At 39.3% G+C, this 59,544-nt stretch overlaps 4 protein-coding genes and 1 long non-coding RNA gene across 7 annotated transcripts; 2 read left to right on the top strand and 3 right to left on the bottom strand.

Annotated features, from left to right (window-relative positions):
• Positions 1–12,444: 12,444 nt before the first annotated feature.
• Positions 12,445–13,113, bottom strand: LOC103454289 (uncharacterized). Its single transcript, XM_008393896.4, has one exon. The coding sequence runs from the start codon at positions 13,000–13,002 to the stop codon at positions 12,676–12,678; it is 327 nt and encodes a 108-aa protein (XP_008392118.1). The 5' UTR covers positions 13,003–13,113; the 3' UTR covers positions 12,445–12,675.
• A 2,156-nt stretch (positions 13,114–15,269) lies between these two features.
• LOC103454290 (putative pentatricopeptide repeat-containing protein At3g13770, mitochondrial) lies at positions 15,270–17,696 on the bottom strand. Of its 2 annotated transcripts, none has more exons than XM_008393897.4 (2): positions 17,139–17,696; positions 15,270–16,949 (listed from the first exon to the last, which is right to left on the bottom strand). In XM_008393897.4, the coding sequence occupies exons 1-2, from the start codon at positions 17,560–17,562 to the stop codon at positions 15,505–15,507; spliced, it is 1,869 nt and encodes a 622-aa protein (XP_008392119.3). In that variant the 5' UTR covers positions 17,563–17,696; the 3' UTR covers positions 15,270–15,504. The 2 variants fall into 2 exon arrangements, with proteins under 2 accessions (XP_008392119.3, XP_070668588.1); XM_070812487.1 differs by having other exon boundaries at positions 17,186–17,319.
• A 775-nt stretch (positions 17,697–18,471) lies between these two features.
• On the bottom strand, positions 18,472–24,075 carry LOC103454288 (transcription factor bHLH48-like). Its single transcript, XM_008393895.4, has 7 exons — positions 23,099–24,075; positions 22,867–22,986; positions 22,714–22,779; positions 20,403–20,471; positions 19,941–20,012; positions 19,044–19,251; positions 18,472–18,876 (listed from the first exon to the last, which is right to left on the bottom strand). The coding sequence occupies exons 1-7, from the start codon at positions 23,597–23,599 to the stop codon at positions 18,839–18,841; spliced, it is 1,074 nt and encodes a 357-aa protein (XP_008392117.3). The 5' UTR covers positions 23,600–24,075; the 3' UTR covers positions 18,472–18,838.
• A 1,858-nt stretch (positions 24,076–25,933) lies between these two features.
• Positions 25,934–28,769, top strand: LOC139191477 (uncharacterized). Its single transcript, XR_011575549.1, has 4 exons — positions 25,934–26,353; positions 26,833–26,899; positions 27,726–27,795; positions 28,117–28,769. It is a non-coding gene; the product is annotated as an uncharacterized lncRNA (long non-coding RNA).
• A 272-nt stretch (positions 28,770–29,041) lies between these two features.
• Positions 29,042–35,242, top strand: LOC139191407 (uncharacterized). Of its 2 annotated transcripts, XR_011575462.1 has the most exons (3): positions 33,182–33,616; positions 34,096–34,162; positions 34,989–35,242. XR_011575462.1 is itself a non-coding variant. In XM_070812247.1 (2 exons), exons 1-2 carry the CDS (start codon positions 29,096–29,098, stop codon positions 34,997–34,999), a joined length of 471 nt encoding a protein of 156 aa, XP_070668348.1. In that variant the 5' UTR covers positions 29,042–29,095; the 3' UTR covers positions 35,000–35,242. The 2 variants fall into 2 exon arrangements, 1 of the variants encoding a protein (XP_070668348.1); XM_070812247.1 differs by lacking the exons at positions 33,182–33,616; positions 34,096–34,162 and adding an exon at positions 29,042–29,555.
• Positions 35,243–59,544: the final 24,302 nt, after the last annotated feature.

The raw sequence follows: 59,544 nt of genomic DNA, 5'->3' as shown, positions 1-59,544 counted from the left end.
AGGATGTAATTCGCAGTTTTGTATATTTAAATTACTGATTTTTCTGGAAAAAAACAAAAGAAGTTTATGGACCTAATTTCCACTCGGGTTGATAATTTATTGACTAAATTGAAAATTCACCCTTTACAATATATTAAGAACACGCCGCGTTATGCCATATGTATTATATGAGTGGATGGAAGTTTATTTTCGAAGTATACCTCCACTTGTGTCCGTATGTCCGGCGTTCTGAGCATCCCAAAAAATCTCTCGTTTGGACTGGCGGTGAATGGATCGTATTGAATGTGATATGCTTTTAAGACTTGTAAGTTCAATCAACTTTTTCCTTCCCGATTCTCTCCCTGTCCACAATAATGTCATTTTATTTTGGCTATAAGGTAAGGTAGTTAGTAACAGTTAAAAACATTTAAATTATTTTCTTGTTGGAGTTTCTTTCCTAGGTTAGGTCTTCTGCGTGACCACGTCATTTTAAATATAATGAAGTAACTTCATCCATGTACGTGGTTTATTTTTGTAATCTTAAAATTCTTGAAAACTTTGAGTTTTAATGATAAGGACAAAATAAAAGATAAAGTGAATAGTATCATGATTGACTTTTTAGTGTAAAAGTATGATTTTTCGTTAAAGTAAACAATACCGGGTGCTTTTCGTTAAAGTTCCCTTAGTTAAAACCTCAAAAGTTTAACTAATGGGACGTTGAAAGTACTGCTTCTCAAGTTGGTGATGATAGTATTAATTATTCCCAATCAAGCAGGTAATTAATGGGTTAACAAAATAAGATAGGATAGGCTTTACCATTCGTATCCCCACCACACTCACTGGCTCCAACATTGCAAATCATTATCCAAAATACATTAATAAAACTCTTTTTGTTAATTAAAGGAGGATAAAAAGACATCTTTATCTTTTATCATAATAAAAAAACTAAGGACAGTAATGTAATTTCATAAATCAAAATTTTGCTGTTTTTTCTTAAACCTCACCTACATATAAGTTTATCATCTCTAACTTTTTAAAAATAAAATAAAAAACAGCCTAAAACTTTTCACTTACAAGTGAATAGGAATGACACTATACTGTAATACTAAGTGACAACCCTCAAGAAAATTTTAAACAAGTAAAATTACACTAAAAGTTAACTAAAATATAAATAATAGTATTAAATTATAAAATAAACCTGACGAGACGATGCAAACTCGAAGAGGTTCTAAGTTGACAATAGGGTTTTTCATAGAATAAGAGATATTTCGGGTCATTGAAGTCATTGATACAAAATTATATAATCTCTTATTTATTAACTTATATTATTGGTTTGACGAGAAAATAATGGATATTGTTTGGGTTTCCTTTTAAGAAGAACCTACTTGTCTCTCATTATGATGAATGCATCTTCATCATACAAACATTATAATCGAAACTGTTTGTTCTCTTAATCATCATCTAAAGATTATGATCAAACAATCAAGGCTATCAAAATCAAGAAAATTAATAATTATAATTATATTTGTAGGGTAAAAATACGTAAAAGGTAAGTAAATTTTCCATAAAAAGAACACATGCATTATACGAAAATAATTGTATTCCATCAAATTGCAACCAGTACGTCTAAAGGGAGTTGCCCCGTCGCATGTTTGGTCCATTTGGTCATCTAAATGGACCACTCCCACCGACAATGACACAATCAGCAGTAATCTACGCTGAGTGATATCCTCACCTTAATTTGTCATGTCCCCTTCCTCCCTCCTGCACCGACGTAAATCCACCTTTTCTTGTCACCTTCTGACGTTAATTCTGCACAAATTAGAGGACCGTTCCTTTCTCAGCTTATTTTTTTTAAGCAGAAACAAATTAGAATGGTAGGATTGCCCTGCATCCACGGACCACATGCATACAAAATAAAAGAATTTAATAAAAAAAACAGGGAAAAGTAGCGTTTCAGTGAAAAATATATTGTCACCTTATGGAGTAGTGGTTGAGTCGGGGTCCAGTCCAATTTGGGTGCATTTTAAGGTCCTACAATACGGCATTTATTTATCATAAACCTTTCAGTCATATCAAACTGAACTTCTCTTATGTAAACACTAATTATATTAAAACCTCACAAATTGTTGAATAAACATCACATACTTAATACACCTCACATTTGATTTTTCACTTAAAAATTATCTTAATGCACCCCACATACTTTTTCATAATACCCCTACACCCTACATTCTCAATATACATCTTATATTTTGTACATACACTCCACATTTTCTTTACACCTCACATTTCTCAAATCTTATAACACTCATTTTAATTTTCAGGAATTGAATCTAACCATTTGAATGTTTAGTTTACCGAAAGATTTCATATCATCTCCCAAAATGGTTCAGAGCTTTGCAAATCCTTGCGAGGTACTAAATTTAGGGGCTTTGGTAGGGATTTCAGTTTTGTTGATGGGCAATTACAAACATACGTCTTTGAAATGGTAAATGGGTTCAGTGATGCAACAAGAAGAACTAGGTTTTGGACACCACAAAGTCGACCTGTGAGAAAATTGAACTCCAAAAACACAAGTGATCCTTATTCAACTTCTAAAAAGCCTAAAAAGGAAAAAAATGACCCGTGATGCTGAGTCTTTCCGATAAAAAAAAAAAAAAAAAAGACTCGTTAGTGCTAACAAATAATGCTTCTATATATATTTCACAAGTCTTTAGACTTAGTCTTGAACAAAATAAATAAAGACCGATTCAGTTTTGATTTATTAATTAACTTCTACTAGTAGAGAGTAGGGGATCAGAAAAAAAGTTGTAAACCTAGGACTGAATTTTGCCTGATACCATACTATGACTAGCATTTATAATGAAATTAGGTTACAATATATGAACGGTTTGACAAATTCCAACACCGCCACGTTTTCTTTGGTGTTTGCCATTTTCAGCAGTGTTGTTCGGAAATTTTGTTGAGCTTCAAACAGGTGATTGGCCTCTTTTGCTTGGATGCCGATTACTCCTTGCTTATGGCTGTGTGCAGGAGGCGTCTGAGAAGGAGATGATTGGCGGTGCTCGGAGAATCAGCTGGCTAGAAGCTCCTCAGATCAACTGTGGAGAAAGTAGTGGATACTTCTCGGATGTTATTTCATTTTTGGACTTTTGGGCTCATTTTCTGTTTCTTTTTTTTTCTTTTTTTCTTTTTTTCTGTTTAGGCCCTTTTTGGTTGTTTATAGGTGTTGTTGGGCCTTTGTCTATTTGTAAGTTTGTGTATCTGTGTGTTTGGTTGTATTAAAATCTCCCCCTTGACCAAAAAAAAAAAAATATCGCCGACGGTCTCAGGCTTTGGCATTGAGGTGGTGACAATCCTTCTTGATATCTTCCTTATTTCGTTTCATATTTTTGGTAGTGATCGCTCTCTCACTTTATCGACGAGAGCATTTGTGGTTGTGGTCACTCTCTTTTTATGAGGATGTGAGCTTTTGTAGCTATTATGACTTACTGCTCAACTTCAGATCTTAAAGCGACAATTGTTGTTCAAATATGAGGTGGCGATTTTGTGGTTAGCACACTTGACAAGGATCATGTGAAGGAACCTAGCCGTTGTTGGTGACTCGTAGCAGTCTTTCCTTCGTGGTAGTTGCAATGGTTTAAGGGATTCACAATCAAGTTTTCTTGTCATTGTACAGTCTTCAAGTGATGGTACGATGTTTACCTTGTGTGTCTTCATGGTGTTAGGTCCAACTCATAGGGCTTAAGCCTTGTGAGCTTATCTTTCTTGTTAGTTAGGTGTGGGTCTCTCGTGATTGAAGAATCGTACCTCTAAAGCGCTTATTTTGTGTAATGTTGTTTTTTGTTTTGTTTTGGTTGTGATTTGTTAGTTCTCCTGGCAAAGAACTATGAGGACATCTTTGTGATGTCTCATAGCAGGGCTTCTTTGCCAAAACAATGTCGTCTTTTGCAAGTTCATCAGAAAGAATGTAAAGTTTTGTCCTCGTGAGCATTTCTGTTTGGTTAGATGTGGTTATGTGGGGTAGGTTTTGTATTGTCTTTCTGTTGCATTTGTAATGATGGAATTGCATTCCTTGTGGATGATGTTCTTCTTCTTACTTGATTAATGAAATACTTATTACCTTAAAAGCAAAATGCAACTATATATATGGCTATGACAGTCCCTATTGTGAAAAGATTCCCATATGAATTACAATTGTTAAATACTTGTTATACAAGAAACGATAATTGTGGACAAGATTCCTGAATTAAGGATATCTATTCTAATTACAAACATTAAAATGGTTACCATTTAATTCAACTGTCATATAGTTTCGAATTTGAGTAATTTTTAATACATATAATGTTTGATATAAGGCTTTAAAAGATAGACGGTGGAATAAATGTAATAAATTTAGGAATTAGGCCCTACAAGAGATCTTTAATAAATAAGCTTATTTAAAGGATCTCAATACACAGACACAGTCGCTTGTTAGAATAGAAAACTAGGTTATTTTCTAGCTTGCAAATTTTCCAGAAAACTAAGAAGAAATAGTACATTATCCAAAAGCATATTCAATTTCAGGGAAAATAATAGTAATTCGAATGAGATGATAAAGTAAGTCACCCCCCAAGAAATCTCGACATACCACTCGTTCGTACAATTCCAAACAACAAATCAAAAAGAGCAATTGCTGAAAAGGTGATTAATGGAAGGTTAGTATTCACCGATCAACCTAATATAATAAGAATATCACTCCACTTTGTGCACATGCATGCAGCTCCTCAACCTCAAAACCATGTGTGTTGGTAGGAGTATTTTCAAAGGGGGAAATTATACTTTTTGTGAAAGACACATTCATTTGCCAAATGGCTATGGAGAAAATGGTCCCATGATCAAGGCCATCTTCTTCGCACTCAAACAGAGAATTTCAATTCCTAACTTAAGAAAGAATCCAAGATAGACTTAACCTTCCACTTATTTCTACAAGTGATGGGAAGGGAAATCAAGCATGAGTTTTTTGATGCATAAGTAAATGATCTTAACTACTTAGCTAGAAGCCTCTTACAAATCAAAATAATGTTCAAAATAGTGTTTGTTTCGCACTTTTTGTACCCAACAATGGATATGAAAGGTTTTGCATTCCAAAAAATGATATGCATTAGTTTTGTTGATACACAAAATTAGTAAGGACTTTGGTATAATAGAAAGTGTTAAGTTTGTGATCTTCGCTAGATTGTTCCGGTCACTAGTGTGAATAAGTATGTAAATGATAGAGATAAGGAAGCAAACACAAATTATACGTGGTTCACCCAGATTGGCTACGTCCACGGAGTATAGGAGTTCTCATTAATTATAAAGGGTTTACACAAGTACATAGGTTCAAGCTCTTATTTAGTGATTACTAATAAATGATTTAGTACAAATAACATTAGGAAATATTGTGGGAGAATGATCTCCTTTTATAGAAAAGTTTATAGCTTTGTTCTGACACTGACACGTGCCGTGTTGTGATTGACTTCTGATGTTAACACGTGTCGCGCTGTGATTGGCTTATGATGTCGACACATGTCGCATTGTGATTGGTCTCCTGATTGGAGAGAAACTCTTCTGGGTCCTTGATGGTATAATGTTGACGGTGCTCCGTAGTTTCAGGATTGGTCAAGTATGGTACAAACAAATTTCAACTTAATCTGTCAATAAATTATAATGATAACCTTATCCTTATATTTATATTTATATTTATATATAATTAGTTACTGAACTCATTGTCAACGCAACATGTTGAGTGACGAGTAGCCTTCGGTTAAAATTTGGTACGTAACACTACACATGTCACGTGCAATATATGTCAATCCATACAACGCTATGTTCCTATGAGTCTGATTTAAGTTACTCATCAGTACTAGAAGAGTGGTTTAAGACCATATATAACTATAAAAGAGTGGTTTAAGACCATATATAACTATTTAACTCATAGGAATCCTTTAACAAGATGGATCCCTTTTTTTTTTTTTTTTTTCTAAATGAGGACACCATCTTGACCATTGAAAAAATAAGAATCCCTCTTTTTAAAAGGTCTGTTAACTTATATATGTGTGTGTGTATATGTACAAGTATTGAGTGTAAATAGTTAGTAACTTAATATGACGCTAACTACGGAATATATATACTCTGTAACTACGCTCGTAAACAAAACAATTGCATCGGTGCAACGTGATCTTCTCTCCTGGCATTACTTTGACATGATCAATATGCACATGCTTATGTCTTTTCAGAATCACAAAAAGAAGAAGCAACCAGACAACACATGCGTATGTCTGATTTCATCCCACATGCTTGGAGATTAAGTGTTACAATTGGAAATGGAATAATTATTTTTCTTAAACTTACTATTAACACTTTAAAAATCGAATTATGCATTCTTTGATAAGAGTATTTTTCTTTAAAATTAAATATATAAAAAATTGGAGTGCATATTTAAAATTTCAAAGTATTAATAATAATTTTCTTAAATACATACCAGAACTATATTATTAACTAGGCAAAATTAAGTAACACGCATTCATCATTCCTGATGGATCTCTTGCTGAACAATTTTTTATGCGTAAAAAGTTAAAAAACTTGTCTTTGCACGCTGGAAAGAATGGAGCATAAAAGGCAAAATTTAGTTGTTAATCTCCACTAATTAATAAAACACTCATTATTAACCAAAATTTTATAAAATTATCAGTTTAATTTTCTAATTACAATATAACATGAGTAAGAAATATGAGGTAGAAATGTAATTTCACACAATCAAATTTTGCTATTTTTTTTCAAAGTCTCACATACATGTAATCATAACATATCTCTAATTAAAAAAAAAACAAAACAAAATTTCTCACTCTCACATCCTCTATCACTCTCTTTCTCTCTCCTATTTCAAAAACAAAAATTAAAAAATTTCTCACACTTTGTGTATGCCCATATGCTAGTTAACTTAATAAGTAAACAAAATACTCTTGTTTAAAATAAAATTTTCTTGGATTTGCACACCGTCTGTCTATATTTTGAATCTTTGACAGATAGACTGTTTAGAGCATCTCTAAAGGAGATGTCAAAATCTTAGGTGGAATGTCACTATACATATTTGACATCAAAAGTCTTTCCAACCGAAATGTTGTTTGTTAACTGAATTTGAAGGCTTAGATTTGATGTCAAATTTGACATCAATGTTAAATTTATTTTTAATTCATTTTAATAGTGGATCCCTTATTCCACTAACATTTTAACCAATAAAAATTTTGTTTCAATATTTTTTAATAGTTATAATCGTTTAAAGCTCTATTTAAATAATAATATAATATTTGACAATTCGGTTGGAAAAGTACAAAATTTGACATAAGGTTTCAGATTGTCACATCAGTCGTCAATTGTAATTTGACTCTTATAATTTAACATTTCCTTTGGATATGGTCTTAGGGATCCGACTAACTTCTTGTTTAAAATTTATTTTATTTATGAAAGTTCAGGTAATCATGCTTTTCCGATAGTTTGATTCTTAGTGTTTTTCACAAAAATTAACAGCTGTGAAAGGTGCTACACTAACTAACTATATATAATCTTTTCATGTATCACCTGACTTAATAAGTTGCAAGAATGCAAGTTCAAATCTTAGAAATGATCATCCTTAAAAAAAAATCATTTGAATCAAAGATCGTTGTCTCCTAAATGTAATAATTAAATGGCCGGTTCATCATGAAAATTTTACTTGGTACTCACACCGTCGATTTGTTGCATACATTCGAATTTAGATGCATAGACGATCTCCGATTAGAATAATTTTTTATAAATACGATCTTCAAATGAAGATTAAGAAATTAAAGATTCAATCATAAAATTTATATGTGCAATAGGTGAGCTATGTTCATTCTCGTAAAATTTATTGGGGGATGTAAGTTATCCTTTACCTAAAATCAATAATAATAGTAAAAAGGTACCAAAATTATTTTTTAAAACAATGACAGTTTTGAGTAAACTACGAGGGCACATCATTGAATAAAATGTCAAAAAGAGACTTATCTCGTGCATCACTTACGATCAGTAGGGGATTCAGGATTTTAACTTCAGATGGTCCTAATCAAGGGAAGTTAAGCGATAGTCCGGCAACAGACTGGGGTGTCTATGTGCGCCTAGACGTAGTCTAGGCAAAGGCCTAGGTGGGCTAGACATATTTAAGTAAACTTACTATAAATCATACAAGAGTAAGTGTCTATTTACACTTACAAAAAAAAAACTACACTTGCATTGAGAATTTGAGGTTTATTATTGAACATACAACATACAAAAATATCATAATTTTTACTTTAGTATTTTAGTGAATTTGATGGTATGAGATGCAAGTGCAAGCAACTACGAATTCATAATACTTTATGAAGTAATTTTCAGGAATCGAATGAATTTATAGGGATTTTTTTTTTTCAAAAATATGGTGTCAATTTTAAAAATATTGGTTGAGTAATACATCATCCCTTATGCTAGGATAGTACCACCTGATTAGACGTCAATTGAAAAAAAAAAATGAGAGTTGGCCATGTGAAAAATGGAGAGAAAAGTTTTTCTTCTACATTGTAACCAAGGTCCAAGATCAGCGTCATGGTGATCTTCTCTCTTCCACCACATGTCTAGACCATTGAGTGGTCCTCAAATGTTCTCACACACGCTTTTTTCGAATGTTTGAGTGGTCCCGTGATCACCCAGGACCACTCGAGTCCAAGAGTGGATCCGCCCCTGCCTACACACGGATTAAATATAAGGGAATACAAACCCGACCAATTTTGTATGCACTTGAAATTGTGGTGTTATTGTTCAACTCAAATTATTACACATAATTTTTTTTTTTGGTTGATACCCTCATTATAATACAAAGAAGGGATGTGATATCCACACACCCCATTTTACTTCTCACACACCTTTTTAATTTTCGGCCGTCAGATCGGATGAATTGAAGAAGATCAATGAACAAAAATTATCAAGGGTGTGTGAGAAGTAAAATGGGGTGTGTGGATAGCACACCCCTACAAAGAATAGGACACCACGTAAAATCTTATACAAATTACAATTAATAATAACTTGCTATACAAGAAACCGTACCTGGGGAAATTCTGGAGTTTAAGAATACTATTCGAGCACTGACCAGCGAAACTAGACTCTGTTGACCAAAAGACCCAATTAAGTCTTTCTTCCTTCCTCATCTTCTCTCTTGAAATCGAGAAGCACCACCACGCTGCTTCATTGACTGCAAGAATTTGTTGGTAAAATTTCCTCTTAATCTTCTAACTGAAAGAAAGAAAGGGCAAGCATGAGTACAACTCGGTAGACCGAATCAGTGAGTTGCCAGACGAAGTTCTTGTCAGTATATTGCCTTTCTTGCCGCTCAAGAAAGCCGCATCTACTAGTATCCTTTCTCAGCGATGGAGGTGCTTGCGAACGTCCACTACGACTCTCAACTTTGATCCCCAAAAAACATCATGCAGCGTGCGCTTCAAAAAACTGCGTAACACGTACACTGATTGGGCGAATAGTGTGCTAGAACAACATAAAAGCCCAGTAATTGAGCAGTGCAGGTTGCGTTTTTGTCTCTGTGATGGTAAAGATTTCATGTTCCATTGATGAAAGGTTTCAATTTGTCTCCTGCTGTTCCAAGTCCACACCCTTCTGCATCCATTGGGTTCAAATCCCTCAAAGTTCTTTGTTTCAAAAGTGTTGGTGTGGCTGAAAAAGCTCTCAACTCAACTACATCATGTCTAACTGTCCAGTTCTTGAACGATTATCAGTGGACAACTCCAATGATTTGGTTAATTTAAGAGTAGTCATGTCGAGCGCACTGAAGTACATAGAGATACGAAAATGTTGCAAGATCGAGAGCATTAATATTTGTGGCGCAAATCTTGTATCGTTTTGTATCGGAGATCGGATAAACCTTCTTAGGAACGTACCGCAACTTGTAGATATATCCATCTGTGCTGATAATGATGGATTCATAGAGGCTGCCTTGAATCAACTTCCATGTTGGTTTTCTCAGCTGGAGACTCTCAAACTGGATGGAATACTGGTTAGTACATTTGTGGTGGTTTAACTTTATATGTTTGGTTCTCCTTGGTTTTTGTGGGATTATGTTTAGTTAGTGCCTTATTATTTGGTTTGCAGATGAACATGAAGTATTTCCTATGCTTGAAAATCTCAAGCATTTGGAGACATTTGGTTTAGATGATCATTGCAATCTTCTTCAGTTAAACTCTTTCGTTACGGCGTCTCCTTACTTGCTTAAACTTGTGTTGAATGTAAGTATATGCCCTTTCGATTTTTTATATATATACAAGCGGTACTGAGGGAGGGGAGAATCGAACTGATCAGAACTTTAGATTTCAAGAGTAAATACTCTTAACCAGCTCGGCTATAATTAAGCTCTTTGCAAATGAACTAAAACACCAATTTGGGGTGTAAGACTTGATGGAATTGCTCTGGTTTGTTCTTGATTTCAGGTGCACTTGAGTTTCTATTCAAGAACACTTAAGAAACGAAAAGAAAGATACTCCGCCCAAATGCTCCCATGATCACCTCCGAGAAGTCGAAATTAGAGGGTTTGAGGGTTGCCCTGTTAATTTCCAACTTCTCGATTACTTGACGAAGACTGCTGTTAAACGGGAGAACATTGTTACAAGTCCGTTGAAGAGTGTGGAACGAAGGGGAAGAAAGTATGACGGGCTTAAAGCAAAACATCCTCTCGTACTCTTGATTGGTGAAAATGGCAACGACAGAGGCAATGAGAGAGCGTTGGGGAGCGTATTGCCGGAAACTGTGGTCAGACGCCGCTGGAGCACCAATTAACTACAAACTCATGGTTTTGCAACATTCAAGGTTCATGGCATATATTTGAACCATACAGAACAACTCAAAATCCCTTTCAAAGATGATAGCTTCGATTCAAATAAATCTAACAACAAAATCAACCTGAAACAAAGACTACGAATTCAATTGAAAAAGAATGAAATACGAATAGCTGCTGATCCTTTTATGTACCCATTGTACCAATTCATCACACCCTGGGCCTTTTCGGGGTTACCCTGTTGCCTATGTCTGAAAAAACTTAAAAATAAATGGACAGAGATAACTGAATCTAAATTTCATCAACGCCAAGGTCCCAACCTTTCAAATTTTAATACCAAAAACAAGTCGCTAAGATTGGGAAATGGTATGGAGTGACAATGCGACAAGAGCTCCAGCTTCTTGATACAAATGAAGTATACGATGAAAATCCATCACATGTCAAATGAAAAATACCTCACTGATAAGTACCAGAAACAACTCCTTGATTATATAAAACTAGAACAATTCACCAGTTTGCTTCTCCAAAGGTAATCAACTTGAAGCGTAATTAAACCCGCTGAAAAGGGTACCAGCCAGTTCAGTTATAGATATAGGTGATTAACACAGTGCTCTAGTTTTAGCTAATGACACCTAAACTATGTTTACCTAAACTATGTTTATGATTTTCCTAACAGCACAAAAGACCTCTATGATCAAACCAAGAAATCACCCAAGTATCAACCAAGTTTTATAATGTGAGACCATAACATACTGCATCCCACTAAAGAGAATGAATCTTCTTTCAAGAGTCAGCCGACAACCTCAATGAGGAAATATGGAATAGAGACGGTGTTCATGATACTGGCTAATCAAAACCTTTGAGTGCGTTATTTACCAACCCAAATACTTCCAAAGTTTCAGAGAAAATTTTCAATGATCTGCATTTATATTCTAAATGTGATTTGTAAAACTCATGGAAACCACAACTCCTGGCTCCTATATCACGATTCAGCATTTTGATTCTTTACACACATACAAAATTTATGTTTCCAGGAAACAATTATAAGAAAAAGAAAAATGCTAAATGGTATCAAAGTTCTATGGTGTTTAAGTTTATAACCTGATGCAAGAGCTTAAAAGTCAATGGTGTTACAATGTAAGTGCTAAGTATCCAGATATGTTTTATGCACATGGATTACAATCCTGGCTCCTATGTATCAATTCAGCACTTTGATTCTCTCCACGCCTCTAAAACTTATATCTCCGAATGAACAATTACAAGAAAAAGAAAACCGCTAACCGTTCCCAAAGTTCTACAATGTCTAATTTATAAACTGATGCAAGCGCTTACGTACCATGTAAATTGTCGCATCATTTTGTTCACCTTCCTTACACATCTAGCATCATTATCATTTTGTTAACCTTCGTTACACATCTAGCATCATTCGAAGCAAAACCCAGTACAACTTTATCCTACTTATGCTCTTCAGACTAACTATCAACAGTGTAATCCCTTAAGGCACATAGATGGCATCCTAGTCCTAGAAATTTTCACGAATGCATCCTAATTCTACAAAGTTAGCTACTGATACCACTGCATAATTCAAATTATAAGCATAAAAACTGTAATTAGAGGCAAGAAATTGATGAACTATTCGATAACATCGACGAGTAAAAACATACAAATAATTGAAAAACAACTAAATTATGAAGTAATCATCAAGCTTCACATCAAAAGCCCAATTAAACATCCCCAAACCCTTATTTGAACTACATATCATATCAACAACCGAAAACCCATTTCAACTCAACCAAAAAAGGGATCGATCTCAGAACGAACCGGCATACCCAGATCGCATTTCAGTCAGATTCGCCCGACCCGGCGACAGAGAGGGCGGCCTGCTCGATCTCGAGCCGTTCGAGGGCTTTCTGGTGAGCCCAAGTCTCGATGGTGAGATCAGGCTTGGCGTTGAGGCCGACGCCGAGGATGACGATGGTGAGGAAGCTGGTGACGTAGCACGGGAGCTCCCAATCCTCCCATTTCCGAGACTGGCCTGGGGGAGGTGGGGTCCGATTGAAGAGGTAGCCTTTGGGTTGTTCCTCGTGGCCCGGGCTGGTCCACCGGCTCGGACCGGTGGCAGAGCCGCCGCGGGTTCGGAGCGCCTGGACGAGGCGATGGCGGAGCATTGTAGAGGCGGGTATGGTGAAGACTTTCGCTCCCAGCTCGAAAGGGAGAGATGGAGGTGGGGAGAGAGGGGCTTCGTGGAGAGTGAACTTTTGATTTTCTGTGGTATTTGCTTCTTTGTTGGGCCTCTGCTATAATTCTATGGGTCAGGACTCAGCAGGACAAGCCCAACTCTACTCACATTTATCTCCTTGGGTTTTATTATTTATATTTTGGGATTGACCAAAAAAAAAAAATATTTATATTTTGGGTAATGCTATTTACCCTGGGTATTCTTTATTTATATCCTGGGTCACGACATAGGAGTTAGCTCTTTCTACTTTTGGTTTGACATTGGAAATTGAGAGGAACATGTGAAAAGTTAAAAAGATTGTGTGGATAGCACCATTTATATTTTATAGGGTTGCAATTTTTACACCTTCCGTTTACTTCTATGCGCTTTCATTAGATGCATAACAAATTATAAAGGGTAAATTATAATTTACCCTGCTCATGTTTATATGCAATTGCAACCTCATACAACATTTCAACTTTGCTCATACATTTACTTATTATTTCAACCCAATGTCATTCAACTCTTAATCAACCCGTTAAATTGGGCGTTATTGATTTCAAATCTAAATCTGTGCCATGTGGTTAAACCTAACATATATTACTTTTAGTTTAATTTAATTATTTCTTTTTTTTTTGCACAAAGATATGTAGTGAATTGGTATTGGTTTGGTTATATTTCTACATGGAATTGTTTGGAAACCAAACAAAGTGAGAGTTTTGATTTTAAAATTGAAAGATGAATTTGAACCACATTATTGCTAACCCATTGTGAGGCTAAGCCCACCCCTGCTACAGGAACCCAAATCGTCAGCCTAAGCAGCTCCAGCCCATTCAAGCTATTAGGCTAAGGGGGAGCACGAGGGAAAGCTCAGGCGGGAATCCAAGGCTCGAGCCCCTGAGGGGGCATGACGTTAGTATGACATTAACCACGTTATTAAAAATTTTGCGTCAGGCGTGTGCAACACAAGCGCGCGTGGGGGCGCATCACCAATAGGATTTGCAAGCGATGGGGCTCGAGCTGGACAGGTTGTTTGTAGCCGTTGCTGGGTGCAATGTGGCACCCTTTCGCCCGTTGGATTTCAACGGCTTTTTTTTCTAGACCGTTCGATTTCCAACAATGAAAAAAATTTCAAAACTCCCCCAACGGCTGGATGATGTGGCACCTTTTGAGCTGTTCAAATCCAAATCAACAATCCAAGTTTTTTGGCTTTAAAAATTAAAAAGAAAAAAATCTGAAATGTTACCGTTATGCCTTATGTCACAATCTAGAGAGTTGGATTTCAAATTTTGTGTAATCCACCGGTACAAATTAATGAAGTTAATAAAAAAATTTAAAAAAATATTAAAAATTAATTAAAAAAATCCGAATTTATAAAAAATAAAATACCTTATCATTATCTTCCACCTTACACCACACTTTCATATTTTTCTCAATTACTTTCAACCACATTCCAATCTTTCTCTTAAAGTTTCTATATACTTTTGTTTCCAAAAATATGGCTAATGATGTAGGTACGAATTGGACGCTTATTGAAGATGTTGCATTGTGTTCTAGATGAGATGAAGTTACTTATGATCCGATTACGGATAATGTGATGCAGTTGCGAGAAATGTGGACATGTGGCAAGACAGAATTGGTTAAAAATCTTATTGGAAATTTATCCTTAATGATTCTAAAAGGGTAATGACATGTGACACAACGGAATTGGATAAAATCTTATCGAAATCTATCATAAAAAATTGTATCGAATTTTATGGAAAGGGATCCTTGGATCCCTTCCTCATAATCTATCAAATCAGGGAATCCGTGTCATTGAAATTTAGTCCAACGGCTACAAACAGGGGCCCACTTTAAAAATTATAATAACTTCAGCCGTTGGATCAATTTTCAATGGCACCAATTTCCTGATTTGGTGGATTAGGAGGAAGGGATCCGGAGAGGATCCCTTTCCAAAATTTATCACCAAAAATTGTACTTTTGAATAATGACACGTGACGTGACAAGATCGGTTAAAAATCCTATCAGAAATTACAAAAAATTATTTTTTTTATTATTTTATAAAATAAAAATAATAATATTTTATTGCATATTGCCATGACTATTCAGATTAGGGGTGAATATGGAAAAGACAATTACGGTTCATTAAATATAGTTATTATTCCCTGAAGGGGATTCAATTGCCTATTGCCATGGGGAGCCCCTTACACATTAAAATTGCTCTTAGTGTAGATAATATCCTTTGTTCAAAAAAAAAAATTGAAAGGTTTTCTCAATAGCAGGAGTGTCCACAGAGACTGACGTTATACTTCTCTACATCATACTCAAGTATAATTTCTCAATATTCTACGTTTCACTATTCCCTTTCGTGTCACGGTTACAACGTAACTATTTTGAATATGTTCCGTTCTTAAGTCAGACATTTGTAGCTTTTAAGGAGGATCTTCACAACTCACCAGTAATCTCCGCAAGAACAGATACCTCCAACAATGTGATGAAACCGGTTTTTATCTCTCAACGACACTTCTCTTCGATATATCTCCGAGACAAGTTTCGCAAAGTTATGGCAATCAACGCAAATCCGAAGGTTTTTTATGACACGCACTGGCACTCCTTCAGCAGTAGCAATCAGCCCGAAAGCCAAAGCTAGTTTTTCGCTGTGGCCTAGGAGTATCTTCTCCTTCTGCTCCTCATCCACGTCATATAAAACGCAACCCAAATCAGGAACATAACCAGCTTCCTTTAACTTAATTGACAATTCTTTCACCTTTGCAGACACCTCTTCCCTTCTTGGATGGGAGCGATCGCTTGCATGAAACGTATGAAGGATTTGGTCAAGCTCAATCCAACTTCTTCCAGGCTCCTTTATCACAGCCTTCTCTAACATCAATTCCCTTACGGTTCTTACATCTTCCCATCTCCCTGCAGAAGCATATAAATTAGAAAGAATGACATAGTTACCAGCATTTTCAGGCTCAATTTGTAAAAGCCGGAAACCCACAAATTCACCAATGTCGATATTTGAGTGAACCCTACAAGCACCTAAAAGCGAACCCCATATAGCAGCAGTTGGTTCAAAATGCATCTTTTTTATAAACTCAAATGCTTCTTCAACTCTACCAGCACGCCCAAGAAGATCGACAACACACCCATAGTGTTCAAGCTCTGGCTCAATTCCATTTTCACCTTTTTCCATCTCATAAAAATATTCCAACCCTCTATCCTCCATTCCTCCGTGGCTGCAACCAGATAAAACCGCCAAAAAGGTGACACTGTCTGGTCTGGCTTTACTTTCTTCTTTCATTAATTTGAAAAGCTTAACCACCTCTTTTCCCATTCCGTGTTTACTATACCCTACAAGCATAGCATTCCATGAGATGACGGTTCTCTCTGGCATGCTATCAAAGATCCTTCTTGAGTAACTCAGGTTTCCACATTTAGAGTACATATCAATCAACGAGTTCAGAAGAACCACATATGAGGGCAGTTCCCGACGAAGGACGTGGTTGTGAACTTGCCTGCCAAGGTCCAATGCAGCAAGCCCTGATAATGCGGTTAACACACTCGCATAAGTGACGTAGTTCGAAATCATTCCTTCTCTCTGCAACTGGCGGAATAGCTCCAAAGCCTCCTCATCAAGACCCAGCTGGGCATAGCCAGAGATTATGGCAGTGCAAGAAACAACATCCCTTTCTGGCAAGCAGTCGAAAACTCCTCTTGCTTCATAGATTCTACCAGCTTTGGCATACATGTCAAGAAGTGAGCTCCCGACAAATATGTGTGACTCAAAATTTCTTCTGATTATCAGAGAGTGAATTTGCCTTCCTAAGTCCAATCCTGAAGCGCCAGTACATGAAGTAAGTAGTGTCGCAAATGTGAACTCATTAGGCTCCGTACCTGCAAAGTTTGCCGATATTATCAATACAAGAAGCCCTTGTTACACAACGAGATTAAAAACATAAACAAGAATCTCAAACTAATCAAAAGATCATTGAATTAAGCAAGAAAATCTGATGATCTTTACTCACAGCATGAGCAATGTCTGAATGATGCACTTACATAACTCGAATAAAAACAATAATATACCTGATCTAAACATCTGCAGAAAAAGATTCAAGGCTTCGGAAGCATACCCCCTCTTAGAATAAGCCGAAACCATGGCAGTCCAAGACACAACATTTCTTTCAGGCATTTCGTCGAGCACACGGCGTGCATCACCCAAACGATCACAGTTGTTGTAGAAGACAATCAACCGAGTTCGGAGGTGCATAGGCGGTAGATAACAGGTTTTGATCATGTGGGCATGGACTCTTTGGCCTTCTCTAAAAGCCCTTCGGTTTATGCACTCGTTTAGGAGCGTATAGTAGCCGTCGAACTTCATTTCAAGGCCTATAGCGGCCATTTCCAACAGAGCTTCTCTCAGTTGACCGTTGGAGCATAGAGATTTTAAATTCTGCGGAATTGGAGGGAAGGACGAAAGGGAGAGTTGGCGGGCAAATTGTTTGACCATTTCCAAAAGGTGCCCTTCTAAATTGTTTAGACTGCTTAAGGAGATGCCAAGGTTCAAGTCCAACAGGCTATGTCCCCGTTTGTTACACGTTATATTTAATATATATAAACTAGTGTATCCAAGTCTTTGACTTGACTAATCACTAGGTCCTCCAGCGAACTCCGCACTTTTTGGGAGCGAGGAACCATGAGAGAGAGTCGAACTCCAAACCACTTGGGAGCAAACCAAGGACCTGACTGCTAGACCAACAACCCTTAGGTCTATTTTTATATTTACTCCGGAAAAAATAAAAAATTTCAATTGTCTCACAACGAGAAGTGTTTAGTTGCACACGCACACGGCATATGATGAACATGGTCATCCCTCCCTGCCTTGTGTGTCCTGCAAACATGAATAGTGATGATTGATCTGTACCCGTGTGTGCAACTAATCCTAACATGTTTCCCACACCTCATAAATTCTGAGTGAACGAAATTTATAGAGTATATGGAGTTGGTTAAATTTTAGACGGTAACATACAAAGCAAATCCAGATATTGGTTTTACTTACAAACCATTCACCCTAGGCATCAAACTAAAGAGCTCCAATTGAAAATTGAAAACAGAAGCCACTTTTGTTTCACATAAGAAAATCAAGCCCAATCGAATAATTAGCAAAACGGCCTGCTTCCCTTCTGTAACATGATTTTGCTAAAAAAACATAGAGAAGTGTATCCGTAAGCTTTAGTAAAGATTATCATTTATGAGATTTCAACTCAAAACAACGTACCGTGACAGATGAGGATGTAGTTAAGTTGTGTTAACTTCGAAGAACAAGTTTTCGACATCAAACGAGTACAAATCCTCGACAAGATACGTCAGCAGCCTACCCGTGTAATTGCTAAAGTGCAGAAAAATTTATGGTGCACAATGAACAAAGAAGTCTTGTAATAACAGTAGTGTAAAGCAAGGGTTCCTTCAATGTTTTTACAATCGGAATCAAATCAAACAGTTCAAAAAATAGGTATTAGATTCAATGACCCTCATAGTTAGTAATCTATATATATATATATATATATATATATATATATATATATATATAGTTATACTTACTAAGGATAAACACACCAAATCTATTTCCTCTCGAGGTGAGGGAAATCGGGATATTCTTAACTGACCCTGAAAATTGGAGAACAACGAAACTCTCCATGATTACTGAGGAATTTCCTCCACTTCCTGCTAACTGCTCATACTATACTTTCTATATACATTTCTACTAGCACAACTCAATTACGTCTTCACATTTCCTTCTTCAAGTGACTTGTCTGCAGATTTTCTGTACAGAAATACCGAAATCAAGTTAACATCGTTGTTTCATTTTGGTTTTTGAGTCGCAAATGAAACAAATTGCAACTCATGTCCATTTTTCATTGATAATTCAGCCCGAAAATAAGATACGCAAAAGAACTTTGCCAATAACCTTAAAATCAGTCTAAGGTCTACCTGAGTTTGCTGAAGAGTCGCAACTGATGAGGGGGGGTTCTGGGGTAATGAAAGTATGATTTTCTTCTTCCCGCCCCCAACCTGGCTGCTGAAGCGCGTCAAAGTGCCATTGCTGTTGATACGGTTGTCTGTGCGCGTTGATTGAGACTTCCGGCCACATCAGAGGTGTAACCATACTGGCGAAGTTACTTTCCATCAGAGGTCCACTCTGAAAATTGTGGAGGATGGAAAAAGTAAATCAGTAACAGAAACATACAGTATCAACTTTTTGACGCTAACTCAAAGATATAACTTGCTCTGTGATGTATTGTAGCCCATCAATTACAATGATTCTATTTATTACGAAAGAGAAAGTTACTCTTTCATGGACCCCCAATTTCAGTAGTACCTCTAAAACCAACAATCATAATCAACCTTTAGATCGCCTGATTTTTATGCTATCAGCGTAATTTAAAGAACAGTCGATATATAATACGTAGCCAGGTAGCAGACAGAACAGGACTCCAAGTCCAAAACCCATCCACTGGCCTGACATTAATCACTAAAAATAGTGTCAATGTTTTGCTTGCAGTCTGTCATGTTGTAAATCACAAATCTAAAATCTTCAACTTGACATACCATGAAAGTGTTTGGTAATCTACACTGCCATTATTATTCAGTATATGATATTACGGTTACAGGTTGCAGGGGTGCAATTTCATGAGCAATTTGACGTGTATAGTAATTTTGCAAACTGCATATGATGGAAACTGGAAACAGACACCTAAGAATGCATGCATAAACACACCCCTGAAAAGAGTACTGAACAAGTGATAAAATAATAAAACACTGGGGCAAGCTTAATAGTTTCCCAATTTTACAATGCAACAGTAATTAAAGGAGCTACATGATACTTACTTCAGCAGCCAATATACTATCAAGGTTGAAATCAATTCCTGGGTTGACTGCTGCAAGTCTCATTGATAAGAACTGAAACAAAAAGTAAAATTTAACCAGAATCAGAACATAGCAGTAAAACATAGTTCAAAATTACCAGTACTATAACTAAAGCATAAGTAGTTAACTTAAAACCAAAATGGTGGTATGTACAAGGACAGGAGGTAGAGCCTAGATCCGTAATTATGCACAACTTCTGGGCAAGTTAAATATGATTAATTGGATTTAAGACAATATATCCAATCCCTGGTTATGCTTCCGATAGCCCACATAAGATTAAGAAGAATCCGTCAATTCATTTAAGTTTTATTCAGAAGAACAAAGGAATAAATGATTCTTTAACCAATTTTTTCAAGTACAAGCCTTTTCATTTCAGTGTCAAAACTATTAATTGAGATGTATGAAATGTGCAGCAGGTCTGACCTCAACTTGATGTTGTAGGGACTGCACATGATTGATGATTTCGTCTAGAACCAATGCTTTTCCTGAAATCTGCAAAGCAAAATTCTTTTAGTCAGTGACTAAATTGGAAGCGTAAAATATTTCTCAAAAATGCATATGAACATTCAAATGATTCAAGGTATTCGTAAGATCATTTAACAGAAAAAAGTTTGATTTAACACATTCCACTCAATGAGATGGAACCCGTAACTGGAGTATCCCTCTAGTGATCAAAATGTTTTGGCTCCTCATATAAAATTTAACCAGAAAAAATAAGGGCTCGTTTGGAAGTGATTTTAGAATGGCCGAAAGCGCTTGTGGTGAAAATGTTTTGGGTTCCAAAAGCACTTGCATTTCTACTAAGGATTGGTTCCAAAAACACTCTCATCAAAAGCGCTTTTAGTCATTTTAAAAGCACTTCCAAATGAGCCCTAAGTTGGGTAGATAATTTTCTTGTCATTGTAAAGAGACCAATTACAGATCAAGCCAAACTAAGATCATATATGAGTAGAACAATTTTTTACAGAAATTCAACGTATTCCCAATAAGAATCTCAAACTGATCACCATGGATCCACATTTCCCATTTTCAAAAACATTGTCATCGTGTCTATTTGAACAACAAGAGTTGGCATGAAGAACAGGCTGAAATACAATAGACAACTTCACTGGAGAATAACAGAATGACTTCTAAAATGTGCAATACCACGAGGAAGCACATTTGAAACTTGAATATTTTGATGGCAAGATGCAGATGCAATGAATCAAATATACACTAAAATAAACAACTCATTTAAGAAAGTGTCCTCATTTGGCCCTTTCCGCAAGGTGAATCACGTGGAGTAAAATTTTATAGCAATCTGTCAGCGTCCAGCAGTGTACAGCTCAATGGATCAACTCCAATGTGAATGAGAGCAGATAGAAATCAATCACATTTGTTTTCTATTATCAAACTTACACCGAAGAAAAGGTAATTTGCTAAATTTTATTCGAAATGTTGTCCTATCCAATTTGAGGTAATTTCCCAAAACTTATACCAGAAAATCCCAAAAACTTGCCATCAGCAGATAGGAATCTTAGGCATGCTAGATCTTTGGTTCAGCTCAATCAAGTGAAATGCAAATTGGACTCTCACGCACTCACATCATGATGTCCCACGCAGTTAGGTGGTGAAGGGCAGTTTGTTAGAGGAGGCTTTCTTTTGTCTTCCTTTTTCCGTCATCCAACGAGGGATGGATACCAAACTTGTTGCAAATGGTAGTACCATGCACCCTTCACATAGAGGGAACCCTCCATTTGCCTTGTGGGACCCACAAATATCTAAATCTACGAATTCAACATGCCCACTAATTGTGGGGTCTCTCCCCCAAAGCACAACTCAGTCCAGCTAGCATTACCCCATGACAATGTCCTAGTCAGTAAGGGCGTATCTGTCATTTAAAACAAAATTCAGCTATGTTCTAAGCGAATTAGTAGTAGTGGGTCATGACAGATTTGAGTTAGGTCAGTTAGACAACTAAAACTTACACATTTTGGTATATACCTCTTTCTTCGTACCTCTTATCACATGAGAGAGGAAGGAAGAAAATGGTGTATAACAAGAGACATGAGAGTTTCTCTGGTCAGACATGGCAATATGTCCACCGCCTTACACCCGAGTTCAAATATCTTTATTTGAGACTAATTAGGAACCACGAGTCATTTAGACAAAGAAATAGAGTACAAATTCCTAACGTGACAAAACCAAGTGAAATTTCATATGACAGAATTAACCTTAAAAATGACTCCTCACCATACCCAGTACACACACCCCACCTTCACCCCACCACTACAACTTTCCATTTTCTCAATTCTCCTCCAAATTATAAAAATTAAATATGAAAAATGAACTGCATTGTAATTACGGAAATGCCACTGGGACATAGACAGATGAGAGATTTTTCAATGTGTCCGGTATACGGGATGATATATCACGTGTCATTATACAAATGGTAAGATATATGTGTTAAAAAGTTAATAATTTAAAAAAATAAAATTTCTCGTAACTTCTATAAAAATATGTGATGTACTATTCATGTTCTTGTCACAATGAAAAATTTCTTTGGCTCGAGAGCACTTTTCTTGATAGAAAAGCAAGGCACTTTTGTGAAAAGGTGACAATGACATAACCGTTATTTAAAAAAGCACATAGTATCTTAAAAAACATAATTTACACTTTTCCAAAGAACAATCATACTTAAAATCCCCAATCAACCAATTAATCAAAAGATTAAGATCCTAAAAGTTAATCGAACCTTATTGCATCCTGGGACCAGCTCCTGCAGCAACTTCATCCTCGCATTAATCTTCTCTCTCCTAGCCTGTAAAATCCCAGAATATTTAATTAATTAGCACAAAATACTTGATTAGTGAAAATTAATTGTGGGTTTAATTAATCAAAGGATTACTCGCTCTGCTAAGCTATGGCTGTCCGTGGCTTGACCGCGACGAGCTCGGACATGAACGTACGGCATCTTCTCGGCGTCCTCTTTGATTTCGGTCTTGCACTTCTTCGTCGGGGCCTTGACCTGAATTTCACAAAGTGAAGGGGGTTCAAATCGGATTTGTTATTGCTCACTTTGAAATTTCAGCAAAATTCCGAAAAGGGAACCTAGAAACCCTAATTGGACGGGGAATTACCTTCTTCTCTCGCTCCTTTCTCTTCGCCGAGTTCCTCTGGTTGTTCCTGGTCCCGTCGAGCGTCAGCTGCGACGAGTTAGGGTTCGAATCGGTCTCGGCCGGCTCGGTCTTCACCTTCTCCAATTCGGCTCCGGAGTTCGACGGCACGGAGCTAATGTCCGGCGAGCCATTGCCGGCGAAGATCGAGAACTTGGCGGTGCGTTCGGTTAGAGCGGAATTGGTAGGGAAAATTAGGCTGGAATTGAAAGGGGGCTGCTGGACGTAGGGCGTGTGTTGGGGGTCGGCGGAGACGCCGGCCAGCGGCGGAGCACAGTCGGGTTCCGGCGAGAGGTGGAGGAGCTCCATGGCTTGGGTCGGCGGAAGTTCTAGAAGCGCGGTGAAGGAGCTGGCGTTCTCGGGCGGCACGGTCATGAGTTGGTGAATTTCTTCCCGGAATTGGAGGGACTCGAGCTCGGGTCCCGGTAAAGTGGATTCGGGTACGGTTGCTCCGGTTGGGTCCATTGAATTGGGCGGCAAATTGAACTGAAACAGAGCTCAATTCCGTGACAAATTTCTCAAAGTTCTCAACTCGGACAAAGTGTAGGTATCAATTAAGCAAAAGCCCGGTAATTTGATTAAGGTCTCGGGAAGAACAGTGGTCTTTGTGACTGAAATTGGGTGTGAGAGAGAAATGGGTAAAGCTAGGCAATGTGGGCAAATTGGGCAAGTGGGTATACATATATATATATATATATATAGAGAGAGAGAGAGAGAGAGAGAGAGAGAGAGAGAGATGGCTATGGCGGTCAAAATGTTATTTCTTTGAGTTGTCTGAGAGAGCGTCTGGGTGTTGGTTGTGGGGAGAGAGAGAGAGAGAGAGAAAGAGAGAGAGAGAGAGATATTAGTAGTTCTGGTTCTGGGGCATTGGAAGTATTACGAAAGCACCGTTGCTTGTTTTGCGTGTCCTGTTTTTAAATTATACGGATTTTCTTACCTCCATTTGATTTGTACAGTTCGTGAGAGCTGAAGCTGAGTTAGGAGAGAGAAAGTGAGGAGAGAGAGAGGTTAAAAGGAGGGAGGAGGATGAAATGGTGAAATGGAGGGGGACCACCATTACTTGCCTAACGCTGCCTCCATTTTCCCTGTTTTTTCCCTTTCAAGTTCTTTTTAAATGATTTTCACATTATTTTTAGCTTCACACATATTTCTTATTGAGTAAATTATGGCAATAGTCCTTTAGCTTTAATCAAATTGGAGGAATGATCTCTCAACTAAAAATTAATTACCATTGGTCCCTCAATTTATCAAAATGTGTAGTTATAGTCATTTTCATCAATTTCGTCAAAATTTTGTCAAAATAAGTTATGTTGGAATAACCATTTATATAATTAGGGTCCCTCAACTCATCAAAGTGTGTAATTATGGTTATTTTCATCAACTACGTCAAAACTTTTGTCATGACGAATTATGTTGGAATGATCATTGCTACAATTGGGTTAAAGTTAAGAGACCATTTCTCCAGTTGAATTAAAGTTGAGGGACCAATGGTAATGAATTTCTAGTTCAGGGACCATATCTGCACATTTTGATAAGTTGAGGGACCAATGGTAATGAATTTTTAGTTAAATGACCATAGCTACAATTTACTCTTTCTTATTAATTATGTTCATCGAATTAAATAAATCAAGCAGAATTAATGGCAATAATTAAACAAAATTGTGTAAATGGCTAAAAAGAGTGTAAAAAACTACAATGATCTTAAAATTTAAACTCATTCAACAATGATATATAAGATGATGACTATTACAGTCAGATGGTGAGCAAAAATTATGGGATTGGCTATAGAAGATTCCCAAATTAGATCTCATGTCCTTACAAAGTTCAGCTTTCATTCACTTGCAAGTTACAATTTCAGAACACAAAAATATGACATTATCTATTATAAATAATGATCTGGTTTGTTAATAGGTTGACCTAAAATTTGTTATTTTCGAGACATTTGGTGTCAAGTAACAAGTGTCACATCCCGGCCCGGGGCGGACCACTTCCCGGGCACGCTCCACCACCGTAGCACGATATTGTCCGCTTTGGGCCCCAACTACGCCCTCACGGTTTTGTTTCTGGGAACTCACGAGCAACTTCCCAGTGGGTCACCCATCCTGGGAGTGCTCTGGCCTCCTTCTCGCTTAACTTCGAAGTTCCTACGGAACTCGAAGCCAGTGAGCTCCCAAAATGCCTCGTGCTAGGTAGGGATGGGAATATACATTTAAGGATCGCTCCCCTGGGCGATGTGGGATGTTACAATCCACCCCCCTTAGGGGCCCGACGTCCTCGTCGGCACACTTCCGGCCAGGGATTGGCTCTGATACCAATTGTCACATCCCGGCCCGGGGCGGACCACTTCCCGGGCACGCTCCACCACCGTAGCACGATATTGTCCGCTTTGGGCCCCAACTACGCCCTCACGGTTTTGTTTCTGGGAACTCACGAGCAACTTCCCAGTGGGTCACCCATCCTGGGAGTGCTCTGGCCTCCTTCTCGCTTAACTTCGAAGTTCCTACGGAACTCGAAGCCAGTGAGCTCCCAAAATGCCTCGTGCTAGGTAGGGATGGGAATATACATTTAAGGATCGCTCCCCTGGGCGATGTGGGATGTTACAATTGTCACAGCCCGTCCCAGAGTTACTAAATACCGAGGACGTGAAATTACTAAAACGCCCTTAAACGGGATTAAGGTGCGTAAATTTGGTATTTGTTTTACACTAAGATCCTAAACTAGGGTTAGAATTATATTAGTATGTGTTAATTTATCTGTGTTTGGACTTTAGGTGGGACCCTACCCCCTAAATCATTCCCTAATCTCTGGATCCATGTCTCATTCTCTCTCTCTTCCTCGTCTCTCCCTCAGTCTCTCTCACACTCCCTCAGAAACACTCTCTCTCTCTCTTACTCTCGAACTCACTCGAGCTCTCGGACAAACACCAAGAACAATCACAATCCTACACCAACGTCCGATCTAAGATCACCAAGACACTCCTTAGGACCTCACGAGCACGGGAATACCAGTTTTAGGTAAGTTCTATTTCGAGAACCCTAGTTTTAAAACACCCCGTGTAATGGCACTGTTCACGAACTTAATTTTGGTTGTGTTTTAGGTTAAACAAAGATCACCACGAGTCTTAGGAAGTTCCAAGGAGGCTCGGAGTGCCTCGTTTGAACAAAATGGACGTCGGGATCGTCGGGTTCGAGTTTGGCCGAAATTGAGGAATTTTGGAAGGTATGATCTAGTTGTTTTTAGGCCTTAAAACCCTTCCAACGTGATAGTACATGTTAAATGCTTCATTTTGGTATAAAATTCGAAGAAATTGGTTGAAAAACGAAGGAGAATAGTGGATTTGAAAATTTTCCAGAAACCGGCGAACAGTCGCCGGCGACCGGTGACTCGCCGGAGAAGACAGGGAATCTTCCGTCAAGTTTGACGGAATATTCTCTAACGCCGTTCACTGTAGTCGTCAGTGTGCATGCCACGTGGCCGCGCGTGGGCCGCGCGTAGGTCCGTGCCACGTCAGGCGCGTGGGGGCGCGTGAGGACTCCAAAAATTATTTTAAAAATTTGGGGATGATCCTGAGGTTGTGTAGGTCACTGTGGTATATTCATATACCCAATTTGAGCATCGTATGAAGAATTAATTACCTAGTTTGGTTTAGGTGCGTTAATTGTGCGTTAAATGATTGTTTTAAGTTATTTCACTTCTAGGTGGAACTTTTAACGAGGACGAGCACATCCAGGGGCGTCAAGGGGGTTACGACCCGGCGACATACCAGTGAGTGGGCATTGCTTTCTATATATATACCTATATACTCGATTTCCCCAGAAATCAAATTTAAATGAAAAGTATATTGAAATGAAATGAAATATGATGTGATTGCCATGCATAGAATATTATGGATATTATGAACTGTCGTATGATGCATATATGTATGATGGTGCTGTGGAAGCACAGGTAAGTATTTAATTAATATTATGATGATGATGATGATATATTGAGCTCATATCCTGCACCATGGTTTAGTGCTTATAGTATTCACCGCATCGCACGCTCGCCTTGGATCCAAGTAGATGCTGGTCGTACAGTCCACGCGGAGTGGGTACGACGGGCCAGTCGTAGAGTGTTAGTGAGATTATGACTGGTGGGTGACCTTAGGTTATTGTATACAGATGATTGATGAGAGAAGCACTAGAGCGAATATTACCATGAGTCGTTCAGACTACATTAGGTGGTTCCGACTTATGTGCAGAAGGTCGGACAGGTCACGCGGAGTGACTCCGGCAGAGAGTGAGATTGATAGATGATGAGCTCTAGGTTCAATCGTTCAGGGCTATTAGAGGGCCTCCGATTGATTATTTCTTTTACCTGATTATATTATGTTAATGCATTCATACTAAACTGTTGAAATTGGCATGGTACATTCTTTATTGAATCTGTTATAAGATTGATGATCGAGACAGTTGAGATATATATGCTATATACTATTTTTCTGGGAAAGTATACAGGTTTTCCAAAAAGGGGTTATAAATGTGGATTTATGAAATGATTTGGAAAAGCTTGATTTTCGCCCACTCACGTTTTCTGTTTTTCGCCCCTCCAGGTTCTAGTTGATAGTTGAGGCGTTGGTGGCCTACGAGGACTGCTTCGGCGTTCTGACAGACTAAATAAATGTAGGATTCACCCGAGGGTGTTGTAAATTAGTTATGTTCCTACTTGACTGCACCTAGATGCTTATGCTCTGTTTATGTGTGTTTAGTACACTCTTATGCACATAGAATGCTAGGTTGTAAATAACTGCAATTAGTGGTTTTCGTTGACTCGTATTTTATTATTAAATCGTTTCCGCTTGCGTTATGGTTACGTCACACTCACGTGACGGCCAGCACGTCCTAGTCTTCGGGTTAGGGTGTGTCAGTTTGGTATCAGAGCATAGGTTGCAGTCCTGTATAACTAATGAGTTCTTCTATTGATTTTGTTATGTTTTCTGTCAGAATTATGCCGCCTCGTAGAGATCCTCGCCGTGCTGCTGAGCCTAATTTCCCCGATATAACTCAGTTAGGGGCAGCAATGGCTCAAGCTTTTCAGGCTAATATCCGTCCTCCTCAGAGAACGCCCGTAGAGACGATGTATAATCTGAAACTGGAAACCTTTGAGGGAAATGAAGGTTATGAAGGGGCAGAAAAGTGGTTGGATCGAATTGAGCAGACCTTTCAAGTGATGCAAAGTCAGGGAAACCTGCCAGCTAATAGATGGGTGGAGACCACCACCTGGTTTTTGGGCCGTGAGCCAGCTGCGTGGTGGATAAATCAGTCGAGGCACATGACTCCTGAAAGGGCAGCCGAATGGGAGGTATTTAAAGAAAATTTTATGAAGAGATTTGTTCCTCCGGAATATATAGATCGCAAGAAACAGGAATTCACCAGTCTGAAGCAGAGAAATATGTCTGCACATGAGTACTACAGGAAGTTTACTGATTTATCCCGTTATGATTCTGATTTAGCGGGTAATCAAGCAGAAATGCTTCGTCGTTTCAAGCTAGGATCTAAGAAGAAGTACAGAACGTTTGCCAATGCACTTCCCTGTGCCGATTATCATGAGTATTTTGAGATTCTGGTCAGGATGGAAGACTCTGATAATCTTCCGGACAGTGAGGATGGAGAGGATAAGGGTAATGGTCAGAAGAAAAATGAGAAAGGTAAAGGTGTTTCCATTCCAGGACCTCGTCAGACGCAGAATTTCAAGAAAAGTGGAATGAGTTCGAGTTCTTCCAGTGGTGGATTTAGTGCCACAGGTCCGAGGAGAGGAGGTGGTAGGTTTGGTAATGGACCTAGATTTTCTGGTCAGAGAGGTTTTAGTGGTGCTGGTAATTCGGGTTCTCCGTTATGTCGCCGTTGTAATTTTCGACATTATGGGGAATGTAGGAGAAGCAGTGGTGCATGCTTTACATGTGGTCAGACAGGACATAGAGCTATGTATTGTCCCCAGAATCAGCAGAGGCCCCAGCAGCCTGTTATGCCAACATCAGCACCGACTCAACAGAACTTTAATTCAGGCAGTTATGGCCAGGGTGGTCGTGGTGGTGCTTATCACTATCAGGGTGATGCTGCTCCTTATGCTCCGGGACAGTATCACTATTCCCAGGATCCTTATTTTCAGAGTGGATATTCTCAGGATCAGGGAGGTTATAATTCATATCCGTCTATGCCAGCTAGCGGATCTCAGTGGTATCAGGGGGGTCAGCCCCAACAGAGCGGAGTTGCTGCTAGTAGTGCAGGGTCGTTTAGGCCGCCTGCCCAGGCAGGTCAAGGACGTACTCATCAGGGACGAGGTAACCAGAGTGGCAGAGGTCGTGGAGGACGACAGCCAGCTCAGGGACGTGTTAACCACATATCGCTGCAAGATGCTCAGAACCATCCAGACTTGATTATGGGTACGTTGAATGTTCTTGGTCATTTTGCTAGAGTCTTGATTGATTGTGGTGCTACACACTCTGTGATTTCTCATACATTTGCTCAAATAACGCAACCTCATCCTTCACCTCTAGGGTTTGATTTAGAGTTTGCTATGCCTAGAGGGGATAAATGTTATGTTGATAGTTTTTACTCTGGGTGTCCAGTGATGGTAGATAATGTCATTATGCCTGCTAATCTTATCCCGTTAGACATCGTGGATTTTGATGTGATTTTAGGGGCGGATTGGTTGCATTATAATCGCGCCCATATAGATTGTTACGGGAAATCAGTTACTTTTCTTCGTCCTGGACTACCCGAGGTTACATTTGTGGGTGAAAGAAGTGGGGTGAGGCATGGTGTTATTTCAACCATAAGGGCGAAGAAATTGTTATCCAAGGGTTGTCAGGGATACTTGGCACATGTGGTTTTGAATGATGTTGATTCCGGTAGTGTGGAGGAAGTCGGAGTAGTCAGACACTATCCTGATGTATTTCCAGATGATTTACCTGGGTTGCCTCCAGATAGAGATGTGGAATTTTCGATTGATTTGCTTCCAGGTACGAATCCTATCTCTTTGACTCCTTATAGAATGGCACCAGCGGAATTAAGAGAGTTGAAAATTCAATTGCAAGAGTTAATTGATAAAGGTTTCATTCAGCCTAGTTCTTCACCTTGGGGAGCTCCAGTGTTGTTTGTAAGAAAGAAAGATGGAACTTTGAGATTGTGCATTGATTACAGGCAATTGAATCGGGTGACGATTAAAAACCGTTATCCCTTGCCTCGTATAGATGATTTGTTTGATCAGCTCAAAGGTGCCTGTGTGTTTTCTAAGATCGATTTGAGGTCTGGGTATTATCAATTAAAGATTAAAGATGAGGATGTTCATAAAACAGCTTTCAGGACTCGTTATGGGCATTATGAGTTTTTGGTGATGCCATTTGGATTAACGAACGCTCCTGCAGCTTTCATGAGATTGATGAATGAAGTATTCCAGGAATATCTTGACAAGTTTGTTATTGTTTTTATTGATGACATCCTGGTATATTCTAAGTCGGAATCATACCATATTCGACATCTTAACTTGGTGTTAAGGAAATTGAGGGAACACCGGTTGTATGCCAAATTTAGTAAATGTCAATTTTGGCTGGATCAAGTGGCATTTTTGGGACATGTGGTATCAACTCAGGGAATTCAAGTGGATCCTCAAAAGATAGCAGCAGTGGAAAATTGGGAACAACCTCGAACGGTCACTGAGGTGCGGAGTTTTCTTGGTTTGGCAGGTTATTATAGACGGTTTGTTCAAGACTTTTCTATGATTGCCTTGCCATTAACGAAGTTAACCAGGAAGGATGTTAAGTTTGAGTGGGATGAAAGTTGTGAGCAAAGTTTCCAGCAGTTGAAGTATTGCCTTACTCATGCACCTGTGTTAGTACTTCCTGATGATAATGGTAACTTCGAGATCTATAGTGATGCTTCTTTGAATGGTTTGGGTTGTGTTTTGATGCAGCATAGTAGAGTGATTGCCTATGCTTCTAGGCAGTTGAAGACTCATGAAAGAAACTATCCGACTCACGATCTTGAGTTGGCAGCTATTGTGTTTGCTTTGAAGATTTGGAGACATTATCTCTATGGCGAGAAATGTAAGATCTTTACCGATCATAAAAGCCTTCAGTACCTTTTCACTCAGCATGATCTTAATCTTCGTCAGAGAAGATGGTTGGAATTGTTAAGTGATTATGATTGCACGATTGAGTACCATCCGGGTCGTGCAAATGTGGTAGCTGATGCTCTGAGTAGAAAACCTCAAGGGCGACTTAATGCTTTGTATGCCAGTCGTGTTCCTCTTCTGGCAGAGTTGAGATCTACTGGAGTAGAGTTAGAATGGGAAGAGCAAAGTGAAGCTTTTCTTGCCAATTTTCAAGTCAAGCCAATTTTAATTGATCGGGTGCTTGCAGCTCAATCGTTGGATGAAGAAATTCAAGAATTGATCAATTTAAGAAATGAAGGGAAGAAGAAAGATCTCAAGATCCGAGGATCAGATGGTATGCTTATGCAAGAGAACAGGATGTATGTGCCTAATAATGAGGAACTGAAGAAGGAAATCTTGGATGAAGCACATTGTTCGGCTTATGCTATGCACCCAGGAGGAACTAAAATGTATCATACCATTCGACCATTCTATTATTGGCCGGGTATGAAGAGGGAGATTGCAGAGTATGTGAGTAGGTGTATTGTCTGCCAGCAGGTTAAGGCTGAAAGAAAGAAGCCGTTTGGGAGATTGCAACCACTTCCCGTTCCCCAGTGGAAATGGGAGAATATAACGATGGATTTTGTGTATAAGCTGCCTCGTACACAAAATGGTTTTGATGGCATTTGGGTGGTTGTAGATCGACTTACCAAATCAGCACATTTTATTCCAGTAAGGGAGAAGTATTCTTTAAATAAGTTGGCTCAGTTATTCATATCGAAGGTTGTAAAGTATCATGGTGTCCCAGTGAATATTATTTCTGATCGAGATCCAAGATTTACTTCTAAGTTTTGGATAGCTTTTCAAGAAGCTTTGGGTACTAGATTGCTTTACAGTACAGCTTATCATCCACAGACAGATGGTCAGTCGGAGAGAACTATTCAGACACTCGAGGATATGTTGAGATCCTCTGTGATGCAATTTGGTGATTCTTGGCATGATCGTTTGGATTTGATGGAGTTTGCCTACAATAATAGTTTTCATTCGAGTGTTGGAATGTCTCCATTTGAAGCACTTTATGGTAAAGCTTGTCGTACGCCATTATGTTGGTCAGAGGTCGGTGAAAGAATACTTGAGGGCCCAGAGATTGTGGATGAGACTACTCAGAATATTCAGGTAATTAAGTCTAACCTGAAAGTGGCCCAGGATAGACAAAAGAGCCTAGCGGATCGACATACCACGGACAGAATGTATAATGTGGGCGACTATGTTTTTCTGAAATTATCGCCTTGGAGAGGTGTGGTTCGCTTTGGAAAGAAAGGAAAGCTAAGTCCCAGGTACATTGGACCTTATGAGATCACTGAGAGGATTGGTGAAGTTGCTTACAGGTTGGAGCTACCTCCAGAGTTGTCTAAGGTACATAATGTGTTCCATGTCTCGATGCTTCGGCATTATGTGTCAGATCCTTCACATGTGATTCCTCCTCAACCATTGGAAATTAATCCGGATTTGACGTACGATGAGGAACCAGTGACTATACTGGATTGGAAAGATAAGACCTTGAGGAATAAGACCGTGAGCTTGGTGAAAGTATTGTGGAGAAACCATTCAGCTGAAGAAGCTACTTGGGAGACAGAAGATCGGATGAGAGATATGTATCCGAGGTTATTCTATGACTTTTGATGTTCTGGTTAGTGATTGGAATTTCGGGGACGAAATTCTATAAGGAGGGGAGATTGTCACAGCCCGTCCCAGAGTTACTAAATACCGAGGACGTGAAATTACTAAAACGCCCTTAAACGGGATTAAGGTGCGTAAATTTGGTATTTGTTTTACACTAAGATCCTAAACTAGGGTTAGAATTATATTAGTATGTGTTAATTTATCTGTGTTTGGACTTTAGGTGGGACCCTACCCCCTAAATCATTCCCTAATCTCTGGATCCATGTCTCATTCTCTCTCTCTTCCTCGTCTCTCCCTCAGTCTCTCTCACACTCCCTCAGAAACACTCTCTCTCTCTCTTACTCTCGAACTCACTCGAGCTCTCGGACAAACACCAAGAACAATCACAATCCTACACCAACGTCCGATCTAAGATCACCAAGACACTCCTTAGGACCTCACGAGCACGGGAATACCAGTTTTAGGTAAGTTCTATTTCGAGAACCCTAGTTTTAAAACACCCCGTGTAATGGCACTGTTCACGAACTTAATTTTGGTTGTGTTTTAGGTTAAACAAAGATCACCACGAGTCTTAGGAAGTTCCAAGGAGGCTCGGAGTGCCTCGTTTGAACAAAATGGACGTCGGGATCGTCGGGTTCGAGTTTGGCCGAAATTGAGGAATTTTGGAAGGTATGATCTAGTTGTTTTTAGGCCTTAAAACCCTTCCAACGTGATAGTACATGTTAAATGCTTCATTTTGGTATAAAATTCGAAGAAATTGGTTGAAAAACGAAGGAGAATAGTGGATTTGAAAATTTTCCAGAAACCGGCGAACAGTCGCCGGCGACCGGTGACTCGCCGGAGAAGACAGGGAATCTTCCGTCAAGTTTGACGGAATATTCTCTAACGCCGTTCACTGTAGTCGTCAGTGTGCATGCCACGTGGCCGCGCGTGGGCCGCGCGTAGGTCCGTGCCACGTCAGGCGCGTGGGGGCGCGTGAGGACTCCAAAAATTATTTTAAAAATTTGGGGATGATCCTGAGGTTGTGTAGGTCACTGTGGTATATTCATATACCCAATTTGAGCATCGTATGAAGAATTAATTACCTAGTTTGGTTTAGGTGCGTTAATTGTGCGTTAAATGATTGTTTTAAGTTATTTCACTTCTAGGTGGAACTTTTAACGAGGACGAGCACATCCAGGGGCGTCAAGGGGGTTACGACCCGGCGACATACCAGTGAGTGGGCATTGCTTTCTATATATATACCTATATACTCGATTTCCCCAGAAATCAAATTTAAATGAAAAGTATATTGAAATGAAATGAAATATGATGTGATTGCCATGCATAGAATATTATGGATATTATGAACTGTCGTATGATGCATATATGTATGATGGTGCTGTGGAAGCACAGGTAAGTATTTAATTAATATTATGATGATGATGATGATATATTGAGCTCATATCCTGCACCATGGTTTAGTGCTTATAGTATTCACCGCATCGCACGCTCGCCTTGGATCCAAGTAGATGCTGGTCGTACAGTCCACGCGGAGTGGGTACGACGGGCCAGTCGTAGAGTGTTAGTGAGATTATGACTGGTGGGTGACCTTAGGTTATTGTATACAGATGATTGATGAGAGAAGCACTAGAGCGAATATTACCATGAGTCGTTCAGACTACATTAGGTGGTTCCGACTTATGTGCAGAAGGTCGGACAGGTCACGCGGAGTGACTCCGGCAGAGAGTGAGATTGATAGATGATGAGCTCTAGGTTCAATCGTTCAGGGCTATTAGAGGGCCTCCGATTGATTATTTCTTTTACCTGATTATATTATGTTAATGCATTCATACTAAACTGTTGAAATTGGCATGGTACATTCTTTATTGAATCTGTTATAAGATTGATGATCGAGACAGTTGAGATATATATGCTATATACTATTTTTCTGGGAAAGTATACAGGTTTTCCAAAAAGGGGTTATAAATGTGGATTTATGAAATGATTTGGAAAAGCTTGATTTTCGCCCACTCACGTTTTCTGTTTTTCGCCCCTCCAGGTTCTAGTTGATAGTTGAGGCGTTGGTGGCCTACGAGGACTGCTTCGGCGTTCTGACAGACTAAATAAATGTAGGATTCACCCGAGGGTGTTGTAAATTAGTTATGTTCCTACTTGACTGCACCTAGATGCTTATGCTCTGTTTATGTGTGTTTAGTACACTCTTATGCACATAGAATGCTAGGTTGTAAATAACTGCAATTAGTGGTTTTCGTTGACTCGTATTTTATTATTAAATCGTTTCCGCTTGCGTTATGGTTACGTCACACTCACGTGACGGCCAGCACGTCCTAGTCTTCGGGTTAGGGTGTGTCAACAAGTCATCCAAAAAATTTACAGACCTATTAATAATATAAATAATCAATCATTTTGTTTTTGTAAAATAATAAATAAATAAATTTATATGTATACACAAAGTGAAAATATGTTAAAAAGTAATAGTAAAAAATGCCGCTCCCTTATTTAATTTTTTAAATAACGCAATTTAATTTATAAGGGAGAAAACTATAAAAATTAAAATCAAAACAACCTCACGTATATGAGGAGGACTTACCTACATATCTATTTTATTTAATCTTTTAAACACATGTAAATAATTCAACTTTTTGAGAATAAATAAATAAAATAAAAAAGAGGCAATTATCACACGACTACAAACTACACGTGTGGTAAAAGACCAGTATATATAAATTGAAGATGCAAATAGAGTGAAACTTTCATAATCCTAAAGTTGTCCTTAATCAATTAGAATTTTAAAAGAAAATACAATTTCCCAATAAAAAAAAAAAATCCCACATATTGGGGTTGTAGGTGGTTAGTGTGGACTGTGGAAGAGATGAGAGGAAGAAAGTGAGAAAGAACACAGAAATGGGATAAAGGTTAAATTTTTATTTTTTAATTACAGATATATTAGAATCACATGTAAGTAAGACTTTAAAAAGCGCAAAGTTTTGGGGGCACATACATTACATCCCATTTTTTTGTACTTATGTTTAGTTTTGATTAGAGGATTATAATGATAATTGTTTATACCATATTTAGGGCCTCCGTATTTAGACCTCGTATAAATACTCAGAGGACTCAAATGTAATTATGCAATAAGGGAAGGGGCAAATATGTAATAAGTGAGGAGTCCATATTCTATAAAAGGACTCCTCATCCTCACAATTAGGAGGAGGCCATTTCTGGAGCCTTCTCACCCCTTTCAACGCTCTCACTCCTAGAGCTCTCTCTCCCCCTCACTTCTCAGAGAAATATAATACAATCAGTGTGGACGTAGCCCAAACCTTGGGGTGAACCACGATACATCTTGTGTTATTTACATTTTATGTAGATTCACGGTCGGATTTACGTTGTTCCAAGACCTCCGGTTTTGTGCATCAACAATAATTTTATGAATTTTTTTTATTGATAATGAATATTTTATTAATATGTAATTTAAATATTATTTGTACAAAACCATAAATAATAAAATAAAAAAGAGCTTTAGTTTTAGAGAACTTTAACGAAAAACCATATTTTGACACAAAAAAAGTCAATCATGATACTATTTACTTTACCCTTGATTTTGTTCTTATCGTTAAAATTCAAAGTTTTCAAATCATTTTTATTAGTTTTCCTTTAGTTTTATACCAAATGGGAAGGCGTACAGTACAGTGCGGTGCAGTGGTAGGACAGTAGGCCATTGGGGCGTAGAATGATACGTATGCCAGGTCTCATAGGGCGCGGACCGTCCATGAAGCAAAAGCCCGACACAGTAAGTAGAAGACGACCCGTCGTTTTCCTGCATTGATAATAATTACTGGGTCAGTAATAATACTTCATTAATTACTTTTACCGCATTTGTGTATTCCTCAGCCGTGGTCAACATTGGACCTGTGTTTTATTGCTCAAGGCAAGGATTATTGCGTGTGATGAAAGTATTGTTATTTACGGTAATATTGATAGTTCAATTTATAAAAATATCGATAGAATTTGGAGGTTGATTTCATTGACGGTCAATTAATTAATGTTGGTGTGCCCCAAAACTTGAATTTTTAAATGAAATTTTCGAAATTGTTTAATCACTTGATAATGCATGTGTAAGACAAATAAACGTAGTAAAGCATGATTAATAAGGTAGGCTATTGTGCAATAGTTCGTCTCTTAAAAATATTAACGTTGTATCAGTGCAGGTTGATTGACTGAGTTCAAAGAAAAATGTATATTTAATTCTTGTGTGAAAACTCTGGATGAGTAGTAGTGCTGATCAGATCAATGGATAATATGAATGGAAAGAGATCTAAACGGTGGGGCCCACCCACAGACAGATAATCTGACATAGATCCATCAAGGCTACCGGATCAAATGATTCGGGCATTTCAAATTTTATTCTTCAGTCCAAAATTATCACAACTTTTAAAGAATCAAAACAGGTGAGTTGTTATATGAAATTTGAAAGGTTCGGATCGCTTGATTCCGTGACTTTGGTGAAAAAAGATCCGGAGATGATCTCTTTCCAATATGAAGGGCAAGAGATCAAATGGGTGGGGCCCACCCACAGACAGATAATCTGACATAGAAGCTCCTCTGGTCGTCGGATGATCCAACATTTTATTTTAACAGAACCTAATTGGGCTTACTTTGAATTTATAACATCTGGGTAGGGTAGGCCCAACCTAGGTTTGATCAGGTCCATACTACCCAAAAATATTTATTTATGGAAAGAACCTAGAAAGGTTCTCTCTTTATGATTTATCACCGTCAAAGCGCAATTAATTTGTGAATGTGCAAATTAAAAAACCAGCCCAAAGTTTTCTCAAATTCACATTTTCGTCATCATTACCGGTTAGACCAAATTGTGGAGAATAGCATCCAAGGAAATGTTTCTTTGTGGTACTTTCGTAGAACAATATCCGTCCATTTTTTTCCTGATTACAATATTCTTTTATTTTTTTCACTATAAATAAATATTTTAATGGTTTTGAATTTGTCTAAATTCTTACAAGGATGATCTATATATGAATGATGTACTAAAATATATGGTTAAGATCGTTGAAATAGAATACAAAGTGGGCCATACAAAATGTGTTTAAGAAATGTATGTCCCGGATCCGAATCCTAAATATATAGTTGAGAAACATATTTATGGATATACATTCTTGTGGCGGTTCTCATTCTATAATCTTTTTAAACGATTCGAAATGTTTATATTTTACTTTATCATTTATTGATCATTCTCGCAAAAAGTCAACAAAACAAAAAACTAGGCATTCATTTATATTTAAGAAAATGATTCTATAAAGAAACACTAAAGTGACTACCATTTAATCCAGGTCATATGGTTTCGTATTTGACTAATTTTTTGTAGAGATAATATTTGAAGGAAAACCTGAAAAATAAATTAGTAAATCGTTGAAATATATTACGAAGTTGTCCTTAGAAAGTTGTCAAAATGTGTACCCGAATCTTCACGTATATACAATAAAATGTGTGTCATAACAGGATGATGATCCTCTCCGGATCCATTTTATGGAGATTCTAAGGATCCTCACATCCTAGCTATTTATCGTACATTGTGCTGTTAATTTTCATTCGATACTATTTATGTTTAATTTTAAATAAAAAATTTCAAAATGATTTTTGATCGTATGATATACGATAAACGATTAGAATATAACAATCCTAAGATTCTCACCATTTAGATTCGGATAAGATCCATATCCGTCAAAATATATGAAGAACCGGATCCACAAACCAATATTTATAGCTTTGTACTGTGCCCTAGGGCCATATTCTGTAGCAATAATGCAGATAAGTGTAGTCCTTTCTGCCTCAGTACATGCAACATGTTGAGCTAATTAAAACTATGACCATCCTAACTCCTAGGGGTGGACATAAACAGTGAGAACCTGCTACCTTTTGAAAGATGCTATTATTGCAGCTAAAAATAATATATCAATACAATGATAACTTTATTCTTTTTGGTCACATAAGGGGCAGAACATCCCAAAACTAACTCAAAAAAAAAAGGTCGTATCCAGTGCACAAGATTTTTGCTTTACGCAGGATCTGGAAGAGGTGAATGTCGACTAGCCTTACCCCCATTTATGGAGAGGCTGCTCCCAAGTCTCGAACCCGAGACCTACCGCTCATGGACGAAGACACTTGCCATTTCGAGTCCTAAAGACTCCAATTATATTATTAAATAAATGAATTATAATCCTTCAGGTTTATTCCCAGAATAATAGTGCCCGAGATTCATATTATAATTCTAATTGGCAGGGTAGTCCTCCGCAACGTCCTTTGTGAATGATGAGTCAGATGACTAGAGTTCAAATTCCCTCCCTATACTGTTAAGGAAAAACAAGAGTTTATGGAAGTCATCTAACAACCATTTGAATTTTAAGGAGTTTGTTAAGACTAAGAGGGAAGTATTATTTGTCACAAGAAACAAAAAATTGTTCATTTTAACAATTTGAGACTAAACAACAACCATGGGATGACCCAATGGTTGAAGATAAATTTCAAGCCCGTATTTCGCACGGCACATTCTGAATTCGATTCCTAACGTTGATGAATTGCATGGATGGTCTTTAGGGAGAGGCTGAAATACCTCTGTGAATTTTCCCGGACTCCGAAATGGTGTAGTGTCGTGGCGAAGCTACTAGATGTTCCCTTTTTAAAAGAAGAAAAAAACAATTTGAGACTAAGCTTATGTTAAAAATTATTTATTTCATATACTATACTTGAAATTTAGTTTTTTTTTTCTCATTAAACTCGGTGAATTTTTTTTTAATACATTTGATATTATCTACATTAAGGGGTGAAGAATGGTCTAAACTTCATAAATGGGCTAGTCATACTAATTGGTTTGAATTCGGCTTTGACGAGAATCAAATCTAAGACCCCTCACTTACAAAATTATAAGTCGAGAGGAATACCCGACCATATTAAGTGACAAAAACTTGTATATCAAAAAACTCATGATTTGAGTTAGCATTGTATCTTAAATCTCTTATTAAAACAACTTAATAGTTTTTCATACTTAATTTTTAGTTTGCATTTTGTGTATCTTTCTTTATTATATATTTATCTACCTGTCTTACACCCTTCTTCGTCCATTCCTTAATATCCCTGATTTTTTCTATATTGCTGTTTTATCTCTAACACAAAATTAAAAATTAAAAACGAAAATATCGAAGTTTTGATCATGCATCATTAAGCCCTAGAGAAAGTGTAGAAAGGAAACAACAAAACATAGAAAGCAGAAAAATGTCAGTATGAATATGTGCTTCTGTCAACCCTAGTTATGTGTCCTCAACAACCATGCACCAGTCAAATACCAGCCTCAACAACCCTACCATATAATGTGGACTTTTTTAAAGGAGTAAGTTCCCTTCCCTGTTCCCTCCAAAATATTTTTTTTCCCGTCCTTTCATATTTGAACGATCATGATTAAATCATATTAATATCTTGTGCTGATTTTTTTTATAGAGAGAGAAAGAAAAAAAAGCAAAGTGAAAAGGGAGAGGATTGAAGAAGAGGAAATTTGAAGGGGATATAGTTCAAACTCCTTTTTTAACGGACTTGAGAAAGGTTTATATATAACAAAATGTGACACAAATTACATTAAATGTTAACCTAAGCAACTCGCTAATCATTGATTACTAATGGTCGGGATATTTCTAATTTTTATAAAACTCTAGGATTTCATAGTTAAAACAAAGTTTGGATATGTTTTGTGTTTGAAGATGATTAATTTTTTTTTTAAAAGTACAAAGCTTCGTATTTGTAGTTTTGCTTTCAACTTAATTGCACATCATTTCATAAACAAATTTGACTAACGATTTTGTTATTGAAAATGACTTTATTTTTTAATTCGGTCTATTTATAACCCTTTAGGCCGTGCTTTTTTTTTTTTTTTTTTTTTAAGTGAACACCGCTTGTTTAGTGGGTGAGTCACGACACGACCCATAAAATAAATCCAATTACAAAGAACAAGTGCTTTGGTTTGTGTTTGGTGAACTTACTAATAGTGGGATCATATTCATTAAGTCGGAGAATGATGTAGGACAAAAAAGACGTAGATTATTCTGAAGAAGATTTAGAAGAGTTAGAGAAAGGGTCCGATTGAAGAATGTGCTCATTAACCACCACGGGGTGGCTTAGCGGTTGGTGACGAATTTTAGGCCCGTATTTCACACGTCGCGTCTTGGTTCAATTCTTAGCACTGATGAATCATACGATAGTACTCAAAAGGAGGGTGAAATGCCTTTGTGTTTTCCCGAGCCTCGGAAGGATAGATTGACCTAGAGAAGCCAACAGTTGGTCCCATTTTTGAGAGAAAAAAAAAAAAATACTTGTTCATTGTTTTAGCTTAGGTTCATGTTTCTTATTAAATAAGGAACATGCATTGATGTCTCTCATGTAGGCATTTATTTAGGATCTATGTATACAATTTCATTGTGTAGCATACACGCATTTATTTATCATCTAGCTATAATTTCTCTCCACAAGGACTCTAGTTTTATCTAGCTATAATTACTCTCCACAATGACTCTAGTTTTTACTACCTATTAGATCAAACAAATCAAAGAACCAATGATTAGAGTACCCAGAAAACCATGTAACTTAACTAAAAAAAAAATTAAAAACAATGGAACCTCCTAGCCATTGCCTAGCAACCGCCTAACCTACCTACCAACCACTTAACACACCTAGGCGGTTGCTTATCCCACCTAGGCCGATTTTTAGAATAGTAGTATTGTGTTATCTTGTGTATTCTCTTTCGATTTTTAATAAAGCATCGTACTCAACACAAAAAAAAGAGGTTAAACTGTATGTGCAGTACCTGTGGTGATGGTGACAAATTGGAACAAAAATAAAAAGGGGGAGAATGAGTTTATGCACAACATTTGCATGGCTTTGTCATGTCTAGTTGCATGAAACAATATTGTCAATTTGTCACATCTTAGTATCTACCACTACATTCATTGAATATTTCACCGTTTAACATACATTATTTCTAATCTAATATTCCAAATCTAACAAGTATGTTCTTCACTTACATGTCATCAAACATAACTTCCTTCCATCTCCGAAATCCTTTTTTGTTTTATTTTTTATTTTATTTTATTCACACACACATAGTGTGTGGGATATATTATTGTTTTGATTATGAAATGTTAGTATCTTACATAGTAGTGTGTTTAACATCTACAAGTGTGAGGATCATATATTTGTGATAAGTTTGATACTTAATTATGACATCCAGATATGAGGACGGTACATATTTATAATAAGTTTGATACTTAGCTATGACTCTTGCTCAAGTTGATTATTTCCATGAAATTTTCATTTCCTTCATAGAGAAACATGGGTTCAAAGTTGACTACATGGTGTCGAAGATAATTTACGACTGAAGTTGGAGGGTGGGTCTTGTACGACCACCGACAATTCAATTGTGAGCTCCATGGTGATACATAATGATGCTTCAAACATACCAAATACTGTGAAACTCAATGGATCAAATTATCCTTTTTGGTCCAAAGTATTGGAGATGCATATCGTTGGGCATGGTAAGAAAGGGACATGGAGTATCAAAGAGTCGAAGGAAGAGAGTGTCGAGTATGATGCTTGGGAAACTGGGAATGCAATTGTGAAAGGGATGTTGATTAATTCCATGGATCCTACCATCATGGTTTTTTCATCCATCTTTATACTGCTACAGAAGTGTACTAAGAAGTTGCACGAACATATTATGATGGCTCGGATATCTCTCAAATTTATGAATTGAAGGTAAAGTCGTTTTGACTCCGTAAGGAAGGGCATCCTATTAGTGTGTACTATGCTGATCTCAAAGCAATATGGAAAGAACTGGATCAAAAAAGACCAATCAAGATGGAGTGTGCTCTTGCCTTGAATACACTTCAAGAGGAGATTTAATTGGATTGCGTTTATACCTTCCTGGTGGGACTTGATGATGTATTTGATAAAGTATATAGTGATATTCTGATAGGAGAAGGTAGTGTCGGCATCCAAGGATGAGAGGAGGTAGTGTCGGCAGCCAAGGAAGAGCCTTAACATCGACGATAACCATAGTGTCTCGGCCATCCTCTGTTGGCCGACCATATGTGTCACCATTCATCGACAACTCCTCGTCCTTTTACTCGGGAGAATAAAGATGATTTGAAGTATACTTTCTGTGGTCAAACCTGTCATACTGAGGATACCTGTTTCTAGAAGCATGAAGTCCCTAAGTGGTTCCTAGAATTGAAGAAAAAATTGCATGCCAAGAAGAGAGTTGTTAATAGAGCAAGTGGAAGTCGTGCATCCATTGCCAATGCCGCACCTAGTACCAATGAAGTCGTGCCCCCTGGAGATCCAAGTCAAAGTTTGTTGACTAAGACCACTCTTAGTGAATCACCATCCAATACAGGTAGTATGGGGCTTGTTCTTTTAGCCTCTGACATGGACCATCATATATGTTGGATTCTAGACTCTAGTGCAACATATCATAATGACCTTTGATAAAAATTTGTTTACTTGTATGACAACTGTGGAGCCTAAAATAATCCAAAAAATTCTAGAGGCGACACGTGGACTTTTGCTCAAGAAAGACAAGATTACCCTCATTAAATGGGCATACTTTTCAGATGCTCCCACACCTAGCTCACACCCCTGAAAGTCTCAGCAGCTTAATACAACTGCCCACAACTCACCTACCCTTGGCAAGGAAAAGTCAAAGCATTAAAGATAAAGATTAATTACCCAAATCCTATCTTTAATACATTCCCAATTGAAGATTGACTTCAATCAAGTAAGTAATCCCAATTTAAATCAATTAGGGATAATTACTCTATTATCTCAAGATATTATCTCCTATATCTTGAGAATATTTATCCATAAACATTGGCCAATAGGATGCCGCCATGTGTAGGGTAAAAACATTATGGCCGGCCCTATCCCTATAAATACCCCATATTCATCCAAATTTTAGAAGCTTTTGCTACCCTAAAAAAAGCCCTAAACACTTTACTCTCTCAGAGAAACTGACTTAGTCATCGGAGATCCATTGACCTAACTCTCACCTCATGGGTGCATGAGGTTTAGGTCATTGATCAAAGGTGTTAATTGTTTTGCAGGTGCATTTTCGCCAATACTGAATATGGTGGAAATTTGCATCGACAAATTGGTGCTTTCATTGAGAACTAATTCAAATATTCGAAGAAGCCTCTTGCATTTGGTTTCTTGAATTTTCTGTTACATTGAATTTCTCACACGTCGTCTCAATTAATTTTTCTTAGAAAAGTTTCTTGATCAATCTTTGGAGAAAGGATACAATGGTAGGTAATTCAGGAACCATGACGAACGAAACCCCATACGTAAAAGGATTTGGACTGGAGAGTAGAGACGAGGACATAGCCTCATAATGGAGATTCTGAAGGCTCAACGCGACGGCAAGAGGAGCCCCACGGCCGTGGAGCCGCATCACCTCCACCGCCGTGACCCAACAGCCATGGCAAGGCCACTAGGCCACAACCCAAGTTCGCACGTCGCTGCCTTTGCAGTGCACAGACCACCAAAACCCTGGGCATGAGGCCTATGTCTATAGAGAAGCAGGCTAAGCCTAAAAGGCCCAGACCACTGCAGCCCAAGCTGGGGCAACTGAAGCTCAGCTAACAGCTCAGATCGTAGCAACCCAGGCCCAGCTCACTGCTAAGGCAACTCGAGCCCACTTGGCTACTAACTGAGCCTAAGCCCGCGAGAAGCAAGGTGCGGCCCAGCGTCAGCTAGCCCACGCACGACCCTAATGCACCACCGTGCAGGTGCCAAGCTCCCAGCCTGGTTTGCCCGCCCTGCGACCTGCTCCGATGACTTGGCCTGCAGCCCAATCTAATCCAAAACCATCTTCGGTGATCCATATTCTGACCACTGGTCCCGCGATTGATTCAGGGTTATTTTCACCCTACTTTTCTGCAGGAATGCCTGCTCTAGGCTCAGGTTTTGTACCTGCAATCCATTACACTTCCACCACACATGGAAACGCCTATTATCCAGACTCTTCCAATCCAAATGGCGAGCACCACTTGCCCTAGCAGATCGCCAATTTGACAAGCGCCCTCGCGTAGCAGACCACCTTTGTGAACCAACTCCTCGAGTGCATCGAGATGCAGCACACCCCAGACGAGATGTCCCAAAGAAGGACAATGGCGGAAAAACGTGACTCATTCCAGTGAGTTGCTTAGCTCGCCACGAACCGTGTGTTCGGGTAATGTGCACTCTTGTTTGGACCTTTGGGGAAACATTTTCTTCTGCCTAGGTACACAGAGAAGCATTTATTCCCAACTCAGCTCACGAGTCAATGTGCATTCGAGGTTGGGTCCATACTCTGATGAGTACTGAAGACATTCCACGAGAAATATCCACACGATGCTAGGCCCACAAGGAGAATCTTCTGCGAGGCACCAAAGTAGGCAGCCGCATGACGAACAGAGAAGAGCACGAAAGCAGTCCAGCTCAAGTTCTAATGGCATCCCCACCTAGTGCGACGACAAGCAGCATAAAATGAACCACGTGCACCGCGATCAAGGCACAAATGAGAAGGACATGCTAAAGAGCAACATGGACCCGCAGGTCAACACCGGGGGGCAGTTGGAAGCTCCGCCGCCTCACCAGGCGCAAATCTAGGAGGAAGTACAAAGGTTCGTAGCAGAGTAATTGCACGAATTCCAGCGCATTGATGTCACCAACGATGCCCTCCATAAAGACGTGGCCAACCTGAGCAGGTCACCATTTACGGATGAGATCGAGTAAATGGAGCCACCGCGGAAGTTTAGCTTGCCACATTTCACCTTGTTCAAATGAGATGAAGATCTGGATAGACACTTGATGCACTACTGAAGCACCATGACCCTCTATGCCAACAACGACATTCTCATGTGCAAGATCTTTTCCACGACGCTCCAAGGTGAGGCATAAGACTAGTTCCACACCCTACCGCCACATTCAATCCGGAACTTCAGCGAACTTTTCTTGGGTTTCACTAAGGAATATTCGTCATACCAGTCGATCAAGAAAAGGTCTAACCACCTATTCAACATGAAGAATGACCCAAATGAGTCGTTCTGCACATACGTCAATAGGTTCAAGGTGGAGAAGGTGAAGATCGTCGGATGCGATGATAACATTGCATGCTCAGCCTTCCGGAAGGGGATCCCAACATATCATCCACTTTTCGAAGAATTGATTATGGGCGAGAAGAATTGATTATGGGCGAGAACTTGAACCTGGCAGACTCGTATGATTTGGCAGAAAAACAATCCCTCTAGGATGAAGCCAAGCGCTCCTAGAAGCCGCCTGAGCAGCAGCGCAAAGACACAGAGTCGACTCAGAAGAAGGCAGGCAACAAACCGCTCAATGACAAAAACAAGCCAAGAAGCAGACACAGAGACTGATCCCCAACGAAGGGAGGCGCGGCGCCCAAGACGTACACCAAGTTCTTAGTCCCAATCAACCAGATCCTTTGCGACCTTAAGGATAAGCCGTGGTTCAAGTTCCACCACCCATAAGGGCTGACACCTTTAAGTTGGACCAGACAAAGTTCTGCGCATTCTACAGAGGTTCGGGGCACACAACCAATGACTGCACCATATAGATGAAGTATGTTAAGAAGCTTATGAAGGAAGACAAGTGTGACGAGTATGTCAAGAAACTAACTGCTCGGCCAAGGCAAGAAGCAGACGTCGATGCCGAACACCCAACCAAGATAATCTGAATCAACGGAATCTTTATTGAATCCGAGCATCTAGGGGCCAGCAATAGTTCCAAGAAGAGGAAGATCCAGTAGGTGAGATCGGTCTTTCAAGTTCAAGCCATAGATGTTGTACCTGGACCAATCGTCGACTTCACCAAGTAGGATGTTGAGGGAATAGACTTTCCTCATGACGACGCCTTGGTGATTTCTGTTCAATTGGCCCACACCATCATTGACAGAATTATGGTAGACAATGGCACCTCAATCAACATCTTACAACTGTCATTCATCTAAAAGATGGGCCTTGAAAGACGATTAGACATAAAGTAAAAGTCTTGACCGGATTCAACGGATTCACCTCAACTGTCATTGGCACAATCACACTCAATATAACCAACCCTCCAATTGTCTCATCGCAGAGTTTTATGATCGTCAGCGACCCATCTCCCTATAACAGGATATTGGGCTGACCTTGGCTAGTGAAGATTGGAGCTGTGACCTCGATCGAGTATCAGAAGATTTGATTTTGCATCCCAGGAGGAGCAGTCAGAGAGATTAAATGCGATCAGGCCATGTCTTGATGATGCATTGTACAAGTTCTCATAGAGTCGAACAAGAAGTATTTCACCCTAACAGTAGTAGCTGAAGTGCAGAAAGACGATTCTACCTCCACCAAATAGCAATCACAACAAACGGGTCAAGAAGATGGCGTCAAGGTCGATAATGCCCTGACAGATGAATTAGGATGAAAACTTGAATAAGAAGTTGAACACATCTCCCTTGACCCTAAATAGCGGTCAGATTATGCAAAACACACATCCAAAGAAGATCTGAGTGATCCTAGATATGAAGTCATTCACCATTCTAAATGAGATCCAAGGTCTGACCTGACGAGCAGTTGCATTTAGTCGATTCCTCTCACGACCTACTGACCAATGCAATCCAAGCTGGAAGCAGCGGAGGATCTATGCATCTACATGGTGGTATTTGAAGCAGCAATGAGCTCCCCTCATACAAGAAGAGTTGGGGGCCCAACCAGCTGTATTCCACAATTCAAAGGCTCTACTCAATGCGAAAACCAGATACTTGAAAATCAAAACTTTGATTTTGGCGCTAGTTGTTGCAACCTGGAAGCTTAAGCCATACCTTCGGACGTACATAATCATTGCCATTACTCAATATTCTGCATAGTCTAGACGCACGACGTTAAAGGCTAAAACTGACGGATGTTCTGACGAGTGCAGTAACTCAGCCCATAAACGTCCCAAAGGCAGTCGAGCACACCGTAGTTACACATGCCCCACATGCATAAGATTTTCGGTGCTTGCACGTCGACATATCATCCAACTACCAAGGATCGAGGGCATGCCTAATTCTCACTACCCTGGACAATTTGATGCTCGAGCAGGTGATCACTGCTTCAAGGCATCAAACAACAAAACAGAGTATGAAGTCCAACTAGCAGATCTCTGATTGGCGAAAGACCTAGCAGTGAAAAAACTCGCGATCTATTTTGATTCCTAGTTGATCACCAACTAAACCTCAGAGGAGTAAGCAGCAAAGCATCCAATGATGGCCCGATACCTTGAGAAGGTATGAAAGTAGCTGGCCATGTTCCAGACATACACGTTCACTTAGGTTCCATAAGTAGAAAATACCCACGCAAACGCATTAGCAGGCCTAGGCTCTGCCTTAGACCATTAACTTAAGCGCTTCATCCCAATCAAGTACTTGGAGAAGCGAAGTATAAATGAGGAACCAGCATTCGAGGCAGTACAAATCAACACAACTTCAAATTGGTAGGATCCCATCATCGACTACATAGTCAACAGAACGCTCCTGCAAACAGACTGTAGTTCAAGAAGCTCCAGATGAAGGTAGCACGCAACTACATATGGAACGACATGTTTGTTCGCAGATCATTCTCAAGACCACATCTCTACTGCTTATCGCATCCCGACAACCTAAAGACTCTTAGCTCAATCCACGAAAACGTATGTGGAAACCACTCTGGAGGCCACTTCCTGGAGCAAAAAGCTCTTAACGTTGGCTACTACTGGCCAACCATGCATCAAAATGCCAAGGAGTATGTATAAATGTGTGACAGCTACTAGCACTTTAAGCTCGTGCCCGCATTACCTACCAACGAACTTTACCCGTAGACGAGCCCTTGGCCATTCATGTAATAGGCGATGGACCTGGTAAAACCAATGACGCTTGCCACTAGGGGTAGAGACATGATGATCGTAGCAACCGACTACTTCACAAAATGGGTCGAAGCTAAACCCATAACTACAACTACCCAAATGGACATAGAACGCTTCATATGGAAGAACATCATCTACCGCTTCGACATCTTGCACTTCATCGTCATCGATAATGGTCCGCAGTTCATAGGTAAGGATTTCGTGAAATTCTTCAAAAAATATGGCATCAAGCAGCACATGTCCATGCCCTGGTATCCATATGGCAATGGGCAGGTCGAGGTGTCCAACAAGACCATTCTCGACTGCCTTAAGAAGTTCTTCTCAGACAAAAATAGCAAGTGGCCAGACGAGTTCCCTGGTGTTCTATGAGTGTATCGCACCACCAAGAAATGAGCAATCAGCAAAACTTCATTCTCCTTGACGTATGGCTTTAAGGTAATCATTCATCCCAACATCATAGTGCCAAGCATCAACATTGTATTGCCGAATTTGGAGCAGAACAAGAAGGAGATGGCCACAAACTTAGACCTGGCAGAGGAAGAGCGCGAGAATGTTATCACCCGCATTACGGCATATCAGCAAGAAGGTGAAGATCCGGTAATTCCAGCTAAGAGACTTAGTCCTCAGAAAAGCCTTCATCACCGCCCCACTGGGATGACTCGAAAAAGATGGCTCCCATCTAGGAAGGTCCGTACAAGATCAGCTCAGTAGGCGGAAAGGGCAGCTATACCATCACCACTATTAATGACAAAGAAATCGACAAGCAGTGGAATGCTTACAACCTGAGAAAGTACTACGTGTCACCTTCTACCATTCCTTAGACGACGTTCAAGACAAATAAAGTTCGAAGACTCAAGTAGCTTGATGAACAAGACCTCGCATGCCAAAGATTGTTAGTTGTTATGCCATTACTGCCTACTAGCAAAGTTAATAAATTTCTTTATTTTCAATGAATATTGAAGGAAATATTCACAAGTTTGGGCCGAATGCATAAACAAACTGACCACCCCTGTGACAAGCAGAAGACGTCCCTACCCTTGCAGACATAACGTGTGCTCTCTAATTAGAAGAGGGTAAACTAATCCGAAGTATCCAGACATGGATGGGTGGTACGACTGCTCAGTTTCCCCTGAATGCAGCAACTACTTGAGCCGAACAACTCCCAGAATTGGTCCAGATAGTCATTTTCCTAAAATAAACTTAGCTGACTGAAAGATTTAATTTCGCGGGATCCCGAGTCTCTAATCGGAAGAAATGCTAAGTGCAGGATTCTTGCCCATGAAAGAGTTCGCGTGACTAGATGATCTATCCTCGACGTGTAAGTTTTCATGAACGTAGCTTAGTTTTAAAGTGTTGCAATACTAGTTTAACGACCTACGGAATCAAGTTACAACTCGAAATGATATGGCTTCTAAGTCGTGATTCTGCCTACACCTTACGCCTAAAACGTATTCGAGAGCCAATGATGACACCTAAAGTGGTCACGCGGGTTGTCTAATTGTGTAAATATTGTTTGATTCTGTAAGTAAGACGTCGGGCAACCCGAGGTAATCCGTAAACCAAGACTTACACCTACTATGACTACGCAGACCTATCTACTTATTTAAAAGCAGCGTTTTTGGCTGACGGTCTACAATTTAAGTTTTGTAGGAGCTAAAGTTGAAGTATGACTATAGTAGCTACGCGGATTTCCTCTGCTCTCTACGAGAAGCATGTGTCTGGCCGCCGGCTCTATAAGTTAAAAACTTCGCAACACATCTTAAGAGGGCCAAAGCTCGAGAAGCCACAAAAGTCGAAGTATGACTATAGCAACTATATGGATTTCCTCTGCTTTCTACGAGAAACAAGTGTCCAACAGCCAGTTCTATAAGTTAAAAACTTTGCAACACGCCCTGGAGGGCCGAAGCTCATAAAGCTACTAAAGCCGAGATTCAAGACTACAGTAGTTATGCCAACTCACCTGTTTCTTACGAAGGCAACAAGTTCAACTGCCGGCTCTATAAGTTAGAAGTCTAGCACATTTTTCCTCTTGCAAGTAAAGCTTATTAAGTATCAAGGCCAAGACTAAAGCCTAAAATGGCGACATGGGATCAACTGCTCCATCAAAGTAGCCAACATAACCGTCTGTCCTATGATAAAGTTTTGCAAGTCGCCTAAAGCAAGCAAAGCTCCCGAAGCCCCGAAGCCAACACTAAAACCTAAGTGACGACGTGGGATCGACTGCTGTTTATTAAATTTCTAACAAATTGATAAACCAGCTCGAAGGCCAACAAGGTTCAAATAAAGCAGAAAAAAAAAAAACAAAAAGAAGAAAGTTCATAAGTCTAAACAAAAAGACTACTCATCGGCAGCCTGCGCAACCATTGGTCTCTCAACTGCCACACCTTCAACAGTCGCGTCGCTCTTAGCAACTAAAGCTTCCATCAGTTCATCCTCAGCCGCCCTTAACTGGACTGCTTAAACCTCAGTTGCTCCACCAAAGGCAGCCTTAAACGAGAAATCAGTCAGATCAACTGGAGAAATAAAGAAAGTCTTGAAGTCTTTCTTAAAAAAATCATAGTCCGACGGCATGCCCTGAAGATGGTCTACATAGCCAAGCTAGTAGAAATTGCCCTGACAAGAAGCATGTGCCACTTCGTGACCGACTTTCTCATTCTTCAGCTGCACATTCTGCTCAACAAGCCTAGTGTGAGCACCCTGTAGCTTATCCAGTTCCTTTTTTAGTTCTCACTAGTAGACAGGGCACCTTGTAGATCCACTTCCTTGGACTTAAGCTTACTGGCAACATCTCAGAGACGAGACACTTCAGCATGCATGAAGACAAGCTCATCGTCCTTGGCAAAACAAGCAGATCATAGCTCCAAATTGACACGCTTAAGGTCCTTGACCACCGGAGAAACACAATTAACTTCCTTCTCCGTAGCTTCCAACATCGCCTGAGTCGCACTAAACTTAGCCTTCAAATAGGTGATTGCATGATGAGCAGTCTCCAGTTGCATAAAAGTAGAGGCAGAGACATCAGACCCATTCAAAACGACGAGTTTAGATTCAAGCTTCTCGATCTTTTCAGCAGCCGAGCGATGCTGAGCCATCAACACCACTTCGGTCTCCTTAGCACACTTGACAACATCCTAATCAACGAACATAGACTTAGCTACCAGGATCAAAGTCTTATGTATTATGGTAATCAGGGATGACCTTTTCAAGTAGGCATAATGCTTATTAAAAGAGTCTGAGCGAATGACAACTTTCCCAACACTGTCAACGAACTTGGCGCATGCATCAAAGTCCTCAAGCATGTCAGCCTTCAACAGCGCATAAACCTCAGGAAACTCTCCAGCCTTAGACTCGGTGGATTTCTCACAACTGCCCGTGCTAGCAGATTTCTCTTTCTCAGTAGACGACTCAATCGTAGCAGAAAGAGGAACATGTCTAGGCGCCACCTTAGTAACGGAATCCACCTTCTCGCTCTTCATAGCGACGAACCTCTCAGAAGCTGAACCGGACTTAGTTCCCGACACACGCTTCGACACAAACCCAGACACTGGGGGCACCATCGAACCTTCCTGCTGGGCAACCTTTTTAACAATGGTCATGGCTACCTTCGAAGCAGCAGGTTTCACAGGCTCAGGCTCAATTAACTTTTTCATTTCCTTAGGAGAAGTAAGGTCGATGACAAGCTTCTCAGCAACAGACAAACCCCCGAGAGTAGCAGAAGAATTCCTCAGCTTCTTCTCGATCGAAGGCTTACAAGCAGGTGATGAGTATATTTTCTTTCCACCTTCATTGGCAGCAAGCTTTACAACAGCGATCAGACGAGCAAGCGCTTAATCCTTTATTCGCTTTATATCTTCCTTCGGAGGCAGCCCATATTTCTCCCAACAAATAGGACTAAGCAGCCAGCCCCATTAACGGTACTCAGCAAGAATGCCCAAGGCGATGTGCACTTTCTTCATATCTACCGAAGTTCTTGAAGTTGAGCCAAACTTTGAATCTACACAAAGTAAGAAAGACAATCAGTAAACTGAAGTCATGGAGCAATCAACAAAAATTCAAGTAGTTCATTTACCACTAATAAAGACAGTCAAAACGCATAGTTCAGGAGATAAGTCAAACTCACAATCTCCCCTTACCTCCACGGTGTCCTTCACCCACTTATGATAACCTTTGCAGGGAGCATCGAGCAACCCATGGAGAGATCTCAATTACCCCACACCTTCCTTGTGGCCGATTTCAAAGAAGTACCAAAACTTATTTATGGTCAAGCCAAGATCAAAGAACCTACTCAAGTTGAAGAACCCAACCATCGCACGAATTACATTCGGGGAACACTAAGCAGGCTCGCATTTCATGAAGTAGATCACCTTCTGGAAAAGATGCAGCATGGGAAAAGTAAATCCCAACACAAAGTAATACGGATGGAATTTGATAGCCCTCTTCCTGGTAGTGGCACCCTCGCCGCACAATTCTTGGCCGCCATCATCCTTCACCCGCTTTACGTGAACACCTGACAAAATGACATGTTTGTACTCCTCAAGAAACCGAAACAGTTCGTCGGAATTGATCTTGACATGCGCAGCCTTAAAGTAACCCACCTTGTCAGAAAAATCACCTTGATGATACAAAGGTGGATGATACTCGTCACTTTTGTGATTGGATGAAGACATCTCAAAATCTCTACAAAAAGTACGAAGGAAAATATTTAAAAGGTAGCTTAAAAAAAAAAAATAAAGGTCCGTAGAGCCCAGCGCCAGGCCCCACGACCCAACTCTTTCTCATTCAACATGCAGCTCGCACTGCCGAGACCAACAGGGGAGAAGGCCCATGCCTCCCTCTTTTCCCTTCACGCATTTAACACTCCAAGCAGTCCCATGGCCCAATCTGTCAGCAAGTAGGGGTGAGCACCCCGCGCCTCTCTCCCTCTCCTTTACGCTCCAGCGAAGCCTAGGTTTCTTGGCCCAAGCCACCAAGACTCGAGAGCTGGCCTGTGTCGGTCTCTCCCACTTTCTCACCTCATGCTTGCACGGGCCAGTGCCCAGCAGCCCCGAAGGCCCTGCCCAAGCCAGTCTCCTCGGTCCCAACCACCTCGGCCCGAGCTGAGCTGAGCCAATCACCTGGCCCACTCTAGCCTATTCCCAAACTACACCACCATGCACACCAGCTGCATCATGGCACCCCTACCACGTGTTTCACATGACATCGGCCCCCGCCGAGCCAATTTTTCAAGTCCCAAGACTCCCAAAAAATTCAAGAAGAAGAAAATTCCAATTTTTCTTATCTTGGTGCAACATGGTGACTAAGAATAACAACGAGAGACAACTCTTTGCAAGGGAAATAAAAGAAGAAAGCTAAGGGAGGGGGAAGAAAAATTTCCTCTGGCTTCTCTCTTCCTTGTTGGAATGAAGATTGTTCTCCAAATTTATTTAATCCCCTGCTTAAGGCAGAATTAAATAGGCATTGGGGGCAATTGGTTTCCTTTTCCTAGAAGAAGTCTATATCCAAATTAAAAAAAGGAGATCAAGTTCAAATTGGGAAACAACTTTACAAGTCTACACAGCTTGGGATTTCTACACTAACTGCCATTTTCCTAGACCTGTAAATGGGTCAGGTTTACTGGGTTTGGGTCGGGTTCAACCCGACTCGATAATTTAACGAGTCACCCAAACCCAACCTATTAAGCTAACGTGTCACCTGAACTCAACCCTTTTCACCCGAACCCATCTTTTTTTCCTTTAACATTCTCCTTTATTGTAACTTGAGCAACCGGAACCAGCTTGCTAACCACACGCTTTGGAAAGGGCGAAGGTTAGTTCGAAAGATCAACATGGATTTGAGGAAAAGCAGCCTCCAACATCTTCGTCATTGTTACTGCATTCCTCTACCAAATGCAAATTCTTTCGATAAGTAAATATAGCCCAATCCCAAGGATCTAATATAACATGTTCAAAGCAAAACAAGTAGAAAACCACATCTTTATCGGAACACTAATCAGGAGCTAATAGATAAAATCAAGAGCATTTTACTACTTAACGGATAAATCCCAGGACCCTAATAACACTTCAATTTCTATTGAATAATTGTTCAAATTGATATTCTATCATCCCACATCATAACTCAAAATAAAATTAAAAACCCAATTCAATAAATCACAAAGAAACAAGAGAAATATTTGTAAGAGCAAGAAGTGCATAAGCTAATTTTGACTGTGCTGCCAACGCCGATTGCCCCAAAACCACTTGGTTTCTAAAATCTGATAAAACCAAAGAAATACAGAGGGAAATTATAATACGAAGAAAATGTGGAATAATTGCAATAAATTATGGGAAGAGAAGAGGAATTCAGAGTGAAATACCTATGAGGGGAAGTCGGCGACTGGAAGAGGCTAGTGTTGGTGTTGGAGGTGGGGATGGTGGTGGTGAAGAGGCTTGTGGGGTGGAGGAGGATCAAAGTAAATAGGCTTAGGAAGTCGGTGTAGAAGAGGAAGAGTGGTAGGACTATTGAAATTACAAAAGTTCTCAATAATGGGTGTTAATGGGTTTTGTGAGTTCACTTAAAATGACCTGTTATTTAACGGGTTGACTCGTTAACCACTCGACAATCACTCACCCAAATACTAATTTTAACGAGTCGGGTCGGGTCAGGTTAACTGGTCGGGTTGAAAATGCCAGGTCTACCTTTTCCTACGTGTAGCCCAGCAGGTATGGGGGCATTTGTGGAGCCTGAATTAATCTCAAAAATTCTAAAGGCGACACGTGGACTTTTGCTCAAGAAAGACAGGATTGCCCTCATTAAATGGGTAGGCTTCTCAGATGCTCCCACACCTAGCTCACACCTTTGAAGGTCTCAGTAACTGAATACGACTGCCCACAACTCACCTGCCCTTAGCAAGGAAAAGTCAAAGCATTAAGGATAAGGATTAATTACCCAAATCCTATATTTAATACATTTCCAATTGAAGATTGACTCCAATCAAGTAAGTAATCCCAATTTAAATCAATTAGGGATAATTACTCCATTATCTTAAGATATTGTTTCCTATTTAATACCTTGAGAATATTTATCCATAAACATTGGCCAATAGGATGCTGCCATGTGTAGGGTAAAACCCTATCACTATGGCTGGTCCCATCCCTATAAATACCTCATATTCTTCCAAATTTCGGAAGCTTTTGCTACCCTAAAAAACCCTAAACACTTTACTCTTTCAGAGAAACTGACTCAGGCATTGGAGATCCATTGGCCTAACCCTCCCCCCCAACCTCGTGGGTGCGTGAGGCTTAGGTCCTTGATCAAAGGTGTTAATTGTTTTGCAGTTGCATTTTCATTAAGACTGAAGACGGTGGAAATTTGCATCGACAACAACAACTCCTCAGAAGTGTATAGCAACAACAAATGACACCATTACACCTGTTCTTGGGGCTAACACTGTGAATCTCACACCGGCCCTATCCATCAACCATTGCTTGCTTGTTCCATCATTGTCTCATAATTTGTTATTTATTCCTCAAGTTACTGAGCAATTAGATTGTGTTGTACTCATGTATCCACTGTTTTGTTTACTTCAGGATATTCAGACCAATGACATAATTGGGTGTGGCATTAAGAGAGAGGGTTTATATTATGTGGATGACGTCATTCCTGGCAAAGCTAATGCAGTTCGAGCATCCCGTACCAATAATTTACAAGAATTTTGGTTATTGCATCGTCGATTAAGACATGCTTCGTTTGGTTATTTAAGACGTATGTTGCCTAGTTTATTTCATGAAATAAAAGAATCAGACTTACATTGTGAAGTATGTATTCTCGCGAAGAGTCATTGCGCTTCATTTCCTCCCAGTATGAATAAAAGATTGTTTCTATTTAATCATGTGCACTCTAATGTTTGGGGTCCTTCTCCTATCCTCTTTCTGGAATTAAATGGTTTGTTACTTTCATTGATGATTGCACTTGTATGACTTGGATATATGTGATGAAGAATAAAAGTGATGTTAGTGTGCTGTTTTAGTCTTTCTCTCAGATGGTTACAACACAATATTTCTTTGTTATTAAGGTTCTTCGCTTTGATAATGGAGGTGAATATGTTGGTTCCAAATTGTTTGGTTTTCTTCAAGATCAAGGAATTCTCCATGAAACTACTTGCCCTCATACTCCGCAACAAAATAGGGCGGCTGAGAGAAAGAATCGTCATATCTTGGAAACTGATCGTGCCTTGCTTATTGTTGCGTCCATGCCTAAACGGTTTTGGCCTAAAGTTGTTACCTATACCATGTATGTGATTAACTGTATGCCATCTTGGGTTGTGGACTTCTGTACACCTTTTCAAGTATTGATAGAACATGTTCCTGTAGTATCCACCAACACCCTCACTCCCTGTGTGTTTGGGTGTGTAGCGTATGTTCATATTCACAAGATTCATCGTAGCAATTTGGATCCGTGTGCTCTTCAGTGTGTCTTTGTTGGATTTGCATCCCAACAGAAAGGGTATAAGTGTTATCACCCTGACATTTGCCATATGTATGTGACTATGGATGTTACCTTTTTCGAATTCGAGTATTTTTTTTTTCTTTGTTCCCATCACCTTCAGATCCCCAAAGGGAGAGTGCTAGTGGGGATCAAGGTGATCCTGGATGGTTGGATATATTAGACAATTGGTTTAGGCAGAGATATCGGGGTCTCAGCAAGAAACTGCTGAAAATGAGATTAATGGGTCTCATCAAGAAACTGCCTAGTATGTGACAAAGTTTTAGCCGCTTCCTGCCAAGACAAGCATAGCAGATTGACAAGGATGCTAAAGAATCTGGAACAGTCCAGCCATTAGCTGCTGCCGAACCTATAACCCCTTCTCTCTCGAGCTCGATAGTGCCACCCAATGTGTCTTCTCTGAATATCCATGAGGTAAGCACCACTAATGCTCATGTAACTAATCTCAATAATGTTGTGGGTACAAATAAGTTGTCACCAAGGCAAAATCATGGTGTTCCTCCTAACAGGTTTTCTCCTGAATGAAAAGTGAGGTATCCAACAGCAAATTATGTGTCATGAAAAAATCTTGCACTGGAACGTCAAGCATGGGTGAATAATGTGGAAGCAATCCAAGTACCAACTCGAGTTAAGGAGGCCTTGAAGGATCCTAAATGGGCTGCTGCAATGGATGAAGAAATGATGGCACTACATAAAAATGATACATGGGAGGTAATGGAACTTCCAAAGGAAAAAAACCGGTTAGGTGTAGATGGATCTTTACAATTAAGTACAAGGTTGATGGATCAATAGACATGTATAAAGCAAGGTCAATAGACATGTATAAAGCAATCACCGCGTGCGTGGTTTGGTAGATTTACTAAAGTTATGAGGAGGATTGGATATTACCAAAGTCACTCCGACCATATGTTGTTTGTAAAACAGAGGAGTGGTAAGGTGACAGCCTTAATTATTTATGTGGTTGACATGATTATAACAAGTTATGATTCAAAAGAGATGGTGAAACTAGAACAAAGCCTTGCTGCCGAATTTGAGATGAAGAATTTGGGAGATTTAAAATATTTCCTTGGAGAAGAAGTAGCTCATTCATCTAGAGGTATCTTAATATGTTCTAGATTTATTAAAGGAGACATGCATGCTTGGACGTAAACATGTGGATACTCCTATTATAGAGAAGCATTATTTAGGAATTTATCCCAATCAGAAACCAGTTGACAAAGGTAGATATCAGAGACTGGTAGGGAAACTAATTTATTTGTCTCACACTCGTCTGGATATTGCTTATGTAGTGAGTGTGATAAATCAATTTATGCACTCACCGAGTGTGGATTATATGACAACAGTGATGAGAATTTTGGCATATTTAAAGTCTGCCCTGGGAAAGGTGATTTTGTATAAGCATCATGGGCATATGAGGATTGAGGGATTTACTAATACTGATTGGGCAGGTGATGTGACTAACAGATGATCTACGTCAGGGTATTTTACATTTGTTGGAGGTAATTTAGTTACTTGGCGAAGCAAGAAACAGAAGGTGGTGTCACGGTCTTCTGCCGAGGCCGAGTATAGGGGTATGGCACATGGTGTGTGTGAGATCCTTTGGCTACGAAAGTTGCTTTGTGGTCTTGGTTTTAAATAGGAGGAGGCGATGAATTTGTATTGTGATAACAAAACAGCAAGAGAGATAACTGAGAATCCAGTGCAGCATGATAGGATGAAGCATGTGGAGGTTGATCATCATTTCATTAAAGAGAAGCTCGAAAAGAAGATTGTATCAATTCCATTTGTGAATTTAGAAGAGCAACTTGCGGATGTTCTTACTCATGCTGTGTGTAGTAGAGGTTTTGATGACTCACTTATCAAGTTGGGCATGTGTGATATCTATGCACCAACTTGAGGAGGAGTATTGCGTGAGTTAGTATGTAGAAAGGGAATGTAAATATTGTGTAATTATTAGAGTCATGTTTTAGGAAAGTTATATTTGTGTCCTTTATTGTTTTCCTTATGTAATAAGGATTGTATGTACTTATTATTTTTTTGGTTATATTGGAGTCTCAACCCCTTTTACATTAAATAAAATAGAATTATTGTATAATTAACTCAACCACAATCTTCGAAAGTCTGAAGAAATT

The sequence above is a fragment of the Malus domestica genome, chromosome 14 (assembly GCF_042453785.1).
Source record: "Malus domestica chromosome 14, GDT2T_hap1".
NCBI lineage: Eukaryota > Viridiplantae > Streptophyta > Magnoliopsida > Rosales > Rosaceae > Malus > Malus domestica.
This window is presented reverse-complemented; position numbering and strand designations above follow the sequence as displayed.

What these genes read in the sequence shown, in the direction of transcription:
- LOC103454289 (XM_008393896.4), bottom strand. Translation starts at nt 13,002, where the DNA reads ATGCTCCGCCATCGCCTCGTCCAGGCGCTCCGAACCCGCGGCGGCTCT.
- LOC103454290 (XM_008393897.4), bottom strand. Translation starts at nt 17,562, where the DNA reads ATGGTCAAACAATTTGCCCGCCAACTCTCCCTTTCGTCCTTCCCTCCA. An exon ending in TCTGCAGATGTTTAGATCAG is followed by an intron (nt 16,950 to 17,138) that starts GTATATTATTGT and finishes CAAACTTTGCAG; the next exon opens with GTACGGAGCCTAATGAGTTC.
- LOC103454288 (XM_008393895.4), bottom strand. Translation starts at nt 23,599, where the DNA reads ATGGACCCAACCGGAGCAACCGTACCCGAATCCACTTTACCGGGACCC. An exon ending in GAAAGGAGCGAGAGAAGAAG is followed by an intron (nt 22,987 to 23,098) that starts GTAATTCCCCGT and finishes TGTGAAATTCAG; the next exon opens with GTCAAGGCCCCGACGAAGAA. An exon ending in TGGTCCCAGGATGCAATAAG is followed by an intron (nt 20,472 to 22,713) that starts GTTCGATTAACT and finishes TTTGCTTTGCAG; the next exon opens with ATTTCAGGAAAAGCATTGGT.
- LOC139191407 (XM_070812247.1), top strand. Translation starts at nt 29,096, where the DNA reads ATGTATTGTCCCCAGAATCAGCAGAGGCCCCAGCAGCCTGTTATGCCA.